This window comes from Arachis hypogaea, chromosome 17 (genome assembly GCF_003086295.3).
Source record: "Arachis hypogaea cultivar Tifrunner chromosome 17, arahy.Tifrunner.gnm2.J5K5, whole genome shotgun sequence".
Taxonomy (NCBI): domain Eukaryota; kingdom Viridiplantae; phylum Streptophyta; class Magnoliopsida; order Fabales; family Fabaceae; genus Arachis; species Arachis hypogaea.
The window spans coordinates 19,075,502-19,147,590 of record NC_092052.1 but is presented as its reverse complement, the minus strand read 5'-3'; the positions used below and the strand labels follow the sequence as shown (position 1 = coordinate 19,147,590).

Sequence of the window (72,089 nt, the reverse complement as noted above, 5' to 3'; positions counted from 1 at the left end):
CACCGGGAACCGCCACCGTGCCCAACACCGCCAGCGCAACCGCCAGTCACCAAGGCCTTCTCCAAGGAGAAGGACCCCAAGCAGGGAACGGGACCAGCAGCAGAATCAAAGGTCCAGCAGCAGGGAGAGGAGGGTGAGTAGATCTCCTGGAAGAAGGTCATCAGAGACAACAAACGGTGCCAATGGCAATGGAAGCAACAATGGAAATGGCAACCACAATAATGTAGGTTCTACTAGGCCTGGGAAGTTGGTGTCCGTTCCTGCCACTGTTACATCACTGGTCATGGATAAGAGTAACAATGGAATTGGTGGAGGAGAATCTGCAGCCGCTACAGGTGTCAAAAGGATAACTGTTAAGAGAAATGTTGGTGAATGTGGTGTGGCTGGTTCAAGGGGTGCAGCATCACCACGGTCTCAGTCTCCCGCAAGAGCACAATCTCCCGCAAGAGCACAATCTCCCGCAAGAGCACTCTCTCCTGCAAGAGCACACTCTCCTGCAAGAGGAAACAATGGGAATGCAGGGAATCAGCAGCAACAACCTTCAATTAGCCGCAACAACTCGTCAAGGAAAACTGAACAGTCTCCTTATAGAAGGAATCCATTGAATGAGATTGATCCTAATTCCCTTTCTTATCCACAGTCAAATGCCAACAATAGCAGCAGCAGCAACAAGGTGCAAAACAGACCCAAGAAGGACGCTGAAGCAGAAGCTAATCAGGTATCAATTTAAATTGATCCACCATCCTGTATTCTTATCTATATCAGCCAGAAAGATTTGATTTTTTCTGTTTCAGTATTGTTATTTGAATCTAACATTTGCTGGACGTATTGTCGACATTTCAATGGTGGATAAAAATTTTACTCAAAATCACATTCTCTTTCTGTTTTGTCTTGTTGATGTGAAGAATGGATTAATGATATTCTATAATTTCCTAATATTCAGAATCCATGTTCATTGCAGAAAGGTGTTACTGCAAATTGCAAGGTGAAGGAGCAACAAGAGGAAGAGAGCAAGGGAATGGCATCAATGAACAATGACAATGTTGTGGTGAAGACAATGGTGCCATCAGGTGTTGCTGACAACATCAAACCCCAATCTCTAACAAGAAGCAGGTCTTCAAGAAGATCAAGGGACTTAGATCTCAACCCTGAAACACTAATTAACCCTGTACCACAGTCCTACACCTCCCTCCTCCTTGAAGACATCCAAAACTTCCACCAAAAGAACACAAACACAACACAGCCTTCCATTTCTCTCCCAGCTTGTCTCTCCAAAGCTTGCTCGATCCTCGAAGCTGTTGCCGATCTCAACTCCACCACAAGCCCAAACTTCTCTGCTGGTGCATTCTCTGAGGACAAGAAAACTCCATCACTAGGTGCGAATAACAGTAGCAACCATTATGCAAAGAAGAGGGTGGAGCCATTTGTGGAATCCGAGGTAGTTGTGAGTGATGATGTGATGGAACCAAGCTTGCACAAGTATGTGACAGTGAAGAGGGGTGGTTCAGTTTGTGGGGTAGTGGACATGGAAGACCAAGAATCTTCAGGTAGCAACAGCTTCATCACTCAAAGTGGCCAAATACAACAGCAAAATCAGTGGGGCATTTCATCAAACACATGGGAAGCAAACTCAGCTGATTCAACAGATTGTTGGAGCTCAAGGTTGATGGAAGGTAGTGATGCTGTGGCTGAAGCTAGAAAAGCATTGAACTGCAAGAAAAGAGAGTGTGATGATCATCAACATAGCAGCGGAATCGGGCGCGGAAGGCTTAGTGGTTCTTCCTCTTCTTCTTCTAAAGTTCTTCATCACCACAACAGTATACCTGTTGCATCAACATAACAGATGGAATTGTGGTGATTTCTTGTTTGTAACGTTGAATATGCTTCAACAGTTCATCTAGTTTGAAGTTGCATACTTTGCAACACTTTCTTGTTTTTCAATTTAAGGCTAATTCTCAATTATCTTTGTTCATTGAAGTGAAAACACTTGCTGTTATGATTGGATAAAACAGCTATTGTGTCATGGTTTAATTAATTACAATAATTTTCAAGTTTCTATTTCTGAATCATCTCAACTCAACTAATGATTTCTCATTACATAACATCGCTCTTACAAAATGCAAATACATATATTTTGGGGTAATGTATGCTTTTTGCTTTTAAAATTTGTTCAAATTTTTTAAAATATTTTTAAATTTTATTGTTTTAATTTTATCTTTAAAAACTTTTGTTTGCATTAAATAAATTTTCTGATAGTTAATTTTTTAAAAAATTTAGGACAAATTTAATAATAATTTTACAAGAATACTAATAATTTGACACTATATTTGACAAATACTAATTATATAGTATACATAAATATCTAATTTAATTTAATTTTTGTTTTTTCTATTTTTAAAATTAATTATATTTTAATTATATACCATTATTAATATAAATATAAATTTCACTAAAAATTTATTAATTTACTTGATCTATTTTATTGCTAGTATTGTGATTAAGGTTATTTGTTTTGATGTTAGTGTTAAAATCTACTGATATTATAGTTAGAAGATAGGCTTTGTGAATTAATTATTTTTTTATTATGTCAAAATAAGATACTATTGTAGTATTAAAATTTTATGGTTTTTTTTATATTAGTTATTTTTAGAAGTTGAGACTTGATTCTTCATAAAATGTTAGTGAAGATATGTATTTCAAATTTTAATTTTAAGTTTTTAACTATTTTATATTTTATATTTACGTGAGACCAGTTTTATCGGTTCAACCAGTAATTTATCAGTTGAACCAATAAACCAGTGAACAAGTAGCTTGATCGGTTCGATCACTGGTTCAGTTCTAACAATTATATTTCAATCTAATTTCAAAAATTTCGATTTACTCAATTTAATAGTTATGACTCACAATTGGTTCCTAATCAAGCAACAACAAATTATGTCTCCCAATTGGTTCCTAATCAGTTCTAACAATTATGTCTCCCAACTTAATAGTTATGACTCACATTGGTTCCTAATCTCATTTTTGTCACTGTCTCACAAAATCGTTAACGACATGCTGAAATGGACTAACGACTGCTACATTATACATTCTAGCGACTATTTGATGTGACAATTGAAATTTTTTTACTTTATTTTTTATTTTCAACTAAACACTTAAAACCCTAATATGAGTCACGGATACCTAAGTTAAAAAATCAAACTAAGTAAATTGAAACTTTAAAAATCAAATTAAAGCTCGAATATAACTTCAAAACAGAACTTTAACTTATGTAGTGCTTAATTTAAATGAAAATCAAATAAATCAAAATTCAACATAATTTTTATCAATGTTTTTAAATTCGAAATTTCTATACCAAAATTAACTAAGATTTTTCTTTAAATTAAAAATTTAATGAAATAGTGACTTTAATTATCTTAACCAATGTCCTAATTAATTGCTTTTATGTCTTAAAAAAATCGTATATGAAAAGAAAATAATTAATTTGTCTACTTTAATAAATAGTTATTTTACTAAAATGAGAAACTATTTTTTTAAAATTTTTAAAAACTAATTAATATTATATATATTTTGTTACACTACATTTAATTATAAAAAATTTATTTATTTCTAATACTTATATTAAAAATAAAATAAAATAAAATTAGTGAATCTTAATCTATAATATAATAATAATATAGTAATTATTTTATATATTTTACGAATATAAATTAATTATTTTTTTATTTATAAAAATTTTTAAACGCTTGAGCTTGTTATATATATATATATATATATATATATATATATATATATATATATATATATATATATATAAATGTGATATATTTTTAATGTAAATAATCTTTTAAAAAAATCTAATAGTTAATCTATTACTTTTTTTGTTTTAGTCCAAATTAAATATTTTTTAGTGTTTTTGGAAAGAAAATCTTTTGAGGAATTTAATAATATGTGATGAGGAACACCGAATAAATTATACAGAAACCAATTAAAACACAATATAAAAACATCTTTAAAAAAAGACGTTTTAGGCGTGTTTATCTGAGTGGCCTCCTTTCATGTATTATTATATATGCCTATTTTGTATGCTTTTAACATATAAAATAATTATGTTTAACTAATTCAAAACATAGTTAGAGTTTCACTAAAAATAAATTTTTGGAACATATATTAAATATATGATTATGTAAGTATTTCATAAGTTTTATAGTCTTATAACAATGAAAATGATGCAATAAATTAATTATCTAAAGTTTAACTTAAAATATTTTATAATAAAATACGTAAAAAAATTTATTTTATACGTTAAATACATATATAATTATGCTTATTATGTGTAATATACAAAAAAAAAGTGATTTACTCTCTAATTTTCAAAAAGTACTGAAGTAATTGTCCAATATAAAGTAGATATATTTTAGCTAAATTATTTAACATGATACAGATTTATATCTTAAATACTAATTTTATGCGAAAACATCTTCGTGTAAATGAGTAGCCATCTATCTTTGCATTATTATTTCATTAAACACTTGTATTATGAAAGAAAAAAAAATGTTATTGGTACACTAAAATTAATCATTAAAACCAGCTATTAATGTATTTGTGTATAAATATATGTGTGATTTAATTTATTTTTAATATATATTTATATTCTAATATATATTTTATATTGATAATTAATTTTAATGACTAATTTTAGTATACAGTTAGCACAATAATAGTATAATAGTATATAGAGATGTGATGCCATCAATGATATCACAAGGACCAATGTGAGCCACCAACACAGTGGAATTGAAAATTTGATAAACTCATCTATTAATTGTGTGTTAATTTGATTTAGTACTTGTGTGATACAATTAATTAATTAATTAATTAATTAATTGCGACGGCCATGACCAAGTCCCTGTGCCTGTATTAGAGGCGGAGAAAAGCACACGCATGAAGGAATCTTCTAAGGTGAAACCTTCTCTTAGTGTGAATGCAACGTTTTATATTTTTTTACTAGTAGTAAGCAAAATGTGGCGAAATACCTTGGTGAGAATTGAGATTTTAGCTTTTCGTCAAAGTAAATAAGGGAAAAATAAATGAATTCAGTGTCAGCATAATATGTTCTAGATATATACTGGTATATCATGGGGGATTTTATTCAAAATTCTTCACATAAAAGTTAATGGCGTGACATTTATTTATTTTAATTTGTTATGTTAAAACTGTTCTAGAAGCTCAAAAAATTATTGTCATGGAATAAGTTTCATTTTAATCCATGGATTTTTCTTTTTGTTTTAATCTTATAAGATGTGTAACTCAATAGACCAATTTCAAAAGATGAAAAAAAAAAGGAATTTGTTTGTTATGTATTGCACGCGTTTGTTTACCTACTTACCAAAGTTTGAGAGTTATGTACACGGTGTGGGTAAGCTAAGTTTATAGGATTGCATCTTAATTTTAAGAGATAATTAAAAAATAAGGGATCGGAATTAAGAGATTTATTTATGAAACATTTAATGATGTTCCGTTTCAAACTATATAAGATTGAGTGCACAACTTCTCAATTGACAGCGGCTTATAAACAAGGGAATTGGTGAATTGCTTCCAGTATATATAATATCTTTCAATCAAATAATTCAAATTGACTATTATTGCCTTTGCATTTACATTAGTTTTTCTGTGGGATGAAAACCGTTATTACACATTTTTTTTGGGTGTCTATATTACACACACACATAATAATAATAATAATAATAATAATAATAATAATAATAATAATAATAATAATAATAATAATAATTAGGAAATTACTTTTGAAAGTCTGGGTTATATAACATGGCAACTACTCCCATGAAGATGGCAAAAACATCTTTTCATGATGATCCTTGTTCAAAAAGTGTAACTTATTTATTTAGCAACATTTTAAATAAAAGTAACACTTTTACTTCAAATCAAATCAAGCCCTACAATCTATCATCCAATGGTCAAAATGATGTATCTTCACATGATGATAATCATTAAATCTTCATTGGAGTAGCCACCATATAACATTCATTATACTTTTATTTCTAAAAATTGTTCTGCTAAGAGGACAACAAAAATTAGAAAAGTAAGAAAAATCGGTAAAAATTATACATTATTCAAAATCTTAAAATCACATATTCAAGATTTATGTTGGCATGCTATTATTAGGTATTGTTTTGTTGTTCTTCCAAAATTATCCTTTTAAAAAAGTTGACAATTGACATTGGTTTTGAACATAAAACATCTCTTTTCTTTGGAGAGGATATTGTAAATATGGTAAATTAAGCAAGTACTTCAGAAAATTGTGATGTAACTTAACTTACTACTCAAATAGTCTATTGACAATAAATTACAATGAATAACTCAAATGCATATCTATATACTTTTACTAAAAATCCCATATTTGTACCATTATTAACCTCTAAATAATATTGTTTGTGAATTTTCGTGTATGTCTTCATTAAATATTTATTATTATTAATATTACCATTATTTTAAGTATTATAAAAAAAAATTAAGGATTTAGCTAATATGTGCCCTTATAGGATACATGATAAATTTATCGATAGTCAAAAGTTTAAATTTTTTTTTGTTTAATAAATACAAAATAAATACATTAAAAATATAAATTTTGTGTATTTTCAATAAAAATTTTTTCAATTTGTAATCTTGACTTATACCCTTAAAATACATGATAGATAAATCCAAAAAATAAAAATACTATGTACACATAAAAAATTTAATATTATATATTTTTGTATAAATATAAATATTATTTTATTTATTTTAAATATATATTTAATATTTTAAAATATATTTTATACATATAATTAATTTAGTGATTGATTTTTTTATATGTGCTCATGGTTATAACGAAATGGTATATATCGAAGCATATAATAATGCTCAAATAAGAGACGCAAGGACCCCAGAAAAGAAAAGGAAAAAAAAAAAGTAATAGAAACTTCGGCGGCATTTTTATTATAAAGACACAAAGATTGAATTGAATATCTTGCACTTCATATGACATGTGACTTAGAAAAGGTGACATTTTTCATTTGGAGCCATCAAAGTCAAAACTTGGAAAAGCTTCAATCTTCCAACTCTTCATATATGCCATGACCTAATCCAAGCTTTTCAAAGACATGATCATTTCATTCATTAAATACACTTGCATAGCCAAAAGTAACAAAACTTGATACCCCATTTTTCATTTGAGATCACATTCATTCATATACTTGTACCAACTATGGGAGATAATCAGAGAATCCACCCTCTTCATCATGATGTTGAATCACCACCATCGCCGCCACCGCCACAACCATTGGCACCTTTGGTGCCAAGGAACATGTCCAGATCGGATAAAGGCGATCCGGAGTTGTCAAATCAACAACCACCACCACCTCCTCCTCCTCCTGCTCGCAACAGAAGATCAAGAAGAGGTTGCTGCTGCAAATTCCTATGTTGGTTTATAAGCATATTGCTTATCGTGGTGGTGGCGATCGGCGCAACAGTGGGTATACTTTATCTTGTGTTCAGGCCGAAGCTTCCGAAATACTCCATCAACGAAATTGGGGTGACAAGATTCGATCTTTCAAACAACGATAGCTTAAGTGTCACATTCAACTTGACAATAACAGCTCGGAATCCAAACAAGAGAATTGGAATCGATTACAGAGGTGGAAGCCACATTAGTGCTTATTACAATGGCACAAAACTATGTGATGGATCGTTACCGAAATTCTACCAAGGTCACCATAACACTACAGTTCTTAACATTCCTCTTTCAGGGGAAGCAGAAAATGCAACAGCTTTGGAGAATTCATTGACGCAACAACTGCAGCAAAGTGGAAGTGTTCCTCTTCGGTTGAAGGCCAAGCAACCGGTGAGGATTAAGTTTGGGAAGTTGAAGCTATTCAAGATCACCTTCAGGGTTAGGTGCTGGATTGTTGTGGATAATCTTAATGCTAATAACTCTATTAGAATCAAGAGCAGTAGCTGCAAGTTCAGGCTCAAGTTATAGATTATCATTCTTTGGTGCTTATTATAACTATTGTTCGTTATAATTACTATTAGTACAATATATCCCATATATATTGCTATGTATTACTATATACTATTTTTTTTTTCATTTTTTTAATATGGTCTCCGATTGAGATTATTATTTTATTTTTTTATTTTTACTTTACAGATGGAGATTTACATTTTAGGATTTTTCTTAGTTCTGTATTCTTGATTCTGTATTTTTCTGCCACTACTCATGCCCATATTATTTTTTGGTGATCGTGCTATAGCTTATATTATATTGTTATATCCTTTATACTATTTTTGGTAACATGTTATCCTATATATATGTTTAATACCTTATTGTTAATTTTTTTTATTATTTTTAAGGGAAAGTTTAGGGGACCAGCAGACTTATTAAAATCTGGCCAGCACTTAACTAGCAAAAGAAAAATGAGTGATTCTCCACCATTAAATAAAATCTCACACCATTAAATACACTATTGATGGCTAATTAATGACTATAACTCACAAAATCTGCTGGCTCCCTAGTACTCTTCTATTTTTAATGTAACGTGATACAAAGTGTACTAACAAAATATTTAACTACAGAATTTTTGTGAAAAAAATGTATATAGTAGTACTATCTTTGAAAAAAATAAATGTTCTGTTTGAATTTTTTATATTAAATAATTGCCTTGTTAACAAAAATTTAGACAAGGTTCCTTTCTTTATTTTCCTTGACATTCCCTATCGTTAAAGAGGGAGAAGATAGTGGAAAGAAATAAGAAAGATGTTTTATCAAGAAAATAATTTTATAAAATACCTTTGGACGACACTAATTTATATATATAATTAATAATTTTCTTAATATCACTTTTCTTTTTATTTTTTAACCAAAAGTAGTATTAGATTCTTGTGTAATCATCAAGGTAGTGTTTAGTTTTATAGATTGAAATTAAGATTGAGAGACTTAAATTCAGTATTATATTTAGTGGCCAGATATTAAAACTAAAATTTTAGTTATAAAATATAAAATTTTAGTCTCTTCAGTATCTCTAAAAAATAAAGACACAAGATATAAAAAATTTTAGAGATAGAGATTAGAGCAATATTTTTTTTAATAATTGTTTTAAATCTCACTCAAACTATGTGCCTATCTCTAGGTACAGATCAAGATCTTCTAAAGTAAAAAAGTTGATAAAATAATAAAGTAGTAAAGTGATGAGTTAATCATTTTTAAATTAAGATAATAGAACATATATTTCATAAAAATTACAAATTTAATAGTGATTAATCTCTCACTTTATCACTTTATCAACTTTTTTACTTTAAAAGATCTAAATTCCCTAGATTCAGTCACAACACCATCTAACTTAATACTCCAATCAAAATAATTAATTGGAACAACTATTTTTGCTATCATTGGTGCCTAAAAAGAGTCTTTGATTTGAATAACCGAGATTTTCAAAAAGAATTAAGAAAAAATAATAAATAGGTCTTTGATTTTTTTTTTCCAAAGATAATAGGTTATATTTCATTAATTATTAAAAAATAAAATATAAAGATGTCCAAAAGTAGAACAGCATAATAAAAGGTGGGGATTTCCCAAAAACACTACACTGAAGGTATTCATCCAACGGTGCGTGGTCGAAAAACGAAGAAAAATCTTAAAGAAGAAATAATGATAAATCAAATTGAATGCAACTAAGAGCTAGTCTCATGGAGATGACGACCTAAACTGGGAGTTCTTTGGATTTCACGGAGCAACTTGACAGAGCTTGTTAGAATGGCAAACGGCATAGAAGTAGAACCTTCAAAAATCAACTGGTTGCGAGCTTTCCAGCAGTTCCAGCAAATGATGGCAAGCAATTGAGGATTACGGTCAGCATTCTTCAACGGGTTAAGTATCTCTATTGATGCAGTCCACCATGTCCAAAAGTCGTTAGAACTCTGAGGGGGAAGACAGTCACGAAGATAACTCTGAGACCATACGTCTTTAATTCTAGAGCAATTGATCAAACAATGAGTGACTGTTTCCGTTACTTCATGACAGCAAGGGCATATTGGTGATATAGATGGGATGCGGTGATGAATCTGAGCAAGCACCGGAAGTCGGCCATGGAGAGCTTTCCAGATAAATAGCTTAATTTTGTGAGGCAAGTTCAACTTCCATAGATCAATCCACGGCTTTTTCTGCTGCATATAATTAGGGCAAAGCTCCAGAGGCGGATGGTAAAATAAATAGCCAATTTTGTAACCTGAAACTGTATCATATTGCTTGGATTTGTTCAAATCCCATTGCAATTTGTCCCTACTCTGCTGAATTTTAACTGACAAAATCCTGTTTGCAACGTCTTGGGGAAATAATTCTTGAATGAGATTCTGATTCCAATTTCTATCTTCAGTAATTAGATCTTTAACTTTTGGAACCAACTCAGAAATAGCCTGTCTATTTGGCATGTCAGAAATCATTAAAAGATACGAAGGAGGCAGCTAAGGATCCTCAAAGGTTCGGATATTCTCACCAGTACCCGCAGCCCAATTAAGACCTTTTTCAACAATCTTTCGGCCTTCCAGTATGCTCCTCCATCCCTAAGAAGGTAAGACTCCAATTTCTACCGTTATAGCATTACCATTGCTAAAGTATTTACCTCTTAAGATTTTGGATAATAAAGAAGTAGGCTGTGTTACAAGTCGCCAAAACTGTTTGCCTAAAAACGCCAGATTTTGGATTCTGAGATCTTTAAATCCAAGGCCTCCTTTTTTTCGTGGGCGAGTCATAGTGTCCCATCTAATCCAAGCCATCATCCTTTCAGAACCTTTTTGTCCCCACCAGAACTGAGAAAGTAGAGAGTGAATTTCCGAAATTAAACCATCAGGCAACTTGAAGCAAGACAATGTATAAATAGGAATAGCTTCTCTCACTGCCTTAAGCAATACGTGTCTACCACCTGACGAAAGAAGATTGCACTTCCACCCTTGGATTCTTTTCCAAACCTTTTCTTTGATCATACTAAAAGAAGCCTTTTTCGATTTAGAGACTGTAGAAGGCAAACCAAGGTATTTATCCTGAGCCCCAATATGATTAATATTCATAGAGTTAGCCAGTAGTGTACGAGTAGTGGACGGAGTGTTGTGGCTAAAGAATACAGCAGATTTATTAAGATTTACCCTCTGACAACTGATGCTTTCATAAGAATTCAATAAATGCAGGATATTTGAACATGTTTCAGGATTTTTAAATCTCTTTGACTTTTAACTCAAAGACAAATAAATTTTTTATTAATTGAAAATATAAAATCATCTATCACTTTTTAAAAAGCGAGACATCTAAATCTCTTTAAAGACTTGTTTGTTCTCATATATTTTGAATAAATAAATTTAAATGTTTCGTACTTTAGAGAATGATGAATATTTTTGTATTATTAATTAGTCAAAGACTTATTTGTATCCGAGTTAAAAAGTTAGAGACCTAATTTAGCTTTTCTATTTAAAGTATGTTTTTTTTGTGACGGGTAAGTAAGAAAAACAACCAAACAAAAAGGGAAAAATAAAGTCTTAAGGGACTAAAAAGGTGCAGAACAGTCCCGTTGGATACTCCTCTCAAATTTCTTCCAAGGCACTGGAAGCTCTACATGCTGAAAATGAAATTTCATCGCCATCTTTGCCTTGGTGTCCGCCACTGTATTTGCATTCTTTAAGACCAAACGAATATCAACGTGCCACTTCCAAGTTATAATCTCTCTGACTTTAAGCACCAGTGAATCTATGACCAACATTATCATGAAAATTAGTGGCAAGATTGAAAGTCTCTAAACAATCCGTTTCGCAAATTACGTCATTTTTTCCAAGTCACAAGCTAAAAGAAAACCTCTCCAAATAGCAAATAACTCTCTTTGAAGAATATTGCTACTCTCAATTGTTCCCAAACAGTCTCATTGCCAAGTTTCATTCCAGTCTCTACTAACACAGGCAAAACCCATCCGATCACCAGATCCCGAATAACTAGAATCGCAATTGATCTTAAAAGTACCCATCGAGGGAGAAATCCAAAAGCAACTAATCGAAAAAGGAATAGATACTCGATTCACTTCAAAGATATTTTACTCTTTCTCCAAGGCTAAAGACATACTAGCCACTTTAAATGGAGGCCAAGACTCATGGTAATTAAAAATCTCATTATTTCCCGCTCTCTAAATCCACTAAAGACCAGCAAAGAATCGAAAAGGATGCTCTTTACTATGGGACAAGAACCAGTTCTTCAAATCTAGAAGATGGCAGAAAACTCCCAACATCTGCCAAACTAGTTGAGCTTTCGGACAATTCTGCATACAGTGAGAAACTATTTCCTGGCAAATCAAGTAATTGGGGCAACTATCCGAAGGCGACATGCCTCTACTGAAACGAAAAATAGCAGTGGGCAAAGCCAAGCCCCAAGAATTTAATCTTTTCCAGAACAAGATGATGTCAAAGCTAAAACCAATTCCTCTCTTCTCCTAGACAAACATCTTCTTGCTGAGCCAATAGTAACCAGTATGAGCATCATAAACCTTAGCCGGCCCCCCGATCCAAGTCCAGCCTACCACTGAACCTGCTTGAACATCCGGGTTGTAGGAGAGAATGCTGTCACACAAAAACTGTTGAAGAGGAGAATAGACATTCTTAAGGTGTCAGTGTCACTCTCTCCCCAATCAAATATCTAAAATCCGGAGATTCGAGTCAGAAATGTGAACATAATCCATCTCATTACAGAGCGACCCCTCTTTCCTCCACTTAGAGAACCAAAAATTTTGATCCAAATCTCCGATGCACCAATCAAAACCATCCTTCAAAATATCCCAACTTTTACACAGACTCCTCCAAATATAGACCCGTTATCGCTAGAACAGCTGAAATCGTCACTCAAGAAAAATCGATATTTATCTGCCAACAGCTGAACCCATAGCTTGTGGGGATGATGAAAAAATTGCCAGACTAGCTTCTCAAGAAGAGCAGCATTAATACAAAACAGATCTCTAATTTCCAGACCACCAAATTTCTTTGAGGTGACCAACACCTTCCAACTAACAAGATTTAGCCCCCGATCATTGGCTTGACCTTTCCAAAGAAAATTTCTCATCATAGATGCTATAGAATTTGTTATCCCTTTGAAAAAGAGTAAAACTTACATGTGGTAAGTAAGAATAGCAACTACTACCGAATTGATCATACAGAGTCTTCCCGCCCCGTTGAGTAGCCGTCCTTTCCAACTGGTTAGCCTTTCCCAGATCTAAAGTATGCTTTTAAATCTGAAATGCTGAATGATCAAATTAATATTATAACTAAATCTATCTAAGTATCTCTGACAGTATTTTTTCCCTTATCTTACACGTTCAATTATTTTAACTATACAACCTCATTAATATCAACATGGTCAAATATTAAATATATAGGTAGTTTTAGAGAAATAAATTGATATGTATTTTAAATATTTGTGACATGAAGAGTTTAAAAATTTAGTAGTTATTAGTTTATATTTTTAAGTATTAGAATGTTTAATTTTATGTATTTTAATTTTATTTATTTAGTTATTAGATTGAGCTTTATCTTAATGGGTTTAAAATTTTTTTTATTTAACTTAATATGAGATTATAAATACATTCTAAATTATTATAGTTGTCATAGAGTGATTAGAGGTATGAATTTTTTTTTTTTGGTTTTGTGATGAAACTATAGTGCAAACAAATAAGATTGAGTGAGTTCTCTTGTTGCATCAAAAAATTAGATAAAAAGTTGAATAATTCTCTTCGATTCAATTCTTAAACTATAGTGTAGACAAAGTTAAGTTGAGTGAATCTCTTTTTTATTATATAAAAAAATTGAATAAAAGATAGAATAATTCTCTTTTTATCTTTTTTTATTTTTTTATTTTTTTATTTTTAATTTCAATTTATCTTTCTTATTCAATTTTAATTCTTGTATTTTATTTACCTCCTTTTTCGTATCATAAATATAGTGAAAGAGAGAGTACATATTATCTTAGTAAAGAACTACCTCAAAATATCATAGCGCATTATGTAATTGAAGTTTAAAATAGAATTTATACTAAAATTTATAAAGAGCTCACCCCAAATATTGATTTATCTGCCCCCCTGTTTTGGGGGAAAAAATAACTGAAATTTATTTAAGATTAATTGGAAAAGAATAAAACATTAATTAGATTCATTTTAACAATCAATAATTTGGATAATCATCATTTTGACATTGATGATCCTGTGAGAATTAACCTGAGATGTTTCACAGGCATAAATGCTAGTAATAAATAAACGAAGAACAGATGCAAAATGTCCGACTTCAGACTTCAGACTTCAGACCAATAAGTTTTAAAAAGAAATGTTTAATTGAAAACAAAATAGTACTACAATTATTAGGACGGATATTCAGTGGAGATTCTCAATTCAAACTCACTATATTTCCGGTAATTTCCAGTAGGTTTAGTTTCTGTTTCTCCAACAATCTAATAATAACTCTCAAATGAATGAATGAATAAATAAACTATACTAGTACAGCCAAAAATCCTTATACGTGGACATATATGTTTAAATACATTTGATTTTCAATTGTACCAATTTTTAGAGGTTATTGCAACGGAGATGTAATTCTTGATAGAAAAATATACCCTAAAAGAGTGCTTAACAATGTTAGGCAGAGATTACGTTACACCAACTGAAACCAGATATATTTCAAACGCCAATCACTTCATTATCAATCAAAAACAAAGGTACCGAACTGCAATAATTCTACACAATCTATTTTATACACATTTTTTCTGAAAAATAGTAACATTGCAATAATTCACATTCTAATTCTGGGATAAAGACATAGACAACAGAGAATATGTAGAAACAAAACCGGTACATCTATGGAATAGTAGTGGAAAGTTTACTGATTTAGGATTGACCTGAGTGTAAATTCTCTCTCTTCTTTGCCCTGCAAAATGACAATTTGGTCCTACTTGCTGGTTTTTATCCTCATCTGTCATGGCTGGTAATTGATTTGAGATTATTTTGGTAACTTCGACACACTATGTGCTCGAATACATAAAGATTCATCAGTATTTACCAAGTCTTACACATAAAAAAAAATGCCGAAGATTACCTTCACGAAATAAGGATCCCACGAAGTGAACCAGCTGTGCCTCGCTTTCTTGCCTGCAGCATGAACACGTATGATGTTAAGGCAGATACAACAAGCCAAGCTTAAATATGGACCCAAGGAAAGAGTATCAAACTTACCTTCTCATTATTAAAAAGGTCTTCAGCCACAGCTTCCATTTTCTTCCGCCGTTTTTCCTCTTTCACAGACTCATGTACCTCATCATTCCCAAAATCAGAGTCCCTGGGGTAGAAAACAAGGAAATATAACACAACTTATTACTACGAGAAAAGCAATTAAATATGGCTAGCCAGATTTTATTTGAAATAATACAAATTAGATTTTGTGTCATCCTTACTTGTATGGATATTTTGCAAACGGAACAAGACTTTCGAAACTATTACCAGATTGAGTATGTGTCTGCAATTCCATTCCAAAGAAAACCAGAATAGTTAGGCATGCGATTCATTAAGTGACAATAGCCATGACACCGTATGAAAATTTAATAAGTTGATTTGTGAGAAGCAAAAAAACTATGTTGGAAATTAGAGGTCAGATAAGTCACAAAAAAGAACTAGATAGCCAAAATATGTTCAATTCTGCAAGGTCCAGCTTTCACATGATAAGGTAGCTATTATTATGCAAGAGATAGCACCATACCAACCTTTCTAAAATGTTTAAAATTTGGAACGCTGCTGTTTTGTGCAGTACTCATGTTAGTTACTCTGTTTACATCTCGGACAACTAAATCTTGACTATAAATAATATCTGCAGTTCCACTTCCATAATCATCAACCTTGTCTTTCTTCACTTTTATACTACCACTACCATCTCTGAAGCTCATAGCATGAGTTTCCAATTTGGCAGAACAATCATCCAAGGGTGACGCTGTTTTTGCTTGTTTTATGTCAGTTGATCTGGTAGAAACATCAACTGCGGATGGTTCCATTTTCTCATGTTTTTTATTATCCATACTGCCAGAATCATCATCCAATGCTTCAGTTTTAACATATTGTATGGTATTTCCGTTGAGGAATGTCTCAGTTGCATGGGCTGATGTGGCTGTTTCAACTTCAGTATCTGAATCTGCTACCACTGTCTCGTCTGTGGAGCATGAAGATGAAACAAGTACTGCAGCAATACACACAGTTTGTTATAGTAACTCGGTAAAGTACAAACTTAATCAAATAGATATATCTAAGCGGTACTTACTGCATGGTGACTTCAGTATCGATGGATCAAGATGTCCACTTAAAGCAGCAAATATTACATCCATCTCATTCACTCTAAGCAAAGAACTTAATTTATTGAAGCGATCAGATTTGCATGCTGGTACCCCTGGGATGACACAAACCAAACGATTATCGTCTCCATAATCTGAACCCTACATGGAATAAATGAGAATTACCATCATGAAGTATATATCTTTTCTAATAAGAGATTATAATTGGCCAGAGCATATGTCTAAACACAAGACTATTGCAAATCAGATTTGCAAGCTGAAATTTTTTTCTTTTTGATAATAAGAAAACTTTTGCTATATGGTGATATGTGATTTGGGTTAATGCAAGATTGAGAAAGAGGGCTGAAGGAAAAAAGATGGTACTAGATGGGGTAACCAACATGGATCTACCACTTCAATATGTCCTACTGTAAACGATGTCTGTCTATGATAGATAAGACATGAGATTCTACATATTTTATTTATTTATTTATTTATTTATTCCAAATGCTCATTTAGGGCACATAGAATAGAATGTATATAAACATCCACGGAGTTAGAGGCAGGTACATTATTCAACCTACTTATCTCACTTTTAGAGTTGATGATTCCACCTCGTAATTTGCAAAATTGAAAAACATAAAGAAGAAAAAAGTGAATGAAAAAACATACCTGACTATTTGAACAAAAATATTCATAGGAGACAGTTTTTGCACCAGTGACATCCAACAAAGATTTGAGCTGATCCCTGAATTTGTACTGTAAGGCAGAGAAAAGACTTAAATAAGTAGGTTATAAAGACATGTTATGCCCAAAAGTAGCAATATCGGTTTATCTTATAGGTTCGGAAACTTGTTTGTTGCTGTTCCTGCATAGTACTTGAGAATCCAAAATGGAAAAACAAATCCAAGAAAAGAAGTATAGAAAATCTACCAGCAGGTTTTTTTTTTTTTTTTTTTTGAGAATGGAAATTTGTGTTGAAAAAAAAAATTTCTTAATCATTATGCTTAAGTTGTGGTATTGGTGAGTATAAAGGGCTCCAGAAAATAGATACCATATGCACAGATTCTAACAAAAACGTGTATCCTTTCAAGCAATTTTCACGAGTTTTAGGGTCAGCAACTTTGATAGATATTCCTTCCACTGACACCGTTGGTATATATCTGGTTGAGAAGGACCAAAGGGATACAAAAAGAAAAGAAGAAAGAATCTTTAGTTAGCCTAAATGGTGTAAAAAAGCAATAAATGACAAGCTCCCTATACCAAATCCAAAGTTAACTGTTGAAGGAACACTTACGAATAACAGCTAGGCATATCAGTGACAATATTCTTTTCTGCAAAATCCTACAAAGGAAACAATGGTCAGAACTCAGAACTGAAACTTTCAACATGAGTGAAGCAGCTTATCTTGTTCTACACTAAAATCCTTCAAGAATCTCATATTCTGGTCTATGACTATATGTTAGATAGTATGTTATGGCTGTTGAGTTATGAATAATCAATAATCCAAATGCAGATATACAATGCAAGGTCTAAGCAGCTGACAAACACAGAAGAATGAATGAATATGTAACATGTACTAGACTCCTTGTGCATGACATGACTCTAAAATGTAGAAAATAGATGCAATCATGAGAATTCATGACAAAGTACAAGGTTCCACGAGTTAAATGAAAAATTACAATTACGCTTAGAACAAGAAACATAGCAAATCATTCACTCTGTTTGAGAAGGTAACAAGAATTGAAATATATTATTGCTACATTGGTATAAACTGCATAAGATGTTTTGAGCTATGTATCCCTACATGTCAACTCTTGTTTACATAGTCACCCCTTTTATTGAGGAAAATTGCTACGGCAATCATAAAGGCCACTTCATTTAAAATACATCAGAAAATAATCAACATCAACCATGAAAATATGAATATGATGATTATGAAAAGCAAGTACGCAGCAGTATTATAACATCTCGATAAGTATGATTGTTCCATTGGCTGTAACAGAGTAATTGTTTAACAGGAAACTGACATGATCAATACAATCACTGAATGCTTCTATACCTCAAGCCATGTTTTGAGAACACAATGTTTTTTTGCTACAACAGCATCAACAATATCCTTTTTCAATGGCATGAGTTGATCCACCAGAACGTGTGTGCAATCTTCACTTAAGGTACAAGTACTAGCAGCACCTGAAAATTAAAGTGTAAGTTGGTCACTATTCATGTTAAGACAAAGCAAATGCTTCATTAAGCAAAGGACTTCTAACGTAATAACCATGGAGCAAGATAAGCTAACTGGCCAAGGACTTATCTGATTTCAATTTATATAACAGAAGTTATTTCGCCAAGTCATTATCAACAATATGCAAACTCTACCCCATTACCAGCATATTTATTAGTTTCCCACCACAATTAATAATATTTGTTCAAGGCTTGAAGCAACCAAAATTTAAACATTTGATAATACCAAAATTGCATCACTAACAGGGATAAAGCAAGTTAGTGACAACTTTTCAGAACCTATTATCTCTTTTCACACTGCAAGCCCTGATTCTGGCAAAAATATTAGTGCTTTCTTCCATACCAAAACAAGATCATGTGCAGTGCGTACACATGTTAAAGCAAATTGAAAGCACATTTACTCATGAACTATAGGAACTGAAGAACCTTTATAAGGATTTTCATCACTAACCAATTGACGAAATTTTCTCTTCAATAGATTGATCTACTTTGTCCAAGGAACAAATGAAAAACATAAGTGGGACATGGCAAAACCTGCCAGAGTAAATTTAGAAGTGTTAAGACTTGAGAGCATGTAAGTGAAAGACAGTTAGATGTCATGAGATTGCATCTAGGTATATGACATAGATCTACAAAAGCATTGCAAGGATTTTCTAAACATTAAAAGCAAATAGAACAAAAGGAGTAGAAAACTTCAACAGTTAGATAGTTAACATACTTGTAGGTAGCACTACCAGTACCAAATGAGACAAGATCGCCATTGTCCAAAGCTATTTCTTTGTTTGGAAGCTCATGAACTTTCATCCTGTGTCCATTATTCTTGCTAATAAATGTCCCATATTTGGAGCAATCTTTGATCTGTACATTTGGTGACATACGAGAACGTTCATTTGGTAAAGAGTTTAACAGGTTCATCCCATTAACAATTATTTCTGCATGAACCCGAGAAACCCCTTTATCTTTAGTGATGATTACATCACAACCTGCAAGCAAATACCAACAACTTTTTATTTAAGAAAACAAAATGATGAAACCCAAGGTTGAAGTTCTGAAATTGGATGAGAATCACTTTGATCAACTACTCAGGACTGTGATCCTCATCATTAGAGATAATATTGTCTTAGTTAGATAGTTAAGATTAGTTACTAGTTAGCTACTCTAACATAAACCAATATCACTTGTATTACATCAACTTCTCTCATTCTAATTTCTATCTCTATCAAATCTACATTCTTCCGACCTTCTCTCAACTCTCTTTTCTATCTGATAGCCATGGAATTCAACATAACATCAGAGCCTATCCCATATTTGTTAGTTGGACAAGGACAACTCAATTAATTTACAACAAAATTGAAATTTCAGCTCAACATCAAGTGTATCTCTACATTTTTGCGTTTTCTTTCTTCCATGCATCAAGCATTAACTACTTACAAAAAACTTATGCCAAAGAGATTAAAAAAGTACTTGGTCAAAAAACAGTTCCAAAAGTAATTAGTAGGAACCATAAAAAAAAAAAAAAAAGTACCTTTTCGACCAACTTTATAAGTTCCAGTTTTGAAAATGTAGTACTTATCTTCACCTGCAACAAGAATTAAATTAGAAAAGAACTCATGGAATACCATAATATACTAATAAACCCTAAATGCTAAGATGCAAAGTACTATTTGTCAATCCGATTATGGAATGACCACAAAATCACATGTACAGTGCTTCGTCGGAAGAAGAAGAAGAAGAGAAAAGTTTGAAGAAAAGAAAGTAGTACCAGAAAGAGGATCATTGGGGAAGAGTCCCCACACCATAGTTCTTAGCTTCTTTGAAACCCTTCGAAAAGAAGTGAACCGCCCCTTCGTGAATCACTGTCACAGGAAGTCGAACAATAGGGAGAAGAATAAGAAATTTTATTTTTAAGTAAGCTTAAAAAAGGCTACGGCGAATTTTTCATAAAAATAAAAAACAAAAAAAATTAACTATCAATTTGGTAAGATTTAGCGCTTACACATAAATTCTGATGTTATCGATAAAATAGTTCATAATTATTATATTTTTTATAATTAAATTTTTTTATTAACAAATAATTTATTCATTTCATCTGAATTTTTATTAATATTTAAATAAATATTTAAAAAATATACAAAAAAATTTTAAACAGAATTTTATCTTTAGATTTTTTTATTTTTTAAGAAAAGTGAAAATTTATAATAAAAAACTTTTTTAAACAAAATATTTAAAATAAAATGATTAGATTTTAAGAATGAAAATTTTATTTTTTTATTAATTATTACAAAAAATTTATATTAAAATTTTATCTCTAAAATACTTTTTTAGAATATATGTTTAATATCCGTTCTTTTGTCACGTTTTTAAATTTTTCAAAAGTTTATTTTTCATTAATATTTTTAAGATTCTTTTTGTCAGCAAGGTAAATTTTTGAGTATTATTTTAATAGTTTATTAAAAAAAAGCTTCGAAAGGACATGTACTACTAGAAAGTAAGGGTGTGCATAGTCCAGTTCGCCTCGAAGACTCAGACCGCCCCGAACATTTTAGGGGCTAATTTGGTGTAATTTTACCGAGTTTAAGATTGGATAAGGGTCTTAAAAATAGACCCGGTTATTATTTCGAGTTGGGGTTGGGCCATGGCTCGTCGGTCCAGTGGCCGGATCATCATACATAATTAATATTTTGTGTTATTAGTGATGGATGATTGTTATTCTTATGTGGAATTTAAATATTATAAACCTTAATATTTTGTGTTATTAGTTATTATAAGACTATAAATTAATGTTTTATGTTTAAAATGTATAAAATTTTAGACTAATGCATAATATTGTATTATTTGTATTGATTTAAATATTTAGTGTTATTAGACAATATTGGTATTGATTATGGTTATGCTTTAATTTTAGAGAAGAGTTGGTTCTTATTATATTTTTCTAAGTGAATTTTACCATGTCAAATAATGGTTGGAGTTTTGGAAATTTGGATATTTTCACATGCTAGCTTATAAGAAGGTATCAAGGTAATGTAATGTTAACGGCCCAGTTTTCACCCGATATAATTGTGGTCCGAAAGTGTATAGGTTTCATCGGGTTTAGGGCCGGGTTCGGGTCTAACAAATAGGTCCGGTATATATTTCGGGGCGGGTCTGGGTCACATCAAATCCAGTTTCACCTGGCTCATGCACACCCCTACTAGAAAGTCGTTGGATTTACCGTCAGATTTAGCAGTGAAATAAATCCGACAGTAAAACCTCGCCGGTAATTATTTATCAGCGGATTTTTTCATCTGCCACTAATAATCGACAAATTTAGTGGCGGATATAAATTTTTTAATTGGTAAAATTTTGGAGCTTGTTACCATTGAATTTTTCTCTCAATAAATTCAACGATAATATATTATTTATTATTAATAATTACCAGCAGATTTAATTGATGGTAACTCAGGCGGTAAACTTAAATTTTATTTTTTTTAAATTTAAAATTTTAATATATAATTTTAAATATTTATAATTAATAATTTTTAAACTAATAAAATTTAAAATTTTAATGACATCATACATAAACTAACAAAATATATATAGAGGTGGCAAAACGGGTTGAACCCATTGGGCCGACCCGCTAGGACTAGAATTTGGAGCCCGCCAAATTAAAAAAATCCGCTAAAATGGCGGGTTTTGGTGGGCCGGGGCGGGCCGATCCGCCGGGTCGAAGATTTTTTTATTTTTTTATTAAATAAAAGAATGATTACTATTATAAAATTAATAATTATAGAATTTTTAAATACTTTTTTTTTGTTTTTATTCTTCTTTTAGTTATTAACTTTATTTATTTTATTTTACAATTTCGTATATTTGTTCGAATTATGTGACTTATTTTTTAAAATAAAGATAGTTCTATTGACAAATATTATTTTGAACAATTTTATTGAAGTTAAAAATTTTAAAAAAGATAATAAAAAAATTATATCATAATTTGACTATTTTTTATTTGTATTTGATTTTTTAATTATTATTTTTTAGTTAATTTTAATGAATTTTATTTTAAAAAAAAAAAGAGTCAAGCGGGCTAGCCCATCGATCTGCCAATCCGCCATAAAATAGAGCGGACTAGCATTTTAAACCCATTTTAATTGGTAGGGCGGGATCGATTGGGCAGGCCAACCCACTTTGCCACCCCTATTTTATATATATATATAGTAATTTTTTAGAATTTTTGAATTGATCTGGATGGAGGGAGAAGCAATAGGTGTGAGCAAAGTGGAGAGGCTAAGGGCATAATACGATGAGATTTTTTCCGTCTATTGAGCAATAAGTAGTAGAGTGCGGAGAAATTTAAATATTTAGATTTAATAATTTTTATACTAATAAAATTTAAAATTTTAATAACATCATACATAAACTAACAAAATTCAAAGTTCTAAAGTAACAAAATTCAATATATAACCAATTTCTAGCATTATTGTAAACCATGTTAACTAATAGGCTGTGTTTATTTTTAGAGACAGAACAAAACATGACACTGAAACGGAGACAATAGGATGGAGACACTAAAAATTATCTTTTGTGTAGTGTGTTTGGATACGATGGACAAGACAATAATGCAATGTCTAGTATTATGTTTGGATACACATGAACAAGACTAAAATATTATATGAAATGACTAAAATAGTCCTGTGATTCCAAATTTTCTACATCAATACAAATTAATTTAATAAAAAATGAGAGTACGTAGGAGTACAGACGGAACTTGAAAAAAATATTTGAAGAGGCAAAAAATTTTAATAAAAAAATATATTAATATTTATATTAAAATAAAATTTATAAATATAATTATTTTATTTTAAAATTTATTATTAATATGTAGGAATACATATGGTTAAGATTAACAAAAAAAATAAATTTAAATTTGATTAATAAAAAATTTTGTTTAAGTTAATAAGTCAAATTAATTTTAAATAAAAAATTAATTTAAAAAAAATCCATTTTTACATGAAAAAACAATTAGTTTTTGCATATAAAAATTTATTTTTATTTAAAAAACTAATTTTTTTTATCTAAAAACTGATTTTTCTTTATAAAAAACTAATTTTTTTAAATTATATAAAATCAATTACAATTTATAAATTATTTTTTAATATTTTAAAAGATTAATTTTACTTTTGCTAATATTTATCTTTTAAAAGTTTCAAGATTAATTATTTTTGTTATTATTTTTATTACAAATCAAATAATATAATATGAAGTTAAAATGGTATTGAAGTAAAACAATATAAAGAAAAGAATTATCTACCCCCAATAAAAAATTCTACAGAAAGGAGAGAGTACCTGGAAAAGAAAGAGATAGAGGAAGAAAGGAAGAAAAAAGTATCTCTGAACAACGCAATAGGAAAAATAAGAAGGGGTAATAGTGGAAAAAAAGGAAAACAAAATTTATAAAATTGTCCGTGTCCACTCTTCCAAATTCCGTGTCCATCATTGTCCTTCGTGAAAGAGTGGACACAAAAGTATAAAAAACTGTCTCGGAGACAATATGTCCACTGTCCATGTCTCTGCTTCCAAACACTTTTTAAACAAGTGTTGTCCATGTCTCCGTGTCCTGCCCTCGAAAACAAACGCTACCATAGGTACCGAATTTTTTTAGTGTTGCATATCAAATTTTAGGGATCAGTGACTAGTGTACACTATTAATGTTAAATATATGCAACACTAGTTTTCTTGATATGCAACACTAAAATATATATATATGAAAACTATATGTAACTAAAAGGTTACTAGCCAAAAACTAAACAAAACCACATTAATTTATATTAATAATTAATTTTAAATTTATGGAATTCAAAATTCAAAAAATTTAAAATTAATTAAGTAAACCTAATTAAAATTTATAAAAACCTTCTTTTTCTCTCTCACATTAACCTACCCACCTCCAACAATCACACACACAGACCTCTCTCTCACCAATGCGGCTGGAAGTGCCGGCGACTTCCATGCTCTCCGGGACGCCCTCAACAAGCGCATCCAATACAACTGCTTCAACACGAAGTCCACCTTCGACTTCGTCACCGATAAAACCTTCTCTTCTTCCCTCCTCAACCACCTCCTCAATTAGCTGCAAAAGGATGCTGGAAGAAGAGCAGTGTGGCGGCGCCGTTCTTGGAAGACTGGATTTCTGGCTCTACTATGTTACCTACATTTGCGGAAGAACTATTGGGCTTGTGTACAGCAATAACCTAGGACAGATTGCGGAGCCAGGCACGAGTTGTGACATTTCTACACTTGTGATGGTGTATGCCTCCTTTTCCTTCTTCGGTCGCTTGCTTTCGGCTCTACACGACTATATTGGTAGCAAATTATACTTTGCAAGGACTGGTTGGCTATGTATTGCACTAATACCCTCCCCGGTTGCATTCACATTCATGGCGCTATCACAAACTCCCCTCGCACTCCCCATAGACACGGCGTTGATAGGCTTCAGTTCCGGATTCAAGTCCCATGCTTCTCATCAGTATAGCCATGAGAGGGATTATAAAAAAAACATTCATTTAATATGAAAAAAAAAAATATCCTAATACTTAACAAAAGAAACATCTAATTATATTTTAGGAAAAATAATTAAATATCTATAAAATTTTAAAAAAATATGAAATTTTTAAAAAAATAGAGACATTCATATTTGCAATACAAAAAAATCCGAAAAATATATAAAAGAACATCCATTTAGTATGAAAAAGAAACATTCTGATACTTAGCAAAAGAAACATCCATATATATTAATTCGTAGAGATTTTGAATTCACCCAAAAGTATTTGGCTGATTTTTGGCTAATACCTTTTGGTTCCCTAGCATTGCTCCATATATATATATATATATATATATATACTATTAATGTTAAAACGTACCTCCACTTTTTTAGGTTCTGAAAATTTTTCTTCAGCCACTAACAGAATCTCACTTTAATTTTATCCTAAAATATAAAATACAAAAGTCGCAATGAGAATGAAACAAATCGCAGGCATATAAGTTCCCTTAAATATAGCTACTTCTAAATTTATTCCCCTTCTAATTTTTTACGATCATTAAAGTCCCATATAAGTTGTTTCAAAGTTGAAAATTCTGCCTTATTAATCAAATGCACAATAAGCACTAGATAGCAAAAACTGAAACTTCAAAAGTAGAATAAGTAATAGATCAAATAATTAACTTTTTTAATGACAAAATTGTATTTTACTCAACAATATGCCATCGTCAATAAAGCACATGAATTATATTTATTTTCCTTAATCTTATAGTTAACATACACAATTTGAATTATACCAACCACCAAAGTTACCATATTATTCATTTATTAGAACTGTATTTTGGTTTAATAAAGATATCACTCAGAGTATGTTAACTAATGATCATTATCGAGTGAGCACGCAACTCATACGCAGACTTATCTGCAATGCCAACACACTCAATACAACCATAGAAATACTCAAATAAGTGAAATATTTCAAGTCTCACTCAATTTCTCTTACAATACACAAGATACAAATTCCAATCCCTCAAAACATTTCTATCCAAAAAAAGACAAGACATTTTGTCTCAAGTTCAAAATAGAAATAAATTTTACAAAACTGAAAAAAAAATAGAAAAAAAATATATAAACAAGCACAGAAAATAAAATAGTTAACTTAACTTTTATTTATTTTCATAAAGCTGTTTTTTTTTATTCCCACAAACAATTACAAAAACTGAACCTTTATTTATTTTTATCGTGAATTTTTACAATACACACACAAAATTAAATTAAATTAAAAAATAAACAAACAAATATATAAACTCAGAAGATTAACAATTTCAAAAAAATTTTAAACAACTAAAAAAACCCTAAACCTCCAAATGTTAAAAAAAAAACAAAAGAAACTAATCAGAGAAAACGGTGATAACAAGTGTGGAACAGGAAGCACCAATACTATTGAACGAGGGCGGTACAGGATGTGACAACGTTGAAGTGGCGACAGTGACTGAGTGATAGTGGCCAACAATGAGAGTGAGTGAGGGTGGCAGTGGCGGTGGCAAATGGTGACGAATGGGGCTGACGGCGAAAGACAAAGAAAAAGGAGAGAGAAGCGAGGTTGCGATGTTGCACAAATGAAGGGGAGGTACTCACAAATTCAAATTTAGGGTTAATTTTACCGCCAATAATACATAGCCTGTAACCAAAACGGTTTGTTTCATTTAATTATCTTACCATCGAATTTTTTCGCCCCTAAATTCGATGGTAATAGTCGTGCCAATTTTTTCTTTTTTCCCTCCAATTATTTCTGTCAAATTTATTGTCAGAAAATTGAATCTGACGATAACTTTTCACCCAATAAATTTATTGCCAAATTTGCTAGTAAATTTGCCAATAAATCTGTCACTAATCTTCAACAATCTAACAGTGTTCAATTTTTGTAGTATATATATATATATATATATATATATACTTTTCTTGTTCCCAGGAGTGAACATAGGTGGGCCTTAGCTAGTGGCTTCAACCCGCTCTTCAGCAACTAAGAAAGAATATGATTTGCCTTCCTGCAGACATGGACTTTTACAGTCACTATTGGGTCCCATCCCGGGACTCGAACGGATAGAGCGGATGGTCCAACTACATAATTTTTTCTTTTTCATTACTTTTATGGTCGTGTCTCGTGGCACGGCCTACTCTGACCAAGACTCCACTTTTTACTCCGTCCATAGAGTGTCTGAATTTCCTGGAATGTAGATAGACCAAAAGAAGGAATGAAGGGATAAGAATTGGAATTATATATATATATATACGCACTAAGCGACATTTCATTTGCCTTCTAAGTGTGCTACTCCAACCCCATGTTGTAAGTCCCACCTTTTTAACAGATTTTAAATGAGTTTAATTATGATATAATGTTGTGTAATTAATTAATTATAACCGTTTTTTTAAATAATTATTTATGCGATTAATATAAAAATAATTTTTTTTATTAATATAACATTACGTAATTGGATATATATGTAAAATAATTGGATATATATGTAAAATAATTTTACATTAACCGTGTAACCAAATTAAATTCATTTAAAATAAGCCGAGCCTAACGAAATCAGACTAGGTTTAAATTTTATTAATTTTTTATCCAATGAATACGTTGAGAACACATATTAGTTTAAAAAAAGTTTATACTTCACAAATGTTATTTAAAATTCTCTTTTCGGTGAAATATTGATTTTAAGATACATTTGTGAGTTATAAGAGAAACAGAAAAAATATTTTGGAAGAAGGAAAAGAAAAGAAGAAAAAATATATAAAAAAATTAATTACTAAATAAGTTAGTATATATTTGTTTATAAATATATGTATTGTTTAATTATTTTATTGAAGTAATTAATTGTGGTTGATTTTTTGTATGAATTTAATATAATTAGAGGAAATAAAGAGATATACTTAAAATTTTTAAACATTTTTTTATTATTTATGAATTTAAAAATTTTCAAAATTTTTTAAAATTAAATTCGTGATCATTTTTATTAGAAATATAACTATTTATATACATCTTTTTATCAATTTAAATTTTTAAAAAAAGTGATATCATAATATAGCATCAAAACTTCTCTATATAAAAAAATCTAGAGTTTGATTCTTATTATCTTAAAAAATATATATAAATTAAATAAAAAAATAATAAATTCAAAAAGTTTAAGCTTTTTATAGAGAAGTGACTTGATAACATGTAAACCCTGCTAAAATCAGTAAATAATTAGTTAATAAACTGAATTTTAATTAGAAAAATTAAAAATACAAAATTAATATCAAAATATGATAGAGCTCTTCAAAATGAGAATTTTAATACCAATTTCGAAAAATTTGGCCCAAAATTAGACCGAATGAGTCAAACCGGATCCACAACTGGGCCCGTGGATCCAACCGGACCCATAACTTAATATGAGCAGGGGCTTCTCCTTCCCCATTCAGCAACAAGAACGCTGAACAGATTTGGGGGGGAGAGGAGAGCTTCCCAAACCCTCACCATCATTTCAATTCACCATAACTTCTCTCGTTTGAGCTCCGATCGTCGCACTGTTCGCGGCCACACGTCCAGCGCGTCGAGCTCTACATTTCTGTCGGATCAATTTTACCGGTAAGCCTCAATGCCATCTCAGATTTTCTACCCCCTTTTTGATTCTTGAAATTGAGCTTTATAATGAGATTGTGCCAAATTTGGTGTTCTAGGTTCGATCTAGCTTGCAAAACTCATCGGGTTTGAGTTGCTATGCGTGTGGGTGCGGTAAGGATCACCTAAACCTTAGTCAACTCTTGATTTTATTATGTGAAATCTGAATTTGAAGTATACATGTGTATTAGGTGTGAATTAAGTATATATTTATGCATTGGAATTGAGATGTGGGCATTTGGAGACCTGGTGAATGATTGGTGCTAGGAATTTTGGTTGATTTCTCAAGCTTGAGGGGCTGTGTATGTGACTAGTGTGGCTGCCTTGGACTAAACGTGGTGAACGGCCAAGGTATGGTTTAGGTTTCGCGCATTTAATATATAAAGTTTTGTGAAAACTTAGGCTAGGGAACTATAGGATAAGTTGAAATGATTTAAATGTGTTAAACGATTAGTCTTTATGATATTGATGGATAAGTTGATGTGGGCTTGTGTTGAGTAACTAATAATATGGATTGAATGTAAATGTATATATATGCTAGTATAATGATGAAGGATGAAGGATTTATGTTTATGGCAATATAGTGATATGGTTGAGATTGAGTGGTGTTTATTTGGATTTGTTGGTATTGTTATATTGATTAATGTTGTGATGTTGGTTGAAGAACTTTAGGATAATGGCAATATGTGTATATGGATTAGTATGTTGGTTTGTTACTAAAACTTGTAAAATTGGGTGAAATGTGAAGTTGTTAAGCTAAGGTTGCAAGAATTGTGGAGTTATGGTGAAGGGTAAGTGGTATTGGTGATTGTGGTATGTTGAGCTGAATGAGAATGAGTTTTGAAAGAAAAATGTGATTTTGGTAAAAATGGGATTTGGTATAATTTAGTTAAAAATGATTTTTGATGAACTTTGGCAGTCCATAACTTGCTCCTCAAATTTTGGATGGAAATGCGGTTTGTTTCAAATAAAAGATGGTTTTACAAGCTTTTGAACGATATAAATTTTGTGAACGGCGCTAAAAACATAATACGCACGTTCACAATCTTAGTTCTTTGTCACAACTTCGCACAACTAACCAGCAAGTGCACTGGGTCGTCCAAGTAATAAACCTTACGTGAGTAAGGGTCGATCCCACAGAGATTGTCGGCTTGAAGCAAGCTATGGTCATCTTGCAAATCTCAGTCAGGCAGATTCATATGGTTATGGATATTTGATAATTAAAATATAAATAAAATGTAAATTAAAGATAGAGATACTTATGTAATTCATTGGTGAGAGTTTCAGATAAGCGTATGAAGATGCTTGTTCCTCCTGAACCTCTGCTTTCCTATTGTCTTCATCCAATCATTCATACTCCTTTCTATGGCAAGCTGTATGTTAGGCGTCACCGTTGTCAATGGCTACATCCTGTCCTCTCAGTGAAAATGGTCCAATGCGCTGTCACTGCATGGCTAATCATCTGTCGGTTCTCGATCATACTGGAATAGGATCCATTGATCCTTTTGCGTCTGTGACTACGCCCAGCACTCGCGAGTTTGAAGCTCGTCGCAGCCATCCCTTCCCAGATCCTACTCGGAATACCACAGACAAGGTTTAGACTTTTCGGATCTCAAGAATGGCCGTCCATGGATTCTAACTTATACCACGAAGACTCTGATTAAGGAATCCCAGAGATATTCATTCAATCTAAGGTAGAACGGAAGTGGTTGTCAGGCACGCGTTCATAGGTTGGGAATGATGATGACTGTCACGATCATCACATTCATATTGAAGTGCGAATGAATATCTTAGAATCGGAATAAGCTTGAATTGAATAGAAAAACGATAGTACTTTGTATTAATTCATGAGGAACAGTAGATCTCCACACCTTAATCTATGGTGTGTAGAAACTCTACCGTTGAAAATACATAAGAACAAGGTCCAGGCATGGCCGAGTGGCCAGCCCCCATAAAGGTCTAAGATAGCATAAAACTGATCAAAGATGTCTAATACAATAGTAAAAGGTCCTATTTATATCAGACTAGTTACTAGGGTTTACAGAAATGAGTAAATGATGCAGAAATCCACTTTTGGGGCCCACTTGGTGTGTGCTTGGGCTGAGCATTGAGCTTTACATGTGTAGAGGCTTCTCTTGGAGTTGAACGCCAGTTTGTAACCTGTTTCTGGCGTTTAACTCCACTTTGCAACCTGTTTCTGGCGTTTAACTCCAGAATGCAACATGGAACTGGCGTTGAACGCCAGTTTGCGTCGTCTAAACTCGGGAAAAGTATGGACTATTATATATTGCTGGAAATACCTGGATGTCTACTTTCCAACGCAATTGAGAGTGTGCCATTTGGAGTTCAGTAGCTCCAGAAAATCTATTTTGAGTGCAGGGAGGTCAGAATCCAACAGCATCTGCAGTCCTTCTTCAACCTCTGAATCTGATTTTTGCTCAAGTTCCTCAATTTCAGCCAGAAAATACCTGAAATCATAGAAAAACACACAAACTCATAGTAAAGTCCAGAAATATGAATTTTTATTTAAAAACTAATAAAAATATATTAAAAACTAACTAAATCATACTGAAAACTCTGTAAAAATAATGCCAAAAAGCGTATAAATTATCCGCTCATTACAACACCAAACTTAAATTGTTGCTTGTCCCCAAGCAACTGAAAATCCAAGAGGATAAAAAGAAGAGAATATACTATAAATTCCAAAATATCAATGAAACTTAGCTCTAATCAGATGAGCGGGACTTGTAGCTTTTTGCCTCTTGAATAGTTTTGGCATCTCACTTTATCCATTGAAGTTCAGAATGATTGGCATCTATAGGAACTTAGAATTCAGATAGTGTTATTGATTCTCCTAGTTCAGTATGTTGATTCTTGAACACAGCTACTTTATGAGTCTTGGCCGTGGCCCTAAGCACTTTATTTTCCAGTATTACCACCGGATACATAAATGCCACAGACACATAACTGGGTGAACCTTTTCAGATTGTGACTCAGCTTTGCTAAAGTCCCCAATTAGAGGTGTCCAGGGTTCTTAAGCACACTCTTTTTTTTTGCTTTGGACCTTGACTTTAACCGCTCAGTCTCAAGTTTTCACTTGACACCTACACGCCACAAGCACATGGTTAGGGACAGCTTGGTTTAGCCGCTTAGGCCAGGATTTTATTCCTTTAGGCCCTCCTATCCACTGATGCTCAAAGTTTTGGATCCTTTTTATTACCCTTGCCTTTTGGTTTTAAGGGCTATTGGCTTTTTGCTCTTGCCTTTTGGTTTAAAGAGCTTTTGGCTTTTTCTACTTGCTTTTTCTTTTTTCTTTCTCTCTCTTTTTTTTTTTTGCCATTTTTTTCTTCTTCTTCTTTTTTTTTCCTGCAAGCTTTGTTCTTCACTGCTTTTTCTTGCTTCAAGAATCAATTTTATGATTTTTCAGATTATCAAATAACATGTCTCCTTTTTCATCATTCTTTCAAGAGCCAACAAACATATTTAACATTCATAAACCACAATATCGAAAGACATATGCACTGTTCAAGCATTCATTCAGAAAACAAAAAGTATTGTCACCACATCAAAATAATTAAACTAGTTTCAAGGATGAATTCGAAACCCTGTACTTCTTGTTCTTTTGTTTTTAGAACAGTTTTCATTTAAGAGAGGTGATGGATTCATAGGACATTCATAGCTTTAAGACATAGACACTTAAACACTAATGATCATATAGTAAAGACACAAACATAAATAAAACATAAAGCATAGTAAACGAAAAACAGGAAAATAAGAACAAGGAGATTAAGGAATGGGTCCACCTTAGTGAGGGTGACGTCTTCCTCTTCTTGAAGAACCAATGGTGCTCTTGAGCTCCTCTATGTCTCTTCTTTGTCTTTGTTGCTCCTCCCTCATAGCTCTTTGATCTTCTCTAATTTCATGGAGGATGATGGAGTGCTCTTGGTGCTCCATCCTTAGTTGTCCCATGTTGGAGCTTAATTCTCCTAGGGAAGTGTTGATTTGTTCCCAATAGTTTTGTGGAGGAAAGTGCATCCCCTGAGGCATCTCAGGGATTTCATGATGAGGAATTTTCTCATGCTCTTGTTGAGGTCCATGATCTCTTGTTTGCTCCATCCTTTTCTTAGTGATGGGCTTATCCTCTTCAATGAGGATGTCTCCCTCTATGTCAATCCCAGCCGAATTGCAGAGGTGGCATATGAGGTGAGGAAAGGCTAACCTTGCCCAAGTCGAGGACTTGTCAGCCACCTTATAAAGTTCTTGAGGTATAATCTCATGAACTTCCACCTCCTCTCCAATCATGATACTATGGATCATGATGGCCCGGTCTATAGTAACTTCAGACCGGTTACTAGTAGGAATGATTGAGCGTTGAACGAACTCTAGCCATCCCCTAGCCACTGGTTTGAGGTCATGCCTTCTTAATTGAACCGGCTTGCCTCTTGAGTCAATTTTTCATTGAGCTCCTTCCTCACATATGTCTATGAGGACTTGGTCCAACCTTTGATCAAAGTTGACCCTTCTTGTGTAGGGGCGTGCGTTCTCTTCCATCATTGGCAAGTTGAACGCCATCCTTACATTTTCCGGACTAAAGTCTAAGTATTTCCCCCGAACCATGGTGAGCCAATGCTTTGGATTCGGGTTCACACTTTGATCATGGTTCCTAGTGATCCATGCGTTTGCATAGAACTCTTGGACCATTAAGATCCCGACTTGTTGAATGGGGTTGGTGAGAACTTCCTAACCTCTTCTTCGGATCTCATGTCGGATCTCCGGATACTCATTCTTTTTGAGCTTGAAAGGAACCTCAGGGATCACTTTCATCTTAGCCACAACTTTATAGAAGTGGTCTTGATGGACCTTTGAGATGAATCTCTCCATCTCCCATGACTCAGAGGTGGAAGCAATTGCCTTCCCTTTCCTCTTTCTAGAGGTTTCTCTGGCCTTAGGTGCCATAAATGGTTATGGAAAAACAAAAAGCTCTACTTTTACCACACCAAACTTAAAATGTTTGCTTGTCCCCAAGCAAAAGAAGAAAGAAAGAAGGAGAAGAAGAAAAAGGAGGAGGAGATAGAGGGAGAAGGTGTATTCGGCCAAGGGTAAGAAGAGAGGGTTGTGTTGTGTGAAAATGAAGAAGGAAAGAGGGGTTTATATAGGGGTGGGATGGGATTTAGGGTTCGGCCATTAGGGTTGGGTTGGGAGGGAAAAGAGTTTGAATTTTGGAGGTAGGTGGGGTTTATGGGGAAGAGAGGATGGATGTGAGTGGTGAAGAGGTGATGGGAAAGAGTGATTGAGGTGATTGGTGAATGGTATTTGGGGAAGAGAGTTATGAAAAGGTGTGAAGAGGAGAGAAGAAGATGTGGGGATCCTGTGGGGTCCACAGATCCTGAGGGGATCCTGTAGGGTCCACAGATCAAGTGGGGTCAAGGACTTAACATCCCTGCTCCAATTAGGCGTGTAAAACGCCCTTGCTGTGCAATCCTGGCGTTTAATGCCAGATTGCTGCTTGTTTCTAGCGTTAAACGCCCAAATGTAGCCTTTTTCTGGCGTTTAACGCCAGGCAGATGCTTGTTTCTGGCGTTTAAACACCAGACTGCTCTCCTCTAGGGTGTGCTATTTTCAATGCTGTTTTTCATTCTGTTTTTGATTTTTCAGTAGTTTTTGTGACTCCACATGATCATCAACCTACTAAAACACGAAATAACAAAAGGAAAATAAAATAGATATAATTAAATAACATTGGGTTGCCTCCCAATAAGCGCTTCTTTAATGTCAATAGCTTGACAGTGAGCTCTCTTGGAGCCTTACAGATGTTCAGAGCATTGTTGGAACCTCCCAACACCAAACTTAGAGTTTGACTGTGGGGGTTCAACACCAAACTTAGAGTTTGATTGTGGGGGCTTTGGTTGACTCTGCAGTGAGAGAAGCTTTTCATGCTTCCTCTCCATGGTTACAGAAGGAGATCCTTGAGTCTTAAATACAAGGTTGTCCTCATTCAGTTGAAGGACCAATTCTCCTCTGTCCACATCAATCACAGCTCTTGCTGTGGCTAGGAAGGGTCTTTCAAGGATGATGGATTCATCCTCTTCCTTCCCAGTGTCTAGGATTATGAAATCAGCAGGGATGTAAAGGCCTTCAACCTTTACTAACACGTCCTCTACTTGTCCATAAGCCTGTTTTCTTGAGTTGTCTGCCATCTCTAATGAGATTCTGGCAGCTTACACCTCAAAGATCCCAAGTTTCTCCATTACAGAGAGTGGCATTAAGTTTATTCCTGACCCCAGGTCACACAGAGCCTTCTCAAAGGTCATGGTGCCTATGGTACAAGGTATTAAGAATTTGCCAGGATCCTATTTCTTTTGAGGTAATTTCTACCTATCCAATGCATTCAGTTCATTGGTGAGCAAGGGAGGTTCATCTTCCCAAGTCTCATTACCAAATAATTTGGCATTTAGCTGCATGATTGCACCAAGGTACTTAGTAACTTGCTCTTCAGTAATTTCTTCATCCTCTTCAGAGGACGAATACTCATCAGAGCTCATGAAGGGCAGAAGGAGGTTCAATGGAATCTCTATGGTCTCTAATTGAGCCTCAGATTCCTTTGGTTCCTCGAAGGGAAACTCCTTATTGGTCACTGGACGTCCCAGGAGGTCTTCCTTACTAGGATTCACGTCCTCCTCCTCCCTTATAGGTTCGGCCATGATGGTTAAATCAATGGCATTGCACTCTCTCTTTGGATTTTCTTCTGTATTGCTTGGGAGAGTACTAGGAGGAGTTTCAGTGACTCTTTTACTCAGCTGGCCCACTTGTGCCTCCAAATTTCTAATGGAGGACCTTGTTTCATTCATGAAACTTACAGTGGCCTTAGATAGATCAGAGACTATCTTTGCTAAGCTAGATGGATTCTGCTCAGAATTCTCTGTCTGTTGCTGAGTGGATTATGGAAAAGGCTTGCTATTGCTAAACCTGTTTCTTCCACCATTATTAAAGCCTTGTTGAGGCTTTTGTTGATCCTTCCATGAGAAATTTGGATGATTTCTCCATGAGGGATTATAGGTGTTTCCATAGGATTCACCCATGTAATTCACCTCTGCTATTGTAGGGTTCTCAGGATCATAAGCTTCTTCTTCAGAAGATGCCTCTTTAGTACTGTTGGATGATTCCTTCAATCCATTCAGACTCTGAGAGATCATATTGACTTGCTGAGTCAATATTTTATTTTGAGCCAATATGGCATTCAGAGTATCAATTTCAAGAACTCCCTTCCTCTGAGGCGTCCCATTACTCACATGATTCCTTTCAGAAGTGTACATGAACTGGTTATTTGCAACCATGTCAATGAGTTCTTGAGCTTCTGCAGGCGTTTTCTTTAGGTGAATGGATCCACCTGCAGAATGGTCCAATGACATCTTTGATAATTCAGACAGACCATTATAGAATATATCCAGGATGGTCCACTCTAAAAGCATGTCAGAAGGATACTTTTTGGTCAGTTCCTTGTATCTCTCCCAAGCTTCATAGAGGGATTCACCTTCCTTCTGTCTGAAAGTTTGAACATCCACTCTAAGCTTGCTAAGCTTTTGAGGAGGAAAGAACTTGGCTAAGAAAGCCGTGACCAGCTTATCCCAAGAGTTCATGCTGTCTTTAGGTTGAGAGTCCAACCATATTCTAGCTCTGTCTCTTACAGCAAATGGGAAAAGCATAAGCCTGTAGACCTCGGAATCAACCCCATTGGTCTTAACAGTATCACAGATCTGCAAGAATTCAGTTAAGAACTGAAAAGGATCTTCGGATGAAAGTCCATGAAACTTGCAATTTTGTTGCATCAGAGAAACTAATTGAGGTTTAAGCTCAAAATTGTTTGCTCCAATGGAAGGGATTGAGATGTTTCTTCCATGTAAATTGGAATTTGGTGCAGTAAAGTCACCAAGCATCTTCCTTGCATTGTTATTATTTTTGGCCATGTCTCCTTCTTTTTCGAAAATTTCTGTCAGATTTTCTCCAGAGAGTTGTGCTTTAGCTTCCCTTAGCTTCCTCTTCAGAGTCCTTTCAGGTTCAGGGTCAGCTTCAACAAGAATGTTCTTATCCTTGTTCCTGCTCATATGAAAAAGAAGAAAACAGAAAAGAAGAGGAATCCTCTATGTCACAGTATAGAGATTCCTTATGTAAGTATAAGAAGAGAATAATGGAGGAAGGAAAAGATAAGAATCCAAACACAAGGGAGAGGAATGAGTTCGAATTCTTGGGTGAAAGAGAGGTGTTAGTAGATGAATAAATAATTAGAAAGAGATGAGGAGAAGAGAAATTCGAAAATTAAATAAATTAAAATAAAAGTATTTTTGTTTTTAAATTGAATTTAAAAAAAATAAAAATTAAAGTTCAAAAATTAAGAAAGGAAAATTGAATCAAATTAAATTAAATTTAAGACAATTAGTTAATTTAAAAAGGAATTTTGAAAAAGAGGGAAGGGATTTTCGAAAATTAGAGATAGAATTAGTTAGGTAGTTTTGAAAAAGATATGATTGAAATAGTAAACTTTTAAAATCAAACAAAAAGTCAAGTAGTTAATTGAAAAAGATTTGAAAATCAATTTTTGAAAAAATAAGAAGTTAGAAAAGAAGTTGGAAAAGATTTTGAAATTGATTTTGAAAGAGATGTGATTGACATTTATTTTGAAAAAGATTTGAAAAAGAAATTTAAAAAGATTTGATTTTTGAAATCAAAGTTGATTACTTGACTAACAAGAAACTAAAAAGGTATTATTCTAGAGTTTAAAGATTGCACCTTTCTTACTAGGCAAGTAACAAACTTAAAAATTTTGAATCAATCACATTAATTGTTAGCATTAATTTCGAAAATATGAAATAAAAATAAGAAAAAGATTTTGAAAATCAATTTGAAATTTTCGAAAATCATAAAAGAAAAATGAAAAAGATTTGAAAAAGATAGAATTTTTAAATTGAAAATTTGATTTGACTCATAAGAAACAACTAAATTTTAAAAAGTTTTAAAAAAGTCAACTCAAATTTTCGAAAATTTATGAGAGAAAAAGGGAAAGATATTTTTTTTAATTTTTGAATTTTTAATGATGAGAGAGAAAAACACAAAAAAAGACACAATGCATGAAAATTTTAGATCAAAACACATGATGCATGCAACAACACTATGAATGTCAAGATGAACACCAAGAACACTTTGAATGTCAAGATGAACACCAAGGACTTATTTTTGAAAATTTTGAAGAAAAGAAAAACATGTAAGACACCAAATTTAGAAATTTTCAAACTTTAGACACTAACAAATTGAAAATGCATATGGAAAACAAGAAAAGACACAAAACAAGAAATTTTAAAGATTAAACAAGAAGACTTACCAAGAACAACTTGAAGATCATGAAGAATACAATGCATGGATTTTTGAAAAATGCAAGAAAGAGATAAACATGCAATTGACACCAAACTTAAAAACTGACACAAGATTCAAGCAAGAAACATCAAATTAATTTTTTTGGTTTTTATGATTTTATAAGATTTTTTTGTTTTTTTTCGAAAATTATTTTGGGAAAAACGAAAAAGAAAATTTTTTTATTTCGAAAATAAGAAATAAAAAAGCTTAAAAATAAAATAAAATTACCTAATCCGAGCAACAAGATGAACCGTTAGTTGTCCAAACTCGAACAATCCCCGGCAATGGTGCCAAAAACTTGGTGCGCAGAAATCGTGACGGTTCACTCCTTGGTAACGGCGCTAAAAACTTAATACGCACGTTCATAATCTTAGTTCTTTGTCACAACTTCGCACAAATAACCAGCAAGTGCACTGGGTCGTCCAAGTAATAAACCTTACGTGAGTAAGGGTCGATCCCACAGAGATTGTCGGCTTGAAGCAAGCTATGGTCATCTTGCAAATCTCAGTCAGGCAGATTCATATGGTTATGGATATTTGATAATTGAAAATATAAATAAAACGTAAATTAAAGATAGAGATACTTATGTAATTCATTGATGAGAGTTTCAGATAAGCGTATGAAGATGCTTGTTCCTCCTGAACCTCTGCTTTCCTATTGTCTTCATCCAATCATTCATACTCCTTTCTATGGCAAGCTGTATGTTAGGCGTCACCGTTGTCAATGGCTACATCCTGTCCTCTCAGTGAAAATGGTCCAATGCGTTGTCACTGCATGGCTAATCATCTGTTGGTTCTCGATCATACTGGAATAGGATCCATTGATCCTTTTGCGTCTGTCACTACGCCCAGCACTCGCGAGTTTGAAGCTCGTCGCAGCCATCCCTTCCCAGATCCTACTCGGAATACCACAGGCAAGGTTTAGACTTTCCGGATCTCAAGAATGGCCGTCCATGGATTCTAACTTATACCACAAAGACTCTGATTAAGGAATCCCAGAGATATTCATTCAATCTAAGGTAGAACGGAAGTGGTTGTCAGGCACGCGTTCATAGGTTGGGAATGATGATGACTGTCACGATCATCACATTCATATTGAAGTGCGAATGAATATCTTAGAATCGGAATAAGCTTGAATTGAATAGAAAAACGATAGTACTTTGTATTAATTCATGAGGAACAGTAGAGCTCCACACCTTAATCTATGGTGTGTAGAAACTCTACCGTTGAAAATACATAAGAACAAGGTCCAGGCATGGCCGAGTGGCCAGCCCCCATAAAGGTCTAAGATAGCATAAAACTGATCAAAGATGTCTAATACAATAGTAAAAGGTCCTATTTATATCAGACTAGTTACTAGGATTTACAGAAATGAGTAAATGATGCAGAAATCCACTTTTGGGGCCCACTTGGTGTGTGCTTGGGTTGAGCATTGAGCTTTACATGTGTAGAGGCTTCTCTTGGAGTTGAACGCCAGTTTGTAACCTGTTTCTGGCGTTTAACTCCACTTTGCAACCTGTTTCTAGCGTTTAACTCCAGAATGCAACATGGAACTGGCATTGAATGCCAGTTTCATCATCTAAACTTGGGCAAAGTATGGACTATTATATATTGCTGGAAAGCCCTGGATGTCTACTTTCCAACGCAATTGAGAGTGCGCCATTTGAAGTTTTGTAGCTCTAGAAAATCCACTTTGAGTACAGGGAGGTCAGAATCCAATAGCATCTGTAGTCCTTCTTCAACCTCTGAATATGATTTTCGCTCAAGTCCCTCAATTTCAGCCAGAAAATACCTGAAATCATAGAAAAACACACAAACTCATAGTAAAGTCCAGAAATGTGAATTTTTATTTAAAAACTAATAAAAATATATTAAAAACTAACTAAATCATACTGAAAACTATGTAAAAATAATGCCAAAAAGCGTATAAATTATCCGCTCATCAACGACAGAAGTTTGGTGTGAAATGTGTTATGCAGGTGACTATATTATGGTTTTGCAGCTTTTTGGGCAATCTGTTATTTTTTTGGAAAAATGCACATCCACACGTACGCGTGGCCCACGCGCACGCGTGGCGTGGCATTTTAAACTGCGCATGCGCGAGTAGCCCATGCGTGTGCGTGGTGAGCCAACATGCATGACTACGCGTAAGCATGACCACGCGTAAGCATGACCCACACGTACGATGGCCCATGCGCACGCGTGGCCCCTGTTTCCTACAAAACTGGCTTTTTGTGTTTTAAACCAAATTTTTGACTTCTAAACCTCCATTTTCATCCTTTTAGACATAGGGTATAGTACTAAGTCCAGTAGCTAGTTGAAGTTAGGAAAATAAGGTAACTTGGGAATGAAGAAAAGGAAAAATATTGAGTTAAGAAATTAACTAAATTAATTAGTGATGACAAACATTATTTTTGGGTAAAATAAATAATTAGTGTTGAGTGTTAATAATGATATATTACTAATTATTTATAAAACGTTGAAGGCCAAAATTTGAATTATAGCCCAAATGGAATGGAAAATAAAACAAGGCTGATGGATTAATGAAATAAACAAAGCCCAAAAGAAAGCAAAGTTGAAAAGTCAAACGGGCCAAGCAAATTACAACCCGATCCAAGCCCGAGTTGATATTCAGCAAGCAAATTTCCTCTCACTTGCTTTCACCAACTCAACGTTCCTTTTTCTCTGACCATGTCAAATCACAAAACTCAGAAAAGTGAGAAAGAGAAAGAGAAAGCTTCTTCCCTAAGGTGATCATCAAAGAAGCAAGAAAGAGAAAGTCCAAGCTTGAAACTCAGAAGTCTAATCAACCATTTCAAACCAAATCAAGCTTAGGTTAAAGGTAACCCATTTCCTTTTACATGCAACACACTTTCTCCTCTTCAATCTTCAACTCTCTGCCACTCCGTTTTGAGTTATATGGAAAAGAGAATTTCTGTTCTTCTTTGCTGTAAATCTACGGTCTCAAACATGTCTTGGGGACCAAGTTGGTTTTCAAGGGTTCAGATTCGGTTTACCATTGAAAGACTTTTGTGGTTGCTGCTTTATGGCTTTCGGTCAAGATGGAGAAGTCAGAAGCAAAGTTTCTACTATGAGGTTTAATAAGAAAAAGTGAATCTGTGGGTTGGTGAAGCTCAAGGCTCAAGGTGTTGACCTTGGAAGAAGAACCTAGCAACATGCAAGGAGATAAAAGAAGACTGTCTGCTTATTCAGAAGCAAGGAGAGAAAACCAGAGTTGTGAGAGTAGTGTTCTGGAAAGAAGTTCCTCTACTTGGATAATGCTTTCTTTCAAATAAGCATTCGGCCATTACTGAAGAACTGTATCTGAGGTTTGCGAATCTGGTTTTGTACATAGCAAAGAGGCTGCTGATGAAGTCAATCTCCTTCATGTTTTACAGATTGTGATGTTCTTTTCAATGTTTATCTTTCTGTAATTTCTTGAGTGAAAAGGCATATTGAGAAAGTTCAAGTAAAAGCCAAGAGTGGAAAAAGGCTGAGTGAAACACTTGAGAGAAAAGCCTGGACGTAGGTTGCATAGCACAAGTCAACTGAACCAGGATATATGCTGGTGTTAGCTTTTCTCTTCTCTGCACTGTTCTGTTTTCTGATATTCATGAGACAAAAATAAATTGTCTCATAAATTTTCGCTGCTGAGTTCAAACAAAATCAGAATTGAAAGTTTGTTTAAAAAGGGTCATAACAATAACTAAAAGAAAGACATAGATTCAACCCCCCTTCTCTAAGCCTACCACAACCTTCAAAAAACATGAGGATTTATAAGAAAAAGAGATGGATATTAAATGAAGTTATGATGCCATGGCTTTGATAAATGATTATATAATGATTATGAATATTGAATGGCTTATGAAATGATGATATCTGAGACACGAGTTTTCCTGGGTTAACAGAGCCGTGGCTTGCCACCACGTGTTCCAGGTTGAAACTCGACACTCTGTTGATGACCCTACGTCGTAAGGGTGACCGGGCACGTATAAATTTCCGGGAATGGATATCCCCCATTGAGCGATATATGAATGATTGTATAAATGATGAATGAATATGAAATCTATGCATAGACTCATGGGATGCGCGACGGGACACAGTCTAAGGTTTTCAGACTTGTCGGGTTGGCTGGATAACTGACAGATAAGCCTCATCAGCTATAGGACAGACATATATCATGTGCATTTATTTGTTTTGTCTGCTATGCATTACTTGGGATTGCCTAACTGAATATATACTCTGCTAACTGTTATATTTGCTATTTGCACTATCTGTTTCCTACTTGTGCGTGAAATTACTTGTTTGTTTGTCTCTGCTAAATCTTGGATGATGGAGGAGTGGAGGAAGGGTGGATTTGGTTAGATGTTAATGTTAGATCTAAAGTAAGTAAGTTTAGGAATGCTTAGATTACCTACCCCTTTTTTATGGCTTCTGCTTAGAGTTTAAGTTTTATAACTGCACGTTGGAGTTCTAGGATTCTGGCATTCTCATGACCTTATATATTATATGCGTGGCACCTTTACCATGCTGAGAACCCTTGGTTCTCACCCCATACTGTGTTGTTATTTTCAGATGCAGGTCGAGAGGCTCCTCGCTAGGCGTTTGGATCCCTGAAGCGGAGTAGTTCCTGGGTTACTTTGGGTTTTTCAGTTTGTTTATGTATGTACATATATGTACTAGCTTGCTCTCCAAGAAACTTGATTATTTTGTTCCTCATAGAGGTTACAGGAGAGCTAGCGACTTGTTTCTGTATTTTGGGTACTTGGGATACTTATGTATATATATGTAAATATTCTCCGGCCAGCCTTGGCTTTGCAGGCTGAGTCAGGAGCTAGTTTCACTGTATTCTTGACTCTTTTTTCGCTTTTTCGCTTATGCATATCTTCAACCTTTAGGTTTCTTAGCATGCAAGTAATTCCATTTTCTGAGTGTTGCGCTTTTTATTTTGCGACTTTGTTTTACCCGTTTTTCAAGCTAAGGTTCTTAGTATATTATCTCTTTTCACTATTATATATAAATATTTTATGATTAGAGGTCTGTAACACTACACTACCTCTGTTTTACGACTTAAGCGTAAAACTGTGCAGTAGGGTGTTACATAACAACCCTAAAGTGGTTAGTTAGTTCTCCACTCCCTCATGCGCATTCTTCATAGTAGTCAACTACGTGCTTGAATAATTTACAGAAATGCATTTTAATCTACGATAACGATATCCTTGAACTGAAATGTTTAGATTTAAATATTAACATTGGCCATTTATTTTGTATAAATATTAATATTATGAGCCGTACAACACATGATGAATGGCTAAGAAGTAATAACATGTGATATTTATATACCTTGAACTCAAATTTTAAAGTTAAATAATTATTATTGTTTAATTTAATTAATAGTAATAAGACTGTGAGCCGATTTTAAATGATAGTCTACCTAGGATTTATCATCGCATCAGTGGTAATCCTATGCATTCTTGCAGTGGCTGATGACAAAAAATTAAAACAATTAATAATATGTAATTTTATTTCTTACAAAAGATATGACGTCCAAACAGACACACTTATTCAATTGAAACAACTAATTAACAAGACACATTATTGTGTCAACATTTGAGATACAAATATGTATAATATAATACATAGTTGTACATGTGCATAGAATTACTTGTAGAACTCCATGACCCAGAAGCTAGAGACACAACACACAAATTTTATGCCACTAAATCCAGATCCATTTGCCAAGTTCATGAAATCTTGTTGGGTTCTCTCAAATCCTCCGGGCATTTGAGTCATCATGATAACATCATTTCTAAAAGCGTTCTTGGCAGAAGATGTGTCCTCAGGAACAGTAGGAAGAATTGTGTCCATCACAATCACCTTTCCATCGTTGGGAATAGCCTTGTAACAATTCTTTAATATCTTCAAGCAATCTTCATTGCCCCAATCATGAAGTATCCACTGCAAAATTTCCGGTTCAACAAATATTTGATAATATGATAATTATTGTTTATGTGAATCACAATTTTGTGTACTTGTCTTTTTCGTGTGTTTATTGCCAATTATACAACATGACGTTTTATTTTAAGTGGATGTTGTATTCTACCATATAACTAATAATGATTACAATGAGTTTTTAAGTTTATATGTAGTTATGTTAAAAAAGGGGTTCAATTTAGATCAATAATAATAATAATAATAATAATAATTGAAAGTTTTAATTCATTCTCCTAATTATCTTTTTAATATCTAAAAAATAATAAATTTAAATATATATGTTATTTTTTAAAGAAAAATTGTTACATGTATAATAAATCTTTTTGTCAATCAAATCTAACCAAATTGAACAATAAAATTTGAGTAAATAAGAGTGATGAGAATGATTTTTGTTAATACTAGATCAATTTGATTAGATTTAATTGTCAACAATATTGTACGCAAACTATGATGCACGGACACTGATACGGATACGACACGTCACAGGACACACCGACACGCGAATTTTAAAATTCTACATGACACGGGACACGCATACATATAAAATATAAAATATTTTTTAGATAAATTGTAATGATATTTTGATATTTATTGATATTAAAAAAAAGTTAAATTTTTTAATTATTTTTAATGCCTTATTTTCAAGTATTTAAAATATTTTTTATTTTAATAAATAATAATATATACTATATCTATATTTATTTTAAAAATATATGTTAAAAATAAGACTGGACACGCTGACACGTGATGGTATTTAGGCGTGTCCGGAGAAATTTTTTTTTATTTTTTATTAAGACACGGTTGGACACAACAGACACGCGTGTCGGACGAGTGTCGGTGAGTGTCGTGTCCGAAATGTGTCTAACACACGAATACAGTAACTCAACAAAGTGTCTGTGTTTCGAAGCATTAATAGTTTAATATTCTTTTTAAAAGCATAAAAAGGATAAAAAAAATCAAAGTTTTTTTTTTTTTATTTAGAAGTTAGGAAGATAATTAAAATATTAGAACTCCCAATCATTTTTCTTCTAGAGTGGATTTTAAATTCTTAGCACTAATTACGTCAAATAATAAACAAATTAATAGAAAATTAAATAATGAAAAGCTCAAAACACATAATAATATATATTCCTCACACCTTCATGAAAATGGCATCTCCATTTGGAACACTCTCAAACATATCTCCTCCCACATGCTCCACACCTGCAACATTATTATTAGAAAATATAATTATTGTCATTATTATTTTTTGAATATTTACTTTAAAAGGAAAAAAATATAATAAATTAAATTGAACAATTATATACTTCTTTCTGTATTGCTTTCTCTGATCTATTGTCTATATCTTAGAATCAATATCTAAAGAATCATTGAATCTTTATAAAGAATAAAAGTTTAAAAAAAAAAATCAAAAGGCAGACTAAAATCAAACAAACAATAAAGTATCACACATACCATCATCATAGGCTGAGGCACATTCTATGACATGAGGCAAATCAAAATTGATACCATGGATATAAGGGTGTTTGGAAGTGATCAATTTGATAATTGCCCCAACACCACCACCAACATCCACTAGTTTATTGATGTGGTCAAAGCCTTTATAGACATCAAGAATCCTCTTCATTAATACAGTGGAGGAGTTGTGCATTGCTTTATTGAAAACCTTGTTGAACCTAGCATCAACCTTTGCATACTCGAAGACATGCATGCCATGAGCCCTATTAAATGGTGTTCCTCCTTCAAGGATAGCTCCTTTCAATTCATTCCTGATGATACAAACCACAAAGTCACAAACAATTTCCTATTTACTTACCATAGATATGTAGATTAAAATACTATTTTTGTTAAAAATACTTTAATTCATCTTTGGTTATATATTAGTGATGATAAGATATAATAACACTAAAATATAAAAATACTATTTATACACAAATTAAAAATTCACCACTAAAATTAATTATTATATATTTGAATATAAATATATATATATTTTAATTTATTTTTAATATAAAATTTATATTTTAATGTATATTTTTTTATACTAATAACCAATCATTAGTTTTCACTCTTGGGCTGAATGGAATCCTATACCTAAATCTGTTAATAAAAAATAGAAAAAACTTTTATTGTAGATAAAAACTCAGGTGAAGTCGACTTCACGTGAAGTTGATATTTGAGAGCCGTTAGATGAAAATTTAGTCAAATCAGTTGAATCATCTAACGGCTCTCAGGGTGAAAACTCAGGTGAAGTCCACTTTACGTGAAGTTGATACCTGAGAGCCGTTAGATGAAAATTTAGTCAAATCAGTCAAATCATCTAATGACTTTCAGATATCAACTTCACGTGAAGTCGATTGCACCTGAGTTTCCACGTTTATTGTACCACTAGACGGTTATTTTAATTTAGCCCTAGCAGGATTAATTAAATATTTACTATAAATTTTTCATAAATGACACACCAGCTTTCGTAGAAGACTTTATCAAGAGACAGCAACAATGAGGGTCCCAAAGACACACCATCAGCATCACTCACAAAACATTTGGAACAAGGTGCGAGGCTATACAGCCTCTGATGCAAGTTATTAGGGTTTTCTGGATGTTCAACAACCGAACAACGCAGTAATGAGTGACTTGCAAGAAGCCTAAGAAGACGATCCAACATTGATGCTGCTTCAGGGTTGTTGGCTCCAATGTGGTCCACAATGTCTTTTGCTGAAAGCTTTGCACCTTCGCCTGCTTTGGCCATGATGTCAAATACACCAAGCTCAATTGTGGTCCTCACAGCCATTGGAACCACAACTGAACATGCCATTTTTGCAATCAAGAAGCCATCTTCTTCTTGTTTCTCAAGTTTCACATCGAAATCGCTTGATGCAACAAAACCCATATGTGAATTCGGAAAGGAGAGAAACTAGATGGTGGTGTGTAAGTGGCTTATGGTAGTTTTAAATGTGTATTATGAACTCAGTTTGATTTGCTTGGTTCATGATATGTGGCGTTCGTGTATATATATAATGCGATGTCAATGAATGCTATATTATTTTATTTTGTTCCATATAACTCGTGAGGCACGGTTTAACTAATTAAATACCATTATAAGAATTTAGAGTATATATAATATTCAAATTGTTTAACAATCATTTATGCCTTTCACTTGTCATGTGTGTTAGATGTATAACCATTAATGTTGCCTTCTCCCATCAGCTTAAGCTTTTGGGATGAGTGGTTTCATAACATGGTATCAGAGCTCTATGTCCGAAAGGTCAAGAGTTCGATCCTTGGTGAACCCCAAAAGTGGCATAAGGCAAATAAAAGAGAAAAGAAGGCCTATGCAAAATCAAACAAACCCAAAAGAGGCTCTTGTTTGAGGGGGAGTGTTAGATGTATAACCATTAATGTTGCCTTCTCCCAATGTGGAATTGAATGGTGTGAATCAAATTAAAATCAGTCTGATAATCTAATATGATCTCTACCTCATTTTTTTCTATTTTTTTTATAAATTTAAAATTATTAATATCTTTCAATTGAGGGAGAGAGAGATTGAGTGTGTATCTCACTGTATCCGTACCTAGGAACTCTTTTAAATAAACTATACAAATTCAAAGAGCTTAATTAAAAATTAATTTTTATAATCAAATTCAATTAATTTTTTAGTTTATAATTTGTTACTATATGTACACTCTCTCCTTTTATATCTATTTTCTTTTTTTTTTATTTGAAATTATATTTAAACTCCACCTATACTATATAGCTAACTCAGATAAAGGAAAAATATTATGTTACACTTTCGACAGCCAAGATAAAATCTCTAATAATTTTCATGACATAGATCAAACAAATTATTGTATTAAAGTTAGGTTATTGTTTGAAAGCAATGCATTAATGGTTCAAATATAATGTCAAATGAGCAAGAATCACGGTACTAATACTCGAATATAGGAATTTTTTTATTTATAAAATAAAAAAATTATTATTTTCTCCAACATGATTTTTGGACTTTAATTCGTCAAATACGATTTTTTTTTTTTTTTTTGCATTTAAGCCAGACTCCAGGCAAACTCTTTAAAAATTGGTAAGTTCGCCTAACTCCCGGCGAACTTCCTTTTAATTTTTTTTAAATCAGCGTTTTTTATTCCATTATCAACATCTCCAAATAATATATAGATCTACAAACAGTATATAGAAGTACACAAAAATACACGGACTTATTCCATTGGGAATTATATTTTTTTTAATTTATAATTAAAAAAATCCTTGTTAAATATGGCTTATTCCGGTATACCTATGTATTTTTAGAGACGATAACAATGGTTGCCATTGTTAAATATAGCTTATTTTTTTCATTTATAATTAAAAAAATCTTGAAGAAGCCATGATTGTTGTCCGTGTATTTTTGTGTACTTTTATATACTGTTTGTAGATTTATATACTATTTGGAGATGATGATAATGGAATAAAAACGCAAATTTGAAAAAACTTAAAAAAAAGTTCGCTCGGAGTTAGGCAAACTTGCCAAATTTTTATAGAGTTTGCGGGAGTCGGACGAACTTACTTAAATGCCAAAAAAAAAATCGTATTTAGAGAATTAAAGTACAAAAATCATGTAGGAAAAATAATAATTTTTTTTATTTTATAAATGAAAAAAATCGCTCGAATATAGTACAAAATGAACAAATGTTCTCACATTTTTATGAACAAATGAAGGTAAATAATTGCACCAAAAAAAGTAAAATATAACTAGACAACATAAAATTGTATTTTGAAACATAAAATGTAAGCATACTAATAGAAAAAAAACCCTCGGTATATAGAGGTGGTGGACAACATGCAAGAAGAAAGATTAACATTATATGCATGCAAACAATAAAGTGGTTGAGAATGAAGGCAAGAGAATTAGATATTTTCGATTTAAAGGTATACAAAAAATATAAAATAAAAATGAGATAGCATTATTGTGGATAAAGAGTAGAAGAATGATATGATAGATATCAAAAAAATAAGTGATCAAATGCTTATTATAAAATTTGTACTAAAAAAAGGTCTTTTTCATCTGATTAATTCATGTCTATGCACTACAAGTAGGTTTAGAAGGACATTATAAAAACATATTTTTAAAAAAACTAAAAAAATTTAATCTAAAACATATTATTGGAAGAAAAAAATTTTTTAGGAAAAGATTTAAATGGTTATGTAGAAAAGAATGTGAATCGATATTCAAGAATTCATAGAGACCATGATTTTTGGGTCATTAATAATGAGGGTAAAATTATCTTAGATTATTTTTCATTTTTTGATCTTTTTATAACAAATATATACTTGCTTTAAAAAAAATATCTTATAATCTATAATAAGAGTGGCGTGACAATGCTTAAATCGATTTTTTTTATTAAAAATGAAGAGTTAATTAAAAATTTTGTACTAACTATAAAACTATTATAGAAGAGAATTTACCAATATAACTTAGAGTGTTTATCATAAATTTTTACATTTGAGTAAAAAATGAGAAAAGACATCAAAATAAAAAGCTAAGAACAAAGTGGTGACATATGAAAATTGAGAAATAAAAAAACTTCAAAGGTCAGATAAAAGAAGAAATAAAGTGGAAAAAAGATGTAGTAAGGTGTTTGTTGGTGTGAGAGCGAGAGCGAGAAAGAATGAAAAAGGAAAAAATAGGCAGTGATATGAAGCATGAGGTGAATATTAAAAAAAAAAATTTAACAGAAAAAATAATTTTTAAAATTAATTATTTAAAAGTTGATTTGTGATACTATTTACCAGAAAATCAGTTTGAGTCCCTTTTTCGAAAAAAAAAAAAGATGGATATAAGTATTTAATGTCTTTTTATTTAATTTAAAATTTTAATTTTAATATTTTTAAGTTTTTCATATGATACTTTCTTTTAGTTAGTTTTATATTTGGAAGGATAAATAGAATTTTAGATTCAGCCCAACTATACATTCAAGTATTTTGGTATCCAAGTTCAACAAGTAGGCCCAAACTCAACAAAAACTACTTTTATTATACTAGCGTGCATATACAAACGTTTTAATAACGCTTCTACGTCTTCGTTTCGTCTTTCAATTCTTCTTTTTTCTTCTTCGCTTTCCCCCTTCTTCGTCTTTGCATTCCTTCTTCTTCTTTACGTTATTCTTCTTTCTTTTTCTTCGCGTTCCTTCTTCTTCTTTGCTTGTTTTCTCTTTATCGTAATTTTTTTATTGTTGCATGCTGGTTGTGTTTTTTCTTTTTTTTTTTCCCTTTTAATTGAAGTTCATTTGGATTCAGAAATAAACCGAATTTGGTTCAGATTTGGTGAATACTTAATAGTAGTATCAGGTGAACCTAACTCAATTCACTACAACATTTTGGGTCTATGGCCACGGTTTTTTTTGTCACGGTAAAAAACCGTGACCATAGACCCTCTATGGTCACGGTTTTTTAGGGTGACAAAAAAAAAAAGCTATAGCCACGGTTTTTTTGGAAAGGGTGACCATAGAGTATCTATGGTCACGGTTTTTTAAAAAAGGGTGGCCTAAAAGGGTCTATGGTCACGATTTTGAGGGGTGACCTAAAGGGGTCTATGGTCACGGTTTTTTACAGTGACCAAAAGGGGTCTATGGTCACGGTTTTTCAAAAAATGGTGACCTAAAAGGGTCTATGGTCACGGTTTTGGAGGGTGGCCTAAAGGGGTCTATGGTCACGGTTTTGGGGGGTGGCCTAAAAGAGTCTATGGTCACGGTTTTTGGGGTGACCTAAAGGGGTCTATGGTCACGGTTTTTTACAGTGACCAAAAAGGGGCTATGGTCACGGTTTTACAAAAAAAGGTGACCTAAAAGGGTCTATGGTCACGGTGTTGGAGGGTGACCTTAAGGGGTCTATGGTCACGGTTTTGGGGGTGGCCTAAAAGTGTCTATGGTCATAGATTTGGGGGTGGCCTAAAGGCGTCTATGGTCACGGTTTTATGTATTTTTAGAGACGATAATAATGGTTGCCATTGTTAAATATAGCTTATTTTTTTCATTTATAATTAAAAAAATCTTGAAGAAGCCATGATTGTTGTCCGTGTATTTTTGTGTACTTTTATATACTATTTGTAGATTTATATACTATTTGGAGATGATGATAATGGAATAAAAATGCGATTTTGAAAAAACTTAAAAAGGAGTTCGCTCGGGATTAGGCGAACTTGCCCATTTTTATAAAGTTTGCGGGAGTTGGGCAAACTTACTTAAATGCAAAAAAAAAAAAAAAATCGTATTTAGAGAATTAAAATACAAAAATCATGTAGGAGAAATAATAATTTTTTTATTTTATAAATAAAAAAATCGCTCGAATATAGTACAAAATGAACAAATGTTCTCACATTTTTATGAACAAATGAAGGTAAATAATTGCACCAAAAAAAGTAAAATATAACTAGACAACATAAAATTGTATTTTGAAACATAAAATGTAAGCACACTAATAGAAAAAAAAACCTCAGTATATAGAGGTGGTGGACAGCAGGCAAGAAGAAAGATTAACATTATATGCAGTGACGGACCCAGAAAAATTTAGTTGTGAGAGCAAAAATATAATAAAATTTAGGTATAGATATATTTTTTTTGTTCTTACGATACCCAACAAATTAAGAATTAATTATCAAAAATTTGAATTTCATTTAAAAGGGCCAATGAGTTATTATATATACGAGGCGAAATTCGAACTCACAACACTTGCTTAAGTGGACGACTAAGTTAATATAACTTAATTTAATTATCAGCTAATTAACTAATATAATAAAATTAATTATCACTTTTTTTGAGTTTATTTATTTATTTAATTTTTTATTTTATGCTAAATCAAATTTAACAATATAATTATTATTAAATGTTAAGTTTAACAAAATATTTTTTTAACATAAAATATAAAAAATTATTTATATTTTATTTTAAAACAAATATATATATATATATATATATATATATATATATATATATATATATATATATATATATATATATATATATATATATATATATAAGTATTAGTGTTTCTTTTAAACCTTGTGGGGGCAAATGGAAGACAATTTTATTTTAAAACAAATATATATATATATATAAGTATTAGTGTTTTTTTTTTAAAATTTTGTGGGAACAAATGTTCCCTTTTCCATCAATGTAGGTCCGTCCTTAGCTTGATTATATGCATGCAAACAATAAAGTGGGTGAGAATGAAGACAAGAGAATTAGATATTTTTGATTTAAACTATGGTATACAAAAAATATAAAATAAAAATGAGGTAGGCATTATTGTGGATAAAGAGTAGAAGAATGATATGGTAGATATAAAAAAAATAAGTGATCAAATGCTTATTATAAAATTTGTACTAAAAAAAGGTCTTTTTCATCTGATTAATTAACGTCTATGCACTACAAGTAGGTTTAGAAGGACATTATAAAAACATATTTTAAAAAACAACTAAAAAAATTTAATCTAAAACATATTATTGGGAGAAAAAATTTTTTAGAAAAAAATTTAAATGGTTATGTAGAAAAGAATGTGAATCGATATTCAAGAATTCATAGAGACCATAATTTTTGGGTCATTAATAATGAGGGTAAAATCATATTAGATTATTTTTCAATTTTTGATATTTTTATAACAAATATATACTTGCTTTAAAAAAAATATCTTATAATCTATAATAAGAGTGGCGTGACAAGTGCTTAAATCGATTTTTTTTTATTAAAAATGAAGAGTCAATTAAAAATTTTGTACTAATTATAAAATTAGGAGGCCACTCACATAAAGACGTCTAAAACGTCTTTTCTTAAAAATGTTTTCATGTTGTATTTTAATTGGTTTCTGTATAATTTATTCGATATTCCTCATCACATATTATTAAATTCCTCAAAATATTTTCTTTCCAAAAACAATAAAAAACATTTAATTTGGACTAAAACAAAAAAGATAATAGATTAACTATTAGATTTATTTTAAAAGATTATTTACATAAAAAAATATATCACATTCATCAAAAATATATATATATATATAACAAGCTCAAGCCTTTTAAAATTTTTATTAAAAAAAATAATTAATTTATATTCGTACAATATATAAAATAATTACTATATTATTATTATATTATAGATTAAGATTCACTAATTTAATTTTTTTTATTTTTAATATAAGCATTAGAAATAAATAAAATTTTTATAAGTAAATATAGTGTAACAATATATATATAATATTAATTAGTTCTTAAAAAATTCTAATTTTTTTTTTTTAAAATGTCTCCACAAGATCTCGAACCAAGAACCAAGAACCTTTAAATTTTTTAAAATTTTTTGAGAATTAATTAATATTATATATATTTTGTTACACTACATTTAGTTATAAAAATTTTATTTATTTCTAATGCTTATATTAAAAATAAAAAAAATTAAATTAGTGAATCTTAATCTATAATATATATTATAATATAGTAATTATTTTATATATTGTACGAATGTAAATTAATTATTTTTTTATTTATAAAAATTTTAAAGAGACTTGAGCTTGTTATATATATATATATATATATATATATTTTGATGAATGTGATATATTTTTTTATGTATATAATCTTTTAAAAAAAATTTAATAGTTAATCTATTACCTTTTTTATTTTAGTCCAAATTAAATATTTTTTATTGTTTTTGGAAAGAAAATCTTTTGAGGAATTTAATAATATGTGACGAAGAACACCGAATAAATTATACAGAAACCAATTAAAACACAACATGAAAATATCTTTAAAAAAAGACGTTTTAGGCGTCTTTATCTGAGAATTTACCAATATAACTTAGAGTGTTTATCATAAATTTTTACATTTGAGTAAAAAATGAGAAAAGACATCAAAATAAAAAGCTAAGAACAAAGTGGTGACATATGAAAATTGAGAAATAAAAAAACTTCAAAGGTCAGATAAAAGAAGAAATAAAGTGGAAAAAAGATGTGGTAAGGTGTTTGTTGGTGTGAGAGCGAGAGCGAGAAAGAATGAAAAAGGAAAAAATAGGCAGTGATATGAAGCATGAGGTGAATATTAAAAAAAAAATTTAACAGAAAAAATAATTTTTAAAATTAATTATTTAAAAGTTGATTTGTGATACTATTTACCAGAAAATCAGTTTGAGTCCCTTTTTCGAAAAAAAAAGAAGATGGATATAAGTATTTAATGTCTTTTTATTTAATTTGAAATTTTAATTTTAATCTTTTTAAGTTTTCCATATGATACTTTCTTTTAGTTAGTTTTATATTTGGAAGGATAAATAGAATTTTAGATTCAGCCCAACTATACATTTAAGTATTTTGGCATTCAAGTTCAATCAAACAGGCTCAAACTCAACAAAAACTACTTTTATTATACTAGCGTGCATATACAAACGTTTTAATAATGCTTCTACGTCTTCGTTTCGTCTTCTAATTCTTCCTTTTTCTTCTTCGCTTTCCCCTTTCTTCGTCTTTGCATTCCTTCTTCTTCTTCGCGTTATTCTTCTTTCTTTTTCTTTGCGTTCCTTCTTCTTCTTTGTTTGTTTTCTCTCGATCGTAATTTTTTTTATTGTTGCGTGCTTGTTGCGTTTTTTCTTTTTTCTTTTTTTCCTTTTAATTGAAGTTCATTTGGATTCAGAAATGAACTGAATTTGGTTCAGATTTGGTGAATACTTAATAGTAGTATCAGGTGAACCTAACTCAATTCATAAATGAACTAAATTCGGTTTAGATTTGAACAAAAAGTAATAAATATTCAATCAGCAAGAAAAACACATTTCAATTCATTTCTGCATGCAAATGAACTCAATTAAACTAAAAGATGAACTGAATCTCTTAAAGAATAACAAATTTGGTGAATACTTAAAAGTAATATCAAGTGAACCTAACTTAATTCACAAATAATTATAAACCGAATTCGATTCAAATTTAAACAAATAGTTAAAAAATTCTTAAAGAAGAAGAGAGAGGAGCAAGAAGAAGAGGAGGAGAAGAAGAACATGCGTGTGCAAATTTAGAAGAAGAAGAAGGAGAAAGAGAAGGAGAAAGAAAAGGAAAAGGAAAGGCGTGATTTGAAAAGTTATTATAATAACTTGATTAGACTTGATTAAGTATTTTAATTGAATGTAGAGTTTTATTCTTTTAGATTTAGTTTGTTTTGAGACTATTAATTTTGTTTTTGTTGCCTAAACATCTCAAAAGAAAACAAAAAAAACCTAGCCGGTTATCCTGCATCAAAATGCAGTTCAAACTTCAAATTACATGCTTAGAATTGCTTCTTGCATCGTCCCAAATTTAGCTAACTTATCTACAACAGCTTCCCGCCAAATCCAATCAAACTGAACATCTCTCTGCCGAAGAACAAGTTGTAATATTAGTTTTTTTTTTTTTTTAATTGATGAGGCTAAATATTTATTAAGGACTATCAACTATGTTACGTGCACATAAAAAATTAGTTAATAAATTAATTATTTATATAAAATATATATTAAAATATAAAATATATATTAAAAGTAAATTAAATAAAAGTATTTGTATTTATATATAAATATATAATATAATTAATTTTTTGTATGTACATAATATTTTTATTTATTAATTATTAGAAAAATGGAACTAAAACCGTGTATGAGGGTCGATACTTCAGTCTCCAACAACCAAAAGAAATGAAAACCAATTTAAGAACTTAAATTGATATAAAATTTAATAATTATTTTGTAAATTTAGTAAACTTTGAGAAAATATTTTGTCATCTTGCTGGGTTCTGTCTATCCCTACACGCTTTTAGTTTAAGTCATCATAAAAACATCACATCTGATCTAATCGAGGTTAGTTTATCATGAAAACATTCAACAATATGAAATTAGGGTGAGAGTGCAGAGCTTAATTACATGATCGATCAAATATTATTCTAAAAATTATAGGGTGTTAACAAAGAAAAAAAAATATTTTTTACGTAAAAAATATTCACCATATATAGGTATCAAACATGATAATTAATTCATCATTAATTAATTTCTAAGCATTTTAATTGGTAGGGCATCTCACCTAACATTTTTCTATACTAAAAAGTAAAAACAGACTGGACGTTCAATATTTGGTTAAGAGAAGTTTTTTTCTGTACGATATTCTCTAATTTAACATGTTAATGATTAATCTGTTATGCACCAATAGATTATTATATATATAAGACAAAATTTAAACTCCTAATATTTATTTAAGTACACTAATAAACTAACTATTAAGCTAACCAAGTTAGTTTGGTTAATAGAAGAAGCACACGCTCTTCTATTTAACAATACCCTTAAAAATGATTAATTTAATATTCGCATATTATATATGTAATATGTCTCAGCTTATGAAGGAGCTTTGCAACCAGAATGCGGTGAAAATGTTTTTTTTTTTTTTAAAATGCGAAAGTCAAATTTTTATTTTGAAAAAATGGAAAAAATCTTTAGATTTATAATGAAAGGCTGGTCTTTTAAAGAGTTTGGGTTCGAGAATCTATTATGTGTAAAAAAGAGTGAAAAATTAATCGTATTATATCTCTAATCCATCTATATATTTAATAAATAATTACGTTATAATAAATTATGCAAATAAATATAAGTTGAATACATATTTCTTCTAAAATTTAAAAGAAAAATAAACAAATAAAAAAATTAAAATTTAAAATAAAAAGAATAAATTTGAGAAAATCTAATTTTGGATTTGATGAGTTCACCTACGTATTTTTTAATACAATTATGTTAAGTTAATATTAAAATTAATATCAATATAAAATATACATTAAAATATATTAAACATGTTTAAAATGAGTTAAATTATATATAATTTTATTTTCAAATATAATAAATAGCCCAAAATCCTCGGATAATTTTCTAAAAATTGGACAAACATATGATAATTTATTTTATTGTTAACATATTATACCTACTACTAGGGCTGGCAATGGGTAGGATTTGGACCCTACCCTAACCCTACCTGGAGGTTGAAAATTCTATTAAAACTCTATCCTACCCTACCCGCGGGTTGAGAATCTCTCAACCCTAACCCTACCCGCACCCTAAAGTTCTAAACCCTACCCTACCCTACCCTACCCTACCCGCAGAAATATCAATTTTTTTCAAAGTAAATATAAAATTCAATCATTTCAAATTTTATACATATTAATAACATAAAAAATAACAAACTAATGCTCTAAATTACTAAATTAACTAACTAGTTTAGTTGTTGTTCACTTATTGTAAGTCATTACATAAGAGAAGTTGTGCGTTTAACTCTCACTTCCTTCATTATATACCTAATTTTTATAAAATATGTGTTATATTTGAGGTGCGGGTAGGGTAGGGTAGGGTACACCCTAAACCCGTATCCTACCCTACCCGCAGGCATACCCGGACCGTACTCTACCCTACCCGCAGCGGGTAGGGTATTCTACTCTACCCGAACGGGTTGGACCGGGTTGGGTATCCGCGGGTAGGGCATCATGGGTACTTTTTAAACTTTTTGCTTGCTTCTAGGATTTTGTAATATTTATAAATTATAAGTTAGCCACCTGTTTGTTGAATTAGCTATTTTATTATTGGCACTTTTGCATGGTAAATAAATAAATATACGTAAACAACGCATGATAGTTTTTCTATTATTTTTTAGTATAAGCAAATCCTTTTGGAGATCAGCAACCTAAGATAGGACTCAAGAATGGTTGGAGTTTATATAGGCTGCAATGCTGACAGAGAGAGCGTGGGATAACATGGGATTAACTCAGGTAGTCATGTTTGGTGTTCTGTGATTTCTTTATTAGTGAATGAACCCGTGCTAAGCACTGAAATTAAAAATTACATTAAGTCTTTATAACATTATGTGTATCATAATCGAAATAAATTATACATACATAACATAATGTTCATTATTAATCGAACTAAATAAAATAAACAGATTTCTAGTGAGAATTAGAAAAATAAAATCATCCCTTATATGTTAAATAATTTGGGGTTTAGGATTGGTATTTGCATATTTTCATATTACACAGGCAAAACCCTAATTAAAAAATCTGTAACTTGAAAATACATGATTAAGTTTTGTAATCTTGAGATCCTTATACATGGAATACATGGAATTAAAAAACATGTTCATCAGCAATAACAAAATACTTGATTGAAAATATGCAAAGTATTCCAAATTATTTGTAACTAAGCAAAATTCTTCCGTCCAAAGCTAAACTTAAACTCATTTTTTCTATCAGAACTATTAAAAACTTAAAGTAGAATTTTCTATTAAGGGAAGGATTTTAAAAGTATGTATTAAAACAAAAATAGTAAAATAATGATATTAAAACAGTATAATTAAATTCCTAAAAAGTTATAAATAATAAATCTTATTAATAATCTGAAATTATTATATATAAAAAGGATAACGTCGTACCATAAAAAGTTTTTTTTTTATTATTTTATATTATTTACATAATAATTTGGAATGCTATATAGAGACAGTACATGATGAAAAAATAAATATTATGTATGTTATATTTGCCTAATAAACAATAGAATTACTGATAAATTAATATTTTCTAATATATTTCAAGCTTCATATTATATTACTGTAGTCTTTTAATAAACTAAAAATTTGGCGTATTAATTTAGACCATCTAAAAAATATATGATGCTTTATAGATCTCAAATCAACGCATAATTTTTTGAGAGTTGTGTTAAAATAATTTCATACATTATTAAATATCTCTTTATATACAATATTTAAAGTACACTTATTGGAGATTGAACTATTGTTCTGTATTAATACTCTTAACTCATCTATCGATTTCATCACCATTGATAATGTAACATATAATTGTCTATGTAAATACCGATCTTGACAGAAAAAGTTCAACCATATAAAGTGTTTGACCTTCGATTTGTTAATTATCATAGTAAAGAACACAATAAAAAAAAAATTGCCTCTATTTAAACTTAAATGGAAGTGTCTCATTATTTGAAATTATGCTCATCCTAAAAATGAGAACAACTTGGCCAGCTGTGTCACATGTCAATATAATGCATTTAATAACATGATTACTTAATCGTCTTACTTACAATTTAGTTCCATTGTAAAGGTCCTTAGATTGATCAATGTTTCGTAATAGCATAACAGGTACACCTATTTTGAGTTTAAATTGGTGGGTAGGTAATCCAGAATAATTAATTGAGTTCAACACATTAGTGGTGATGGTATCCAATTCAGATTCCATGTTTCCTTCTTCAATGTATAATGAGTCGGAACTAATGTAAACCTTTTCTTCTCCAGTAAGATAACCCATCATTATATTGTTTACATCGTGCACAACCTCAAGTGTTGGAGCAAGGATTGTGCGCTCCTTGAAATATATAGAATTATTGATATTAAGTAATAAGTCCGGATAAACAAAGCTTACTAATTTTGCAAAACCATTGGTGTTATTATCAATGAGTATTTCTTCGAGAATAATAACCTCAGATTCACTATCAGTTGAATTATCGCCCAACCCTTCTCCAATTTTGATTATTAGCCATTGTGAAAAATACTTTAATTTCTCATCTTCAGGTAAGCTACCTCCCTCTATAAGTCTCATGTTTGTTCTTAGCCAAATAACTTTGCAAGATGGCTAGAGATACGATGAATTTATTGAAGATTGTACAATGTTATAGTGCGAGCCCATTGGTATTACAGGTAGAATTTATCTGAAATCACCTCCTAATATAGCAACTTTACTGCCAAAGGGTAAATTAGGATTAAAATAAGATTCATTGCACAAAATATCTTTAAAACATTTGTCAAGAGCTTCAAAGCAATGCTTTTTCAACATAGGTGTCTCATCCCATATAATAAGCTTGACCTTACAAACCAATCTAGCTAGTGAGGATCTTTGTTTTATGTGGCATATAGAGTCCTCATTTATGCTGAATGGAATCTTAAATTCAAAATGAATAGTAATACCACTGGAAGCAATATTGAGGACAATTTGACCACTGCTTCTAAAAGTAGCAGAAAGAGTTCTCCATAGGAAAGTCTTTCTAGTACCACCATAACCACACACGAAGAAGTACCCATCAACTCCACTATTAACAACATTTAAAATCTTATCAAATGCATTTTTTGTTCATCTGTTATGGTTTGTAAGCATCTTTGAAGCTTGAGTTTAAGAGATATCCAATTAAAGTTTAACTCATCCATCATGAAGTGGTCATCAAGACCATCAATGACTTCGTCAGATGGATATGGCATGTTATTAAACTCTTTAATGCTATGTTTGTTTGAGGTGAAAATGGGAGGAAGGAAAAGGAAGGGAAAGAAATTAGAAGGAAAATAGTTATTTTTCCTTGTTTGATTGAGGAGAGAAATGGGAGAGGAAGGAAAATGGATGGAAAAATATTGGTGGGGTCCACTATTTTTTTTTCTTCCAACAATGGAGAGAAAATGGAGAGAAAATTGATTCTCTCTCTCTCTACTTCCAATATTACCCCTTTACTTTTTTCAATATATTTTATAATATAAGGGTAAAATTATCTCTTTATACTATTTCTTTCCTTCTTATTTTCCTTTCATCCAAACACGTCTAAAGAAAATAAAAATCCACTCAATTTTTTCTCTTTCCTTTCTTTCTTTTCTATTTCTTTCCTCTTTATTTCTTTCCTTCTAACCAAACATAGCCTAAGAGATCTGTCATTCGCTTGCATCTTCTCTTTATAAGACCCAAAATTCCCAAATTAAAAACCCTAACCCCTTTACCCTACCGCCATTCAGCCATTCCCTTCCCAAAAATATAGACACACACACACAGAGAAACGGGAAGAGAGAAACGGGAAGAGAAGGAGAGGGAAGTGAAGGGAGAAAGGGAGGAGAGGAGAGTGAAGGAGCCACCGCCAGCTGGTCGCCGCCGAACCCGTCACCCACGCCGTTCGTCCTCATTGCTGCTAGCTACGCCGTCGCGGAAGGGAGATGCGACGGAAAGAGAGGGGGTCCGTGGAGGCTCGTCGCCATTCGTGGAGTCTGCGCTAGCGCCGTCGTTGCTGTCGCGGAGGAGCGTCCCTGTCTCCGTGAGCTGTTGCCATCAAAACTGAGACCGTCACCGCTGAAGCTCACTGCCGCTGCCACTGCTGTTGGGTAGTCACCGGAGGGAGCCATCACTGTCAGCGCCACCATCAGAGTTACCGCTGCTCTGTCCCGGTGTTCTTCCTGAGCACGGTAATTTCTCTTTTTCGGAACCCTCAAAATTTAGTTTTCTGTTAATTTGTTAAAGATGTTGAGATTTTGGTATCGTAGGGTTGAGTTCCGATGATTGCATGTCAAAATTAAGGTTGCTGCTGAACTACCGGAGCTTTTGGCTGCTGTCAGAGCTGCTGTTGAGTCAGTTCGTAGGCTGCTGCTTCGTTCTTTTGTTGCAGTAAGTTAACCCTGTTCTAAAACTATCATTGCTATCGTTCTGGTTATCTGTAATTAAGAATTTTACGATGTTAACGTTCTAGGGTCGAGTTTTGGTAATTGCATGGTTGAAATAAAAGTTGTTTGTGTTGTTGCAGAGGTAAACAGAGCTATGGATGCAGCCGCCGCTGTTGCGGGTCGAGGAAAAATGGAATTATAGTGTTAAAATCGTTGCGGGCTTGATTCCTTGAGGTAGGGGATTGTTTTAAAAATAAAAAATATTTTGGGCTTTAAATACCTGATAAGTTTAGTAGATTAATGCAAATAAATGAATGTCTATGAATTAAATAATTTTCTACTGTGATTGAAAGGTTGTGTTTGTGGTTGAATTAGTTGATTTCTGAATTTCTGGAGAAATGGATTGAATATGTTGAATTTTGGTTTTCTTTGATTGAAATCGATAATGATCAATTTTGAATGACGGATTTGGAAACCTTAAATTGAAAGGCTGGTTTTGTTGTGTTGAGGTTAAAAAGAGGGAAACTGTGAAGGGTGGTAACCTCCAATTTTTAGGGGAGGTTTTGCCGAAATTTTCGTAAAAAATTTAAAGAGTTTTGGAAATTTGGTTTAAACGAGAAATAAGTTCCAAGATTTCAATTTGTGAAAACGGTTTATGATTTAACTTGCCTAATTTTAAATAACGACGAAAAGAGATTTAATTAATTAATTGAAATTTTAAAAAGGCAAATTACTTTATCAAACTATGGGTTCGGGTTTAGGAAGTGTGAGAGAAAATAATGTTAATGGAGTTAGATGATGGACTTGAAGGAAAAAGTGATACTTGGGAAAGGATGTAGTTGAGTTTTGATTTATAAGAATTCTTGTGATAATGATTGCGGACTTTGGGAGTATTATATTAAAATTGAGGATTTAGAGACGTTTGGCTTGTCTATATATATAAAGTGACTAATAAGAGAAATGATTTAATGAGACTGAAGAAGTTATGCCTTATTGAGTTAGATTGTTGTTAGCTATGAAAGATTATGTTTTATTTTGAGTTAGTACACAACCTTGACTTCGAGTCTAGAGTGTCGTATTTAGAGACCTCATACCCACAAGTTGTATGTAATGGTCCAAGCCTCACACGGTAAATGATAAAGGGCAGGAGTAGGATTTTGGCACAGTTGTTGATGAGTATGTTGAGAGTTATGATTGAAGTTGAGATAAGTAAATATTGAGATTATATTGAATGAGATGATGATAGTGGTAATGAGAATAGTGATGAATTTGAATTATTTGAGACACGAGTTTTCCTGGGTAGACGCAGTGACTTACCACCACTTGCTCCAGGTTGAGACTCGATACTCTGTTGATCTTTTGTCGTAAGATGAGATCGGGTACTTTACTCCCGGAGTTCCCCCATGGGCATGCATATATATTAATTTGAGCTTGGATTTTTTTCCATGAATATTTTTTAGCTTGAGGATGCGCGCACAGAGGGACTGTCCAATGGTTAGCTACCAAGACATCTCGGGTTGGCTATATAACCAACAGATGATATCATCAGCCATAGGACAGTCATGCATCATATGTATTTGTATGTTTTGATTGAGTCTGCATTTGGTTTGGTTTGCCTAATTGTTTAGCCATGTTTATCTACTACTTGTTTTACTTGTTGTACCTGAATCCTACCTGTGATTTCTTTGTTTGCCTTGTATGTGTATGTTTATATGAGAGACCCTTTTTGGTGGAGGCGTGATGAGGGTGGTTTCTGATATGTGGTGATGGAGGTTGAAACGGGATGGACTAGGTGTTGCCTTATTACTCCAATTTATGTATATGTTGGATAGGGAAGAGCGATGTAAGTTGGGTAGAAAGCCTTTAGGCACGTCTTTGGTCCTTTTCATTTCTTTAAACTATTCATCTTACTGATTTGTAAACTAAAGGAGTTTCTTTACGACTGTTCAAAGTAAGTTTTTTCGCAAAGCTTTTCCAAAAGGTTATTTTAAGGATAAACGGTTTCTGTAATGAAATTAATTTTATTTGCAAGTATTTCTTTATTTTGATGGTATTCCCTTTCCTACTGAGAACCTGTGAGGAAGATGTTCTCACTCTCTACAGATTTTCTTTTCAGTCACAGGTTCAGGAAGCTTTGGCGCGAAGTCGCATTTAAACCACAAGTTTATTATGTATGATTGTACTTTATGAATTTGTTTTAGTTATTAGATTTTTCCCCTCGATAATTACTGTTTTGATTTTTAGAGTGGTAGGACTTGTATTTGAGAAATTGTAAATAAGACTATGTATTTAATATTATGTGCATATATAATTGTGTGATTAAAAGATTTAAAGTAAAAACTTTATGATTTCTTAAATTAAAGATTCGGTTTATATTCGCGAAGGCTCAATATTAAATAAATATAGTATGTCATTAAAGGATTAGAGGTAGGTAGCGCCTGAACTTTTAGTGCGATCATAATGTGCTAAAAGTTAGGGTGTTACACTCTTCAATCCTAGCTAGAGTTAAGTTCGCTATTTGTTCATCAGTTAACTACATATCTAAAATAGACATAATAAAGTAAGCTCCTGATAGTAATTGATTTAAACAACATAATAAATATATACAAAAATAAACATTGCCATGTATTTACTTGGAGATCGATGAAATAATACATGGAGATCGATGAAATTGGCGTTGAGAAGACAAAATATTTTCAGAAAATTGATTGAACATTTTTTCCATACTAATTCTGGGCATGAAATATTATTAGATATGAGTAAAACAACAAAGAGATCACGAACATAATTAGCAGATAACCATGTGCTTGCTTCAATTATAGCATCAATAAATTCTTTGTCGTCTTGTAGTAGTCCAAGTGCATAACATGCCTCTTTGTATGTGCTTTATACAACAACTTCAACAGTACATAAATCACTAAAACTTCTGTATCCGTTTTGAATATTAAATAGTAGACACTAGTAGTGATTCTCAGAATTCATACGTGGAACATGAGTTAACCTCCCAATAGAGAATTCTTGTTTTCTAGAAACCACATTAAAATATCATCCTTCCAAACAAAATTTATAGGAAATTAAGTATATGTCAGTGATCTAGCATAAGGATATTGCCTATTTGCAAGCATCCATGCTTATAGTTTTGTGAGCTTTCCATTTGTGTGCCTAATTACATCCTCCATGTTCTCCGAGTAAGAAAAAACAATAGGATTCTCTTCAGGTAAGTGAAAGGAAAGTCTAATAATAGCAGGTTCCTTAACTTATATATTATAGCCAAATAATCTCCAAGCTGCTTCACACAAAGATATATAATCATAATAGTTTTGAATCTCATCAACAACTGGGACAATGTTACCATCTTCTGAAGTCTGGTAAAAAGAAGCAGTAACTTGATTATTGCCCTTGTGAACATATTTGAAGAGGTATTTGATTGCAAATGTCTGGCAAGTATTCTCAACATTAGTGTGACATCCATACTTTAATAAAAGTGATGGGTTGTATGGAACAATGTAGGAATTATGAAGGATGATATTCTTCTTTCTTTTTGTTCTGCCATTATCAAGCCGCCTGTACTTTGGAAAACCTGCTTCGTCAATTATGGTCCTAGCTCTAAATGGTTTTGGAAAATATTTGGAACATATACCATTTAGCATGCATGGGCTTTTGTTGTTATACTTATCACATGGGCCATGAACCGTGAATTTCTCCACCACTGCATATAACTTTGGTCTTCTGCTCTTGTTAGGTATCTCAGCAGACATAAACTTGTCAATATCAACTGCAGATTTAGGTTTAGAAATAGGATGCATGAACAATAAAATATGTGCATGCGGAAGACCTCTGTTCTGAAATTTGGGTGCAAACATCTAGCAAAGATGATAAAAATAACCAAATAAGGTATAAGTTGCAACTTAAGAAGAATACTTATTTATCAGATAATTTATTTTAACTTACATGCAGATAATTTACCAAAAATTGAACCATCCTTAAAGTCTCTGATTAATTGATTGAGCTTTATCTTAAAGACTCAAAAGATAATGTCAGGACAGTCATCAGCACGTAGACCAGTTCCCTTTAATAACTTCTTTATCTCATTCCATTCAGGATTGCACCTCACAGTAGCAAAAAATTCGGGTAACCAAAATACTTGCAAATTGCAAAGGCATCCTTGCAATTATTAAACATGTATCGTGGACCACCAGTAAAAGTACTTAGGAGTACAATTTGCTGTCCAGTTGCAATGACATTAGTTTCACCTCTAACCAATGATTCATGTAAAAACTTGTAAAAATTCTTCCCCCTTAGTTTAGGTTGGTTGAATTGAAAATAATTTTGGCTATCAGCCTCAACCATAGTATAAGCATCAACCAAAAACTATTTAAAAAGCTTACGTGAACTTAGCAAAATTGGGATTCTTGATGGTTCATTTGTAAACGAAAAGCAAAGAATTCTCTCATGCTAATTGTAGTTCATTTTTTCAAACCATCAGTATTGTATCAAGCTGCAGCTTCAACACCAATCCTATATCCATCTTCACCATAAGGAAATATTAAAAGATATTGAAGAGCAAGGTACAAAGGATGTGTTACATCTATCTTTTTCAAGTGGTTTGATTTGGTCTCAATGATTATATCTCTCTCCATCAATGACTCGTCTAGATCACTGACAACTAAAATTGCAACCTCTGATGCTGTTGGTAGGTTATATCTCTTGCCATCCCTATCCCTGCGTCTAATCTACTTTAAGTTAATATCAACGAAATTAGACTCCTTGAATCTATCCCTTGCAAAACGGAATGACTTAGCTAGATGATTGTTGTTATCTAGCATATCTTTTAACATGGTTACAATCTCAAATTTAATTGGAGACATTGACTCTATAGACTTACATAAAACATGTAAAAAATTATTCCATACAGAAACAACTGATAAATTACGACATTGCCATTTATTTACTAATAGTATAGTTGAGTATTTAAGTACATAAATATTTACCTGATAGCATTAATCCTATTATTGATTTCATTTTGGTTTCTCATGTTCTTGAAGAATTAAACTACTAATAGAATGATAATTCTGGCCACTTAATACAAATAATGGTGGAACAGTCCTGTTGTTGATCTGATGGTTAATCTTACCAGCCATAGATGTGAAAGAGAACATTGAATTAAACATTTTGATGTGTTTTTGAAAGTGTCTTCCTCTTTCATCATCTTGAAAATGCAACTTAGTTAGTGTTTGAGGTGGAGAATCAAGCAAAGGTAGTTAAACTTTATTATCCATACAACAAAACCCAAAGTGCGGAATTGTGCTGTTGTTTGATTTAGAAAGTCTCTCAAAGTCCCACATAAGAGCACCACAAAATACACATTCAATTGATGGATTGCTAGAATCCCAGGTGTCTACAACAAAATAATATATAAATAAATAAATAGTAAATAATAAAAAATTTATACAATAAACCTAAATGGTTAATTGGAAATTGAAACATATCTTTCTCAACATATATCTATTCTGTTTGATCAGTAAATATGACATCATCATCTAGCATTAATCAATGAGGATTTTAAACAGACATCAGTTAAATAAATTTATAAGGATATTAAAAAAAGAGAAAATTATTCTAAAGGACCGTTAGGGAGATTTAATTATTAAAAAAGATCTTTACTATAAAAAAATTATTAAGAAGGAATAATTTATGTAATGTTTAGAGAGAAGGACCAAATCTTTTTTAAAAAAGACAAACATATCTTTAAATTTTTTTTCTTATTTATTTTTTTTTGTAAATACATTTTCTTTTTAATTGTCCATCATACGCAAATCTTTATTCGTATACTTTCATCTATAACAAAATTTTATCCCATTATTTCATTACATTTGATATTCTCTTGAAAATAAACAAATTAATTAATATGTAGCGCATTGTAAGAAATAAAATTTTCACTCTATGTCTCAAGCTTTGAAATTTATTGTGAACAATTTTTTTTAACAAAAAGGATTATATTTACTTGTATTGAAATATGAAGAAGATCTAGAGCTGTTAATTAAATAGGATATAATAGATTTTATGTTGATACTAACTAATTATTATTGACCGAAGTTGTTTATTTGTTCTTCTTATATTTAATTAATATTAGTTCTCTTTTAGTTTATATTATTTTGTTGTTGTTGTGTTTGGTATGGGGTGTTAATGAAATAGTGAGGTTATTTAAGATACAAATTTAAAGTATAAATCCAAGTAAAACCTAGAAATTAATTTGACGATAAAAACAGTGTTAGAAGAAGAAAGAAAGAAAAAAAGGAAATAGCTAGAAAGTAAACAAATTTAATATTAAAAAAATTTTAAATTATGGAGGTCATATATTTTATCACAACAATAATAAAAGAATTACATTAAAAGTTAAAAAGGAATTATTAATAGAAAATTGATGGTTTGCAACAATAAATTTATGTTATAGATAAAAGTAAATTAATAAGGGTCTGGGTATGATAGATAATTTAAAAAAATATTTATAAAAAAATAAACAAAAAATAACCTATGAATATGTTTCTCTATAAAAAAGATTTGGTCCTTCTCCCTAAGCATTACAAAATAAAATTAATTCTTCTTAATAATTATTTGTACTAAAAATCTTTTTTGGTAATTAAATCTCTTTAATAGTCCTTTAGAGTAATTCTTTCAAAAAAATTTATAAAAATATAACAGTGTAAAAATTACCACAATTATAATCTACAAATATATCTGGCATGAGCTCAGCATCAATATTTATGTCATCAAAACCATCAACAACTACATTAACATGAGATTTATAATATTAATTGAATATAACATAAATGATAATTTTCTATAACCAGTAAGTGTACCTTAAAACTATAAAAATAAGTGTACCTTCAAAATAATACGATCTAATGTCATTGTCTCTCTCGTTGGTTTGTTGGTATTGAGTTGAATAATCACAATTATTTAACATTACATTATTAAAAAGTGAAGAACCACACCTCCTCCTTACAGATAGAATTATTTGATTTGACTGTTGGATTAAAGACTTATGATTTCTGGTATTCCTCCTACATGTAATTAAATTTCAATAATTAAAATATTTATATAAGAAAAAGTTCTGTTATACATAAAATTAATTAAAATTATAAGATACCAAGAAGTGAAAATTGATTAATAATCTCTTCGTGTAAGAAGAACTTCCTCCATGATAGTCTTTGTCTGTACTGGTATTGTTTGAAAAAAGAATAATATTTGAAGAAATACTTGATCTCCTGGTTTTGTATAAATTATTATCTTTTATTATTGATGAATTTATCAATTGAACTTGATGAAACTGTGCTGAACTATCTGATGAGTTGCGTATGTTATGTAGAAATGTTCTAAATTTTTTTGAACTATATAAGAATTAAAAAAAAAAAGAAGAGATCTATATAATAAATTCATATATGTTTCATACAATGAATAAAAAATAACTGAACAAAATGTTTTGAACCATATAAGAATTTTAAAAACAAAAGAAGAGATCTGTATAATAAATTCATATATGTTTCCCACAACGAACCAAAAATAACTGAACAGGAACTAACCATTAGATATGTTGGAAAGTGGAGTCCTTATAACATTGGGCTGAGAAATAGATGATAAATTATGTTTTGTGAAACTTGAACCGTGTTGGTAACTATATGCTATAACTATCCTCTTTCCTTTGAAATTATCACTAACAGGTTCCTGGCCTCCATCACTACTATTTCTTAGTTGAAGCTGAGGAGTATTGCTTGATCCACAAAAATAAAACATTGTGAACTGCATGAACATATAAATAGACATATAGTGTAGGCAATAGAAAAAAAATGAAAAAACATAAGTATTATCTAATCTTAAAGAAGGCAGAAAGAAAATTTGATGAGGAACGCTGTCCTTGTTTATACGCAACAAAATTGTACACTAACCATCAGGTGTCATCGAATTATGTAAATTGGAATAGTTATTATGTTGACTGCTTGATAAAGGCTTCTCCACACTAATAAAATGTGCTTTTGATGGATCAGAATGAGAACCACCTGATATAGAATTAACATAAGTATATCCATGTTCACTTAAAAATGTAGCTGAGGTTGTAAACTGTGAATATAAAGTTGATGTATCTCTCTTATATGGTAGCAAGTTGATTGTATTTAGTAATTAAAACATGTACAAAACCAAAAAGAGAGAATATAATGAAAATTATCTGGATAAATATAAGCACTAATTTAAGAAATAACTAAATTAGATATATAGGATTTAATAAAACTAAATCATCCTGTTGTATATGACCTCTTAATCTCTTTTGTTTGATAATACTCGTCCTTTTTGCTCTAGCCAATTTAACGTTCAAATTATAATCATCCCTGAATATTGGTAATAACTACGAATTAACACACAAAGGATTCCCTGCATATAAGAGTCTTTGGTTAACTATCTGAATGTGAAGTGAATATCACTACAAAATGGCTATATTGTTGGAATTTGTTAATGGAGGTTTTAAAAAAATCCTACAAATTTAACTTTAAAAACAGAAAATTATCTTTTATTTTTTAAGAATTTTATTAACATCAGATTTTATTTTAATTTAAATATTAGGATTTTAAAAACCCCCTCAAAATAAAAGCATTTCCCCCAAACAATTTGGCAAGGGCATAGCCAAAAACCTTTCTTCCTGCAAGACTTAATTCCCCTGCTCCCACCATTTTTTGCTCCCACAATTTTCTACTCCCACTCTTGTCATATTTTAATTGCTTCTTCATTCAGTCATTCTTCATTATTTGCATTTCTTCATTGCTTGCTCCTGTTGTCAGGGTTGTGCCGCGCCACTGGAACTCACGTTCGTGTTCCTGTTGCTGTTCGCGTTCCGGTTAATGCAACTATTCGCGTTTGTGTTGCTCCTACTGTTCGGGTTCCATTGCTGATGTTGTTCGCGTTCATAGTTGCAGGTGTTCTTCTATGCAAAGGTATGTATATGATAGTCTATAGAGATGGGAACTATAGGGTTTATGAACTAATTATCCCCCTTCTGATTATAGTTTTGTATCACAATATGATGAAATTTTGTCTCTAAATTTAAGTTTAATTTCATTACTTTTGATGTAGTAATTGCTTTGTGTGGAGACAATTCCTAAAATTAATCACACATCTTTGTTCTCCAACGATACTAGCTGACATTACGTTAACTTGTTTTTGATGAATCCTATATGGAACACAACCTTTGAATACTTCTCCCCTGTTCTCCACTTCCCACAATGATTCATCTCTCCATTTTTGCAATTTTCAATCTCTTTTTGAATACAGATATAAGACCCAAAATTTTCGAAAAATATTATTATGAGTTAATTTCAATTTATTTATTCATTAAAGTCTTTATTTTTAGATATTATTTTATTAAAAGTAATTAAATTAAATTTTTGATAATTAAATTAGAAATTTTACTTACTCTCATAATTATTGAATAATTTTATATATTTAAATTACAAAATCAGTAATCATGGAATAACAAGAGTTTTTATATAATTTATTTGAAATAATTGATATTTTTATAATTTAATCTTTAAGTTTTATAAATAAAGAAAATTAATTATATTACCTTATAAATTCAATTAGAGTATTTGATTTTAAACCAATTAGTATTTTGATACAACAAATAATATTTTAGAGTAATTTTAGAAATTTAATTAGATTTCAGATTTGTAATAACCGGTCTAACCGAAATTAATTAAATAATAAGTTAAATAAGAGCGAATATGGTTGGAAGATTTGGCAATTGAAATTTGATAATTCAAATATGATATTTGGATTCAGTGAATTTTTTCGAGTCGGAAAACATAGTTTTCTGCGTAAAAGCGCGCAGTGGAATTTTGACCGGCAGTACCGGCTGAGATCTGTCTGGTACTACAGCTGAGGAAATTGATTATGGGTAAATAAGATTAATAAATGAGGAACTATAATTAGGGAAGGTAGAAATATTTAAAGTGCAATTTAGAGCGCTAATCTTAAAGGTTTTGGCCCAAAATTGGGTCAATGGGCAAAAATAAATGAACCGGGCCTAAGTGGGCCCAAGACCCAACATATATAAACATTAGTTATGAGCATTTCAGCTCATTTTGCCCTAAAGAAGGGGTGTTGGGCGCTGAAATTGGGAAGAGAGAAGAGAAGAGAGAAAACCTAACTCTCTTTGATCTTCAAACCACCATAACTTGAGCTACGGAGCTCCGATTGACGAGCCGTTTGCGGTCACGCGTCGCTCTTCTCATCCTCTACAATTCTATCTAACTTTTGTGGTGAGTATTCCATTCATCTCTGCCCAGTTTTCGAAATTCCCCACTGTTACACGTTTTTGGGTAATTAGTGTTGAAATCTTGTGATTTTGGGTGTTTAGGGATACTCCAACATGGATTCTAAGTGGGTTCTATCCCTACTTCATATGGGCTGAGGTAA

The 72,089-nt window shown here is 31.7% G+C and overlaps 6 protein-coding genes and 1 non-coding gene across 9 annotated transcripts in view; 3 read left to right on the top strand and 4 right to left on the bottom strand.

The window, feature by feature from the left end:
* Positions 1-2,069, top strand: part of LOC112765538 (uncharacterized protein At1g65710) — a 3,109-nt gene extending 1,040 nt beyond the window's left edge. The window contains exons 1-2 of one of the 2 annotated variants that reach the window (XM_025811436.3): positions 1-718; positions 962-2,069. The exon at positions 1-718 is cut by the window's left edge and continues 1,040 nt beyond it. In XM_025811436.3, the coding sequence (XP_025667221.1) occupies positions 1-718; positions 962-1,840 (1,597 nt within the window). In that variant the 3' untranslated portion in view covers positions 1,841-2,069. Of the gene's footprint in view, positions 719-943 lie in introns of both variants that reach the window. The other variant, XM_072222581.1, reaches the window with a different exon arrangement.
* A 4,868-nt stretch (positions 2,070-6,937) lies between these two features.
* On the top strand, positions 6,938-8,384 carry LOC112766792 (NDR1/HIN1-like protein 6). Its single transcript, XM_025812688.2, has one exon. It carries the CDS (start codon positions 7,265-7,267, stop codon positions 8,036-8,038), a length of 774 nt encoding a protein of 257 aa, XP_025668473.1. The 5' UTR covers positions 6,938-7,264; the 3' UTR covers positions 8,039-8,384.
* Positions 8,385-14,740: 6,356 nt separating this feature from the next.
* Positions 14,741-20,577, bottom strand: LOC112765122 (nibrin homolog). Of its 2 annotated transcripts, none has more exons than XM_025810987.3 (14): positions 20,385-20,577; positions 20,148-20,201; positions 19,341-19,605; positions 19,074-19,156; positions 18,441-18,571; positions 17,676-17,722; positions 17,433-17,541; positions 17,051-17,137; positions 16,369-16,540; positions 15,821-16,287; positions 15,515-15,576; positions 15,297-15,399; positions 15,160-15,212; positions 14,741-15,085 (listed from the first exon to the last, which is right to left on the bottom strand). In XM_025810987.3, the coding sequence occupies exons 1-13, from the start codon at positions 20,419-20,421 to the stop codon at positions 15,162-15,164; spliced, it is 1,668 nt and encodes a 555-aa protein (XP_025666772.1). In that variant the 5' UTR covers positions 20,422-20,577; the 3' UTR covers positions 14,741-15,085; positions 15,160-15,161. The 2 variants fall into 2 exon arrangements, with proteins under 2 accessions (XP_025666772.1, XP_025666773.1); XM_025810988.3 differs by having other exon boundaries at positions 14,741-15,045.
* A 15,683-nt stretch (positions 20,578-36,260) lies between these two features.
* Positions 36,261-36,368, top strand: LOC112768552 (small nucleolar RNA R71). The gene has a single exon (XR_003185965.1). It is a non-coding gene; the product is annotated as a small nucleolar RNA R71 (small nucleolar RNA).
* A 7,330-nt stretch (positions 36,369-43,698) lies between these two features.
* On the bottom strand, positions 43,699-47,168 carry LOC112766611 (anthranilate N-methyltransferase). The gene is made up of 4 exons (XM_025812508.3): positions 46,658-47,168; positions 45,651-45,964; positions 45,334-45,398; positions 43,699-44,159 (listed from the first exon to the last, which is right to left on the bottom strand). Exons 1-4 carry the CDS (start codon positions 47,083-47,085, stop codon positions 43,863-43,865), a joined length of 1,104 nt encoding a protein of 367 aa, XP_025668293.1. The 5' UTR covers positions 47,086-47,168; the 3' UTR covers positions 43,699-43,862.
* A 12,130-nt stretch (positions 47,169-59,298) lies between these two features.
* Positions 59,299-59,817, bottom strand: LOC140180519 (uncharacterized). The gene has a single exon (XM_072221738.1). It carries the CDS (start codon positions 59,815-59,817, stop codon positions 59,299-59,301), a length of 519 nt encoding a protein of 172 aa, XP_072077839.1.
* Positions 59,818-64,882: 5,065 nt separating this feature from the next.
* LOC140180518 (uncharacterized) lies at positions 64,883-68,592 on the bottom strand. Its single transcript, XM_072221737.1, has 4 exons — positions 68,511-68,592; positions 68,340-68,411; positions 66,106-66,143; positions 64,883-65,488 (listed from the first exon to the last, which is right to left on the bottom strand). The coding sequence occupies exons 1-4, from the start codon at positions 68,590-68,592 to the stop codon at positions 64,883-64,885; spliced, it is 798 nt and encodes a 265-aa protein (XP_072077838.1).
* Positions 68,593-72,089: the final 3,497 nt, after the last annotated feature.

What these genes read in the sequence shown, in the direction of transcription:
- LOC140180519 (XM_072221738.1), bottom strand. Translation starts at nt 59,817, where the DNA reads ATGAGACTTATAGAGGGAGGTAGCTTACCTGAAGATGAGAAATTAAAG.
- LOC112766611 (XM_025812508.3), bottom strand. Translation starts at nt 47,085, where the DNA reads ATGGGTTTTGTTGCATCAAGCGATTTCGATGTGAAACTTGAGAAACAA. An exon ending in TGCCTCAGCCTATGATGATG is followed by an intron (nt 45,399 to 45,650) that starts GTATGTGTGATA and finishes ATAATGTTGCAG; the next exon opens with GTGTGGAGCATGTGGGAGGA. An exon ending in GAGATGCCATTTTCATGAAG is followed by an intron (nt 44,160 to 45,333) that starts GTGTGAGGAATA and finishes GAAATTTTGCAG; the next exon opens with TGGATACTTCATGATTGGGG.
- LOC112765122 (XM_025810987.3), bottom strand. Translation starts at nt 20,421, where the DNA reads ATGGTGTGGGGACTCTTCCCCAATGATCCTCTTTCTG. An exon ending in ACTGGTAGTGCTACCTACAA is followed by an intron (nt 19,157 to 19,340) that starts GTATGTTAACTA and finishes TTACTCTGGCAG; the next exon opens with GTTTTGCCATGTCCCACTTA. An exon ending in ATTTTAAACATTTTAGAAAG is followed by an intron (nt 15,577 to 15,820) that starts GTTGGTATGGTG and finishes ATGGAATTGCAG; the next exon opens with ACACATACTCAATCTGGTAA.
- LOC140180518 (XM_072221737.1), bottom strand. Translation starts at nt 68,592, where the DNA reads ATGTTAAATAATTGTGATTATTCAACTCAATACCAACAAACCAACGAG. An exon ending in TAGATCGTATTATTTTGAAG is followed by an intron (nt 68,412 to 68,510) that starts GTACACTTATTT and finishes ATGTTAATGTAG; the next exon opens with TTGTTGATGGTTTTGATGAC. An exon ending in ATTTGTAGATTATAATTGTG is followed by an intron (nt 66,144 to 68,339) that starts GTAATTTTTACA and finishes AGATGGATATAG; the next exon opens with GATTGGTGTTGAAGCTGCAG.
- LOC112766792 (XM_025812688.2), top strand. Translation starts at nt 7,265, where the DNA reads ATGGGAGATAATCAGAGAATCCACCCTCTTCATCATGATGTTGAATCA.